The following is a 70764-nucleotide window of genomic DNA, read 5'->3' as shown; positions in this document are numbered from 1 at the left end:
TATTTGTAGGCAATTGAAATTACAAACCACTTTGAATTTAAAATACTGGTACCAAGTACTTTTCTTGTGAAGCAGATAAAGTTTAATATATATTCAAGGAATATTTAATGTTAAATATATATCTTAAAAATTACTGTATCTGACAGGGGAAAGAAGATTGCTGTTTCCATAGTTTTAACTCCTTTATGTGTTTTCGTAATTTTGTACATCCTGAATGCATTTTAAAGGTTAGAATGTACCACATTGGCCATGAAAAGAATTCTTTTCATCTTCTACTGCTATGGAACTTTTTAATATCGACTGTTACTAAGCCAGCTTGCCATCATCTTTGTAAACGTGATCAGTTATTAAAACTTTTTCTGCCTTCTTTTCAGGATTTATTTGGTGTGAGCATGGTTGTTCCTTTGATGAACCTTCATATCAAATCTCTAGGAGCAAGTCATACAGTTGCTGGAATAATAGGTGAGTTGCAGTACTTGACTGATTTACTGAACAATAAGATAATGTGACCTGGATTATGCCTTACTGCAAATTGGAAGTTGTAACATAATTCTTCCTTGCTAGTAGCATAATACAAAGTAAGGCCAATTTCCCAATAAAACCACCATACTTTGTTAGATGCAAAGACCTGTCCAAACTTGCATACTGACGGTGCTTGGGAAAGAGCACTCTTGGAAAGAACAAGGAAGTCTTGAAGTGGTACTTGTGCAGGTGCTTTTTCAGCATCCAAGAATTCACAGCTCAGCAACTTTGAGAGCCAGAGGTGTTGCTTTTAATTTTATTGTTATTTACAGACTTTGCAAACAGTACTTCTGCAGCTGGTTCTCTGGAGCTTTACAAAGTCCATGATTGCTCCCTGTTTGAGTAAATTTCTTGCAGCTGTCTTTTGGCAAAATATTTAATGTCTTTAGGAGTGTTTACAAGTAAATTCTGAAAATTTGGGATTTTATCTTAAAAAATAACTGATAAGTTTTGTGGTTTGAAGTTCTTGTTTACATTTTATGGCTCTGTCGATGGTTTGTAATGATGTATTTTTTATAGCTATGTGGTTGACATGGGCTCTGTTATTCAGCTTTTTATTACCATCCTTTTTTATTTTGGTTGAAATTTAGCACTTTTTGTGTATAATTCGGGTTCTACGCTGAGTTGAGTATTATTTTAAGCAGCAGTTCATCAAAAATGGGAGAAACAGTATGGCTTGTTTACCGATGGGTCTTGCCGTATTGTGGGAAAGCATCAGAGATGGAAAGTAGCTGTATGGAGTCCCCTATGACAAGTGCAGAAACCGCTGAAGGAGAAGGCATGTCAAGTCATTTTGCAGAGGTGAAAGCCATCCAGTTGGCCTTACACTTTGCTGAACAACAAAAATGGCCAGTACTTTATCCTGACTCATGTATGGCAGCAAATGCCCTATGGGGGTGATTGCAGCAATGGAACCAGTGTAACTGGCAACACGGAGGTAAACCCATCTGGGCTGCTGCACTGTGGCAAGGTATCACTGCCTGGATGGAGAACCTGGTGGTGAAGGTATGCCACATAGATGCTCATGTACCCAAGAGTTGGGCCACTGAGGAACATCAGAACAACCAACAGGTGGATAAAGCTGCTAAGATTAAAGTGGCTCAAATGAATTTAGATCTGCAACATAAGGGTGAATTATTTTTAGCCCACGGTGGGCCCGTGACACTTCATGCCATCAAGGCAGAGGTGCAACATATAGATGGGCTCATGATCAAGGGATGGACTTAACAGTGGACAGTGTTGCCCAGGTCATTCATGGATGTGAAATGTGCTGCAATTAAGTAAGCCAGGCGGTTAAAGCCTTTCTGATGTGGAGGACGATGGCTGAAGTACAAATATGGGGAGGCCTGGCAGATTGACTGTATCACACTCCCACCAACCTGCCAAGGCAAGTGCCACGTGCTTACAGTGGTGGAAGCAACCACCATGTCATGCTCGTGTCATGCTCAGGTCTCAAACTCTTACCCAGAAAGGTTCCGAGTTACTATCTGAGCTTAAACTGTGAGCGTCCTTGGTTATGTGTTAAATTCTACCCTTGGTTTGTCCTGCTCCCTCTTCCTTTTATTCTAGTAAATTATTTCCAGAATGTCTTTCATGTTGCCTCGTTTAAAATTTTGTGTGGTTTTCACTTTCTTAAAAAATGAAGTTAAATTTTTAACATTGGTATTTTACTTGCTTGTTTTAGGATCTCTCTATGGTATAATGCAGCTATTTTCCAGCACATTTGTGGTGAGTTCTAACACTGCATTTCTGAGCATGTTGGTATTTCTATGGATTTTAAAGGGAAAAGGGGTGAGGTTAATAATAGCATTTCTTGATGTTTTGAAAACATTTATAGTGTTCATATAAGCATTTTTGCTTGAATGATCTCGGTTGTAGTTTGCATGGAACATGTTTGTTTCATTTCTAGGGAATTGCCAGATTTTTCAGAACTAAACAGAATACAGTCTTTGGTCAAAAACTAGAATCCAGATTTGGGCTCAGATACGTTACAGAGTATGTTGCAGTCACACAGGGTTCTTCTTCAATGTTAGTGCTAGTAAAGCTGAAGTTTCCTTCAGTGTGGTAGCCTGTCCAAAAAGCAGTCTCACAAGTCAGCTTTTCATAAGCTTGTTACCTAGAGTTTGCTTTCCCTGCTTAATGAGCAGTGCGTTGTAATTTTTCATTTAAATTAATGTATTATGTCTTTGAGCTTTCTTTGGTTTTGTTTTCTGTTAGCAGTTGATTTTTTACATCCTAATCTAAGCAAGAGTGCAGAGATTAAACCTCCTGAATACATGCTTTACCTATCAATCCCTTAGATCCCTCCTTAGCCAGGAGCACCTTTAATATTACCCTGATACCTCCTAGCCTTTTTAAGAGAGGAGATTTTGAGCGTCTCATGAAAAAACTGTTTGGTATTGCCACCTAGAATAATTTACTTCTATAATCTTACGGCATTTTCTTTTGAACTGCAAGACCATTGCCTGCTTTCTCAAAAAACCTGTTTCCCTTTGGAATCAAGATGATTTATAAGAATGCTAAATGCAAGTTTACTGTTTGCCCTTCTCATAACTACTCCCTGTCTGCACTCAGCTGACAAACTCCTCATAGCTAAGATCGTTTGTTTTAGGATGCTCAACAAGTATCTGATACATTGCAACCATTGGTGCAAACAAATATTAGTGATTGGTTGTACTAACATTTTCAGAGTGCCCTTACTACTAATATTTCATTATGTATATTGCAGGACTGTACTTTTAAAACAGGAAAATTATTTTTTAAAAAGCTCTATGCATGACATTAAATGGAATCATAGTTTCAGCAGGTGCAATGGTGGCAGGGCAGAACTCTGCTTGTGTCTTCAGGAATTTAAGCACTTAGGAATGTTGTGTAATAAGCTTATTAAGCTTTCATTAACAGTCCTTTCATCCCTTTTCTCAGTTTAATTTGGAAATATTGGTTGTTCACTGTACATAGTTAAGTGTTTTAAAAAGCTAATCTTTATTTCCTGATTTGTGAAAGGGCTGCTGGAGTGATATAGTAGGAAGACGGTATTCCCTGCTTGCTTGTATTTTTCTCAGTGCACTGGGTTACTTCCTTCTTGGAGCATCCACCACTGTGTTCCTGTTTGCCATTTCTAGGGTTCCTGTAGGTGAGTAAACACTTGGGATTTTCAAGTTTAAATTCCCCATAGTCGCAGCTTGAGAATTACTACTAGGGGAAAACATGGTATGTAGATGGCTACATAGCATCATCACCCAGCAGTACCGGCTGAACCCTAGTAATTGAAACATCTCCACAAATCAAGTATTCTCATGACATTTTCCTGAAAGTAACTTGAAATGTTGTTGTGGTTTAACCCAGCAGGCAGCTAAAAACACCACTCAACCACTCACACACACAGTGGGATAGGGGAGAAAATCGGGAGGTGGGGGGGAGGGGGTGGGAGAGGAGGGAGAATGTAAAATTTGTGGGTTGAGATAAAGACAGTGTAATAGGACTGAAAAGGAAGGAAAATTATAATAATAATAATCTACAAAACAAGTCATACACAATGCAATTGCTCACAGCTGGCTGACTGATGCCCGGCCAGTTCATGAGCAGTGTTCCCTAGCCAGCTTTCTTCCTACTTTATGTCCTGAGCATGACATCACATGTTATGAAATATCACTTTGGGCAACTGGGGTCAGCTGTCCTCACTGTGCCCCCTCCTAACTTCTTGTGCTCCTCAACCTATTCACTGAGGGGCAGTCAAGGTGGGATGAAAAGCTGAAGAGTCCTTTACTTAGTGTAAACTAAAACATCAATGTGTTATCAACATTATTCTCATCCTAGATCCAAAATACAGCACTGTACCAGCTACTAGGAAGAAAATGAACTCTATCCAGCTGAAACCAGGACAATTGTATGTTCAACAGCTGTCACAACTTTTATGCCACCTTGAATGGCTGAATTATATGAGGAGTATAGCAGTACTTTGAAAGAGGCTGTTGTAAGTTTAGTCATAACAGGTACACAACGTACCAGGTAACTGCTGGAAATCTGCATTTGCAATAGAGAATAGAATGATACGTGTTACTGTTTTTTCTTTTGCTGAAAATGTACCTCAAAGTGACACTACAATATTTGGCTGAAATTTTATGTCGCTGCTTCAACAGAATATTTATGTTCTGCAAAAGTGTGTATGTTTGCAGCATTGAAGCTAAGTTTGTGCCAGGATTCATTTCAGAGTTCTTAAAATAACCAAACACCTATTGCCTATATTCTGATATAATAAGCGTTGCTATTACTTTGAACACATCTACTAAAGGCCACTTTTATGGCCCATAGTTTTGATTCAGGAGCTGTTAATATTTAAAGACAACTTGCTAATGAATTATTTAATTGATATTTGACTGCTTAGTAGAAATAATACTTTTAAATTCTAGTAGCACTGTGACAGCATTGCCCTGGTCAGAGGGAAGGAACGTAAAAGATGGCATTATTAATATTTCTGCAGTCTGCTTACTCTTCTGTGCCCTTCTTCGGCCACCCACCAGTTTCCCATAGAAATTGGTGTGTTACAATCCTGGAAATCTTCATACTCAGTAAAGTTGGTACAGAGCTATGTTTGTATTCAGGCAAGCTATTCCTTTCTCACCATTAACCATCCACAAGTTGCTGTTGTACTGGCTATTTTATTCCTAGTGTGCTTCAGCACTGAGCTTAGTTACTTCTCCTTTCAGCAGGGCTGTAGGAGCATAACTTTGAGCAGAGGCATGAACTGATTGCCTTGATCAAAATCGCCTAAGCCAAATCCTTGAACAGCCAGGATGGCAGCTGCAGGACTCTAGCATTGAAGAACTTATGGTTAATGGAGTCTTAAAAATACCAATCATGTAGATTTTGACCATGATAGCTTCTGTCATTTTTAATCTTTTGGACTGAGCAATATATGTTTATTTTGTTTATTTTGCATTGCAGGTATCTTCAAACACACACTCTCAATCTCTAAAGCCCTCCTTTCCGACTTGGTTTCTGAGCGAGACCGCCCTTTAGTGATGGGACGCTTCAATGCAGCCTCCAGTGTGGGCTTCATTCTGGGGCCTGTTGTTGGTGGCTACCTTACAGAGCTGAAAGATGGCTTTTATCAAACATCCTTCCTCTGTGCCTTTATCTTCCTTCTGAATGCTGGTAAGTTGTATGCCATATTTTGCATCTTGGGTGCCTTCATTCCTCACTTTTGTGTTTTTACACTGTTTCTAATACCTTGTATTCATAGTGTGTTTATTATATATGGCATACATGTTCTGTCTACCAGTACTACCCTTTGAATTTGAACCTTTGTGGAAGGGTGGCAATTTTGAAACAGTTAACCTCCAGGTGCTTCTCCTTTGTATTCTATGTATCACTTTTACATTCAGATACAGGGAGACTAGAAATCAGCTTTAGCCTTTAGATCTGTTTATATTTTGTGAGTGTGGCATCTCGATGTTTTTCTTCCTTGCTTGCACTGCATTTAAAATTGAACTGATAGTGTGAATAGCACTAGACTTAATCTTTGAAAATTTTTAAAGTGAAATGACTGTTAAGTCATTTTTAAACTTTGATCTTTACACTAAGTACATGGTTACAATCAAGCTAATGTCTTCCAAGTAAAATTAATGCAATTGAATAAAATCAGCTAATTTCTTGATCTGTATAGGTCTTGTCTGGATGTTACCCTGGAGTGAAGAAAACACTGGCAATAGGGAATGTCAACAAGGGAAAAAAGGAACAGACAGCTTCTCAGCAAAAGCAAATCATGACCTGTGCTTGAAATCAGCTCCTAATGGAGCTATGGCAAGCGGCAGTCTTTTCCAGTCTCCATGGATCCAAGTTACAACAGTGCTGAAGAGGATTAAAGAAATTGCGTGCTCTGATCTGTGGGATATATTTTTAGTGCGATTGCTGATGTCTGTTGCTATACTGCTGTACTACAGTAATTTTAGCCTGGCCTTGGAGGAGAGATTTGGGCTGAAACCCTTGTTCGCTGGATACCTGATGAGCTATAGCAGTGCACTTGGAGTCCTGGCTGGTTGTCTGCTCGGACCGATAACAAGACTCTATCAGCACAACACATACAGAATTTTGTTGCACTCTAGTACTCTTACCTGCACATTGATTCTCCTGTATGCTTCAGCACGGAGCATATGGATGGTCATTTTGTCTTCCACATTCTTAGCCTTTTCAACTACTATAGGTCGTACTTGTATCATTGATCTTGAGTTGACCATTGGTGGGAATGAGGCCAGTGGTACGCTCCTAGGTGTTGGACAGTCCGTGACATCAGTGGGACGTATACTTGCCCCACTCCTTTCTGGAATTGCTCAGGAGTTCAGTCCCTGTGGCCCTCCAAGTCTAGGGGTTGGACTAGCTTTAGCAGCTATTTTGATAATGAATGCAAACAAACAAAAATACTGTAGCCATGGAAATGTGAAGTTAAAAAATCAATAGTTGCAAATTTGGATTGCATAGATGTACCTCAAAGGAGAGGCAAAGTGAATCAGCCTGAGGTGGTGCTTAACACTTGCCAGACTTGTACAGTAGTAACAGGATGTTTTAAGAGGGCACATTATGTTAACGTGAAGGCAAGTGCTTACAAATATTTCTGCTGCAGGAACGTTAAATGTAGACAAATGTTATTCTAACTGGTACCACTACAATACTTGTGAGGGGAACAGGTGTTGCTGTATTGTAGTGGCTGGGATTTTTTTAAGGATTTTTAACCTTTTTGGAGGGAAAAAAGGAATGACATGAAATACACAAATCCTGCTTGTAGCTCACATTTGGAACAGTGTTTATATTGATAATTGTTGGAAGACAGAAATTGATTCCTATTATTTACTCAGAGGAGAATTTTTATTATTTAATCAGAAGGAGAACTTGTAATACAGCTCGTTCGCCTTAATTTCTTATGCTGTGGTCTGTTGCCATTTGTCTGCCATGACAGTAGCTTAGTTACCAGCGTGCTTGTTTATGTCATTTTATTAAGCATACTTTGTCTACAAAACTTGCTGCTCAGCATGATTAGGCACTTTGGAGTGGCCATCTGACTGCTGCTGATGCCTGCTCTTTCCCAGGTAACAGAACTGGGTATGTGCTAACTTCATATATTAGAAGGCCTAAAATGGATAATTTTAGAATAATACGGGGCCATTCAGGCTGAAACTGAGACCAAATGTAAGCTTTATTGAAACTTGAACTGGTGGTTTCTGTTTAGTAATGACTTCTACTGAACAATTTTATCATAAATTATTTGTTAGTATTTCCTGTGCAATTTTTCTACCTTCATTTTAAGAATAAATTTGCTATGACTATTAAAAGTGTACTGGAGCAACTAGAGCAGCTTGTGGAACTGGATGAGTGCATTTTTTTCGTATCTTTGGAAGCATAAGTGACATTTCAGTGACAAGAGAAAAACTGTGTAATTGTTGGTATTATGGTCTTCATTTGTCTACACCACTTTAACTAATGAGAGGTTACTCTCAGAACTATACGATGAGTTGTGGCACTCTCTCCTGTGTTTAATGTTCAAGCTCATATTACTTACCAGTCACCACTGCTTGCATTTCATTTGAAACATACAAAAAAATGTATTTTGCACTGATAACATTTCATATGCTTTCCCTACTATTACTCAATGAAAGTACAAAGTCAACTATGTGTAATTTTGGGTTTGGTTTGTTGGGGTTTTTTTGTTATTAAAAATCAGTTATGTCCTTAAATGCATCCATGTAAATAATGTTGCTGCTTCAGAACAGTCATAGATGGTGTTTTGCATTTTTTTTTTATTTTTATTTTCTTTATCTTTTCCAGTGCATATTATTATTTAAACCCTTGTTGAAACCTCAGTGAAACCAGTGGCAGAACGTTAGGGCTACATATAGAACTCTGAGTTGGTTTAATTGTATATATTGACATAATGAGTATGCCTTGTTAATGCTGTGATTTTAGTACATATTCTCAGAGTTCCTCATTGTGATAATCTGTGTTTCATTTCTCCCTAGGAATGTGAGGCATTTTCAAGTGTCTTATTTCTTCTTGCTTGATAGATGCCCCATTCTTTCCGTAAATTTCCAATTTTTTTTTTTTTTTTTTTTTACCTAAACCCACCTTTCTGTAAGTCAGGGACTTCTGTTTTGAAACTATCGCAGGGGCTAAAGGAGAAGGATAGGAAAAAACCCTCAAAAAATAATATATGCGAAAGATTGAGTAATTTTCCTTACACTTGTTGGTTATACGAGGTAACATTTACCCTTCTAAGTTGCTGCAGAGATTAAAGCTGAATTCGGTAAACACCATAAAATTCAGTTCATAGTACCACGTACAGCTGCCTGAATATTGCTTATAAAAGCTTCAGAATTTCACGAGTTTTGTTTATACATGTGAAAAATGTGCTTTCCACGATCTGCAGATATTTTTGTTTTATTTTGAAAAAAGTTCTCCAGATAAGCTAGTTAAAAATGGAATTAAATAATGAAATTAAGAAATCTATGGAGGGCTGGTCTAAGGGACATGTTGCCACTGATGTTACAGAAGTGAAGTTTTTTGTTGTAGGCCAGAATGATTTCTGAAGTGCTGCAGAAACATTTCTTCTTTGTTAAGCCTCAGTTACAGAGAAGTTGCACTACTTTCTTTTTCTTATAATTTTTTTAAGGAATAGAAATAAAATGAAAACATTCCACATCTATCATTTTGTCTCTGTTTGTTGTCCTGTCCTCTGCTGAATCTACAGCACAAGTCAGTATGATATGCAGGTGTTTTATTTTTTTTTTCTTCAAGCTGTTCCTTCAAATGATCATCTGAATCTGCCTGCTTTTCACATAAAAGGCATAGGAGTTAAGGATTCAACCAAGAAGTGGTTTGACAATATATGAAAAAGAAGTGAGAGAAAATAGAGAACTTACCAGTTTTGAGACAGCGTACTTTAAACTACTGTTCTAGTGTCTGTTTGGATCCTTTGTGCTGCCTCTTAGTTGCCATAACTGTGCCAGTTCTGAGAGTGATGAGTAAATGACATCCCTGGAGATGAGGAGATGTGATTTCCCCTTTTAAATTGAGGGAGGATAGTTGCAGCTATTTTTTGCTACAGTCTAGTGGGCTTTATTGAATTGCTCAGCAGTTCCTTGAATCCAGTTGTGGTATCTGAAGACTAACAAAACAGATCTGAATATGGACTAAAGAAAAAAGTTTATCTGCAAATCACTGCAAACAAAGGTTTTTCTCTTGCTTGCTGTTTCTGTTAGTTTTGGATTGGTTTTCTTGGGCTTGTTAGGGTTATTTCTGCTTTTTACCTTTGGAAATTTCCACTATTTTAATAGTGACTACTTTTCTGATCTTTATGATCAGAGGCTGTGAATACAATGTAATAATTTGTTTCTGTAAAACAGCTGGTAGCATATGATATATAATGATTTTGTTGCTTTTAAATGATTAAGCAAATGTAAGGTTTATTTTGTGTTGATGTATGCTGCATACATTTGAAGAGATCCTTTATAAACACACCAGTTCTTGTCCTGTGTCTTGTCCTGTTTTCTCTGAATTTCCTCACCATAGCACCATCACAGAGGTCAGTACCACTCTTGTTTTCTGAGAACAAGTTGACTAGTGAGCATATAATGCGGCAACAAAACAGGACAAGTATTGCTTACTAACTGGCTTGCTCGTAACTTCAGGCACTCCATAAGGCTATCACATTCCAGCTGATGGGAATCTCTGTTCAGGAGCTGCCAGCCCCCATTTCACCACAGGTGGAATTACCCCTTTGTAAACGATGCTTCGTATCTTGTCACCTTGCGATTTGAACACCCATGACTCAACCATACTGTTACTGCTAGAATTGTAAAGACTTACTCACAAAGAGCTGATCATTAATCTTGTAAGGATTATATTAGAGCCTGAACTTTGAGAGTCAAATGATTGTGCGTAAAGCTCAGACTTTTTTCTTATAAAGATTAAAGTTTGTAGAGCTTGCCTTAGGAACCTGAGCAGGGCCCCCCACGCACGTATAGAAAAAGCCCTTAGGGAGCACCAGCGACGAGGAGCGCAACCCACAGGGTGGGCAAACAGGGCATGGCACATCAGCAAAGGTGTGGTGCAGCAGTTTGGGAGGCAGCTGAAGCCCTGCCAGCTCTACCAGGGAGCAGTGGCATCAACCTGACAGAAAGCTATGACCTCTGAGCTCTGCACCCACCACAGCTAACACAGCTCCTCGGGCAGAGCTCTGGTGGGAACTGGAGGTTCCTGGCTGTGGTGTGTGCTCTATGGAACTATCAGATGTCAGGAGTGAGCACACCTGCAAGGAGGTGTGACAGGTACAGGAACTCCTCCATGTAGTGACTCCTTACAGCTGCAGGAGGAGGTGAGTAGGTTGAGGAGTATCAGGGAGAACGAGACAGGGAAACTACTGGAATCACACTCTACCTTCCCTGAGACAGGCCCAGCAGCCAGACAGGACACATGATACGGGGGATTCCCTATCTTTTCTCTGCCTGGTTGAACACAGTGACATTAAGGGATAGGGGGCAATGGTGACAAGTTCCTGCCCAGCGCAGCAGGCATATCTCCTCTGTCACTACCCCACCCTCCCAGGTGCCCTTGCACAATAGGTATGAGGCTCTGCAAGTGGAACCGAAAAACAATGAGGACAATGGTTCATCTAGGGTGGAGGTGTCACTGAGGTTAAGTCAGCCTACACCCTGCTCCCATAAAGAAAAGATAGGTCATTGTCATAGGAGACTCCCTTCTGAGGGGAACAGAAGGCCCTAAATTCAAACTGATCCACTTCTTTGGGAAGTCTGCTGTCTCCCTGCGACCGAGGTTAAAGGTAAGATGAGGAAGCTTCCTACCTTGGTACAGCCCTCAGATTATTATCAGATTTTTCAGGTAGGTAGCAATGAAGACTTGCAACAAGAAGTCTGAGGGCAATCAAGACGACTTTGTGGCCTTGGGACAACAGGTTGAAGAATCAAGAGCACAAGTAGTGTTTTCTTCTATGCCTCCAGTTGCAGGGAATGATGACAGAAGAAACAAGAAGAGCCATCAGATCAATACCTGCCTCTAAGCCTGGTGTCACTGGCAGAATTTGGGGGTTTTTGATCATGGGTCAATTTGCATGACACCAGGCCTGCTGGTCATGGTGAAGGATGGGGTACACCTTCCTTGTCTCAAAGGGGGGACAGGATCTTTGCACAGGAGTTTGCAGGGCTCATGGAAATAGCTTTAAACTAGATTTAAAGGGAAAAAGAGATGAAAACAGGCTCACTAGAGATAAGCCTGGGGGCACCACACCGATGTTTGAGGGACAACATGCTAGTGAAGTCCTGCTGTCCCAGTGGAGGTAAGGGATGGAGATCCACCTGGCAGCAAAAACACAAGGGTTATTGATGTGTCAGAAACCACAGAAGTGCCTGAGAATGGTCACAAAGGAATTAGAGCTTCTCTCCATAAAAAGGTGGTGGGATCCGTAGCCCAACTGAAGTGCATCCACACCAATGCACACAGCATACACAACAAACAGGAGGAGCTGGAACTCATTCTGCAGCTGTGGAAAACTATCATATAGATGCCATCATGGAAACATGGTGGGATGACTGCTAAAATGAGGGATAACATCTGAGAGGAATAAATCTCTCCCAGATTTAAACATAACATGAATCAGGTAGTCCATGACCCCTGTCCACTGCATTCTGAAGCAGTTTCTCCTTCTAACGTTTGGGTTTGATATCCCTCTCCATCACATTTTCCCGCCTGAGCCTCCAATCTATTGTTGGCCTGGCTGGGGCCGTGTATTGCAGATACCATGCTTTCAGCACATTCACAAACCTATTTTTATAGGATCAGAGCTCTTGGAGTACAAAAAGCGTTCCTCCAGCCAATTTCAAAATCCTTCATCTTTTCTTCAGGATTTAGGGGATGTTGGTAGAACTTAAGACAATTTTGGAAATAGTGACCAGCTGAAGCATTTCTTGCAGTGTCAGCCTTACAATGCCACTGGTGTCTGGATTTGGTGGACTTGGCATCTCTTGAAAAAGGCAGTGCAGGGTGCAGTGTGTTTGCTCCCAGAGACGCTATGATACCCTTCATAACAGCATGCATGTTATTTTGGCCAAATTTTAAACTTTGTTTCTCCATGTGATTTCTATGTGGCTTCAGCTGAGAAGAATATCAAGTTTCTAAATTGCTATGCAGCATGGTTTTCTTTTGTTGAACACCTGTGGTTTCAGTGGAGCTTGCAGCATACTTTAATACCAAGTAGTAAAGCCCTTAAAATTTTGCCTTTCATGGCAAGTTATTCTCATTTTCTCTTTCAAATATCTGCTTAAAACAGATAACTGGATGCCTATCTAATCTGTAGCCCTTCCTGTATCTACTTGCTTAGGTATATTTATATTTCCTTTCAATTTATAGGCCTTTTAGCAAGCGAAGGGTGAAAGAAATTCTTAGAAAACCCTAATTCAGTGTAACATATATATTCCTACTGCCCCTAAAACTGGAAAATTGGACATTGTGCTTCCTTCAAAAGGCAATAAAATATCAGTACTACAGAGTGTATCGGCGAGTCCGCCTGGAAATAAAAAAGAATTGTATGTGGATTTGGCAAGTTTCCCTGTCACTGTTGGAGATGTGGTTTCCTGAAAAAGTGAAAAACACGTTTCCAGTCAATACATGACTTTCCCCATCAGATGGTGCTCGAGGACAGATTTATTTGGCATTTCATTCTTCAGCAGACAAACTCTTTAATACAACAGAAAGGAAGTCTCCTCTGAGAGCTGAAGTTAGATGGGCTTTTAGGAAGATCAGACAGTGCTATTGATCTTGCTTTTCTTTTGCAGGACAGGAAAAGGCAAACTCCTAACTCAAACCAGAGCAAGAGTTGAATGAGGAGGGTGACCTGGGACACAGCCTGTGTCACCTGCTGCTGTCATTGCTGCTGTCATTGCTACTGAAAAGGAGAACACCCAGAAAAGCAGTTCTCAGAGGTGATGAGGGTCTGACCCAGCACTAGTGGAAAAGAGCCTGAAAAGTGTGGGAAGAGCAGGAGTAGGGAAGGGAGCGAGCACTTGCAAGGAGATCTGTAATTCTGCTTCACTGCAAAACTATGCTGGAGATCTGCCTTGATACTCGTATTCTGTGGATCTCAAAGTGCTTTGTCAAGGTAACAATGTGCTAGTGTGTTTCGAAGCACCAGGAACTTAAGACCATATTTCACAAAAACGACCTCCAATTTGATCTGCTTGTACTATGGGACATTCACTTTAAGTACCAATGAGCTGAGCATGCACTATACTAACAGACAACCAGCAACCAGCAAAGCAGTAAGGTTGCTGAAACCTACATTCATTATTTAAAATTGTGCCATAAAAAACGACAACCATTTCAAAAAAGGCAGCTTTCCTCAGATATAAGCCAATTGCTTGGTCATTGCCAGCATATGAATGAGAAAACTCCACAGGGAGTAAAATAAATGTTGATGTACAACATTATACATTTATTTATTTGGTCAGATTTCAGATGGGCCTGATATAAAACATCTAAACAATCTGATACGCAAGGAGGATGTGGTTTCGAAGCTGAAATCCAAACTCAAGGGTTTTTTCTTATTCAGAAAATAAGATCATCCTGATAATGCAGTGACAGACTACTCACTGACAATTTTACTGATGAAACGTTTTCCTGTTGCAAGACAAATTTAAATTTGTTTTTAAGGCTTGTTGGCTTTGTTTGAACCCAGTTTTATTTCCAAACAGGAGATGAATATTGCCTTCTACAAAAATCGTTTGTTGAAAAGAATGAATATTTGACTGAGATTTCGAGGGTTCACACAGCCATCCCTCTGCAGCTTAGACTTTGCATTTGACACACAGCAGAAACTTCCATAGCTGGAATGGAGGAAAAAGACTAAAAGACCTGTGCCAATAAAAGAGTTTAGGAAGGTTTGACATTTCAAATACATACATGAAATAAATATTCTGGAAAAGCTGTTAGAAAAAGGAAAGTCTTAAACCCACATTATAAAACTAAGTCATCAACCCTGTCCACAAACCTTTGAAAGAAATCTACCCTGTGATTTTAAAAGGAAATTCTGATTTTTAATAGTTATTTCAAAACAAGCTTAAATAAAAAAAGAATCGTATTGCCCACAGATTTAGAAATGTGCTAATGAAAAAGAAAAGTTATAATTTCACAGTGTACATTCTTCAATGAAAGTTATCAATCTTGTAACAAATAGAATGAAAATGATTTCTGCGTTGTGCTGAAATGTGTATCTGTGCTAAAGCAAGCTCAAAACTTAAGACAGATTAAGTGGGACAGAAAGTGCAAATTCCTGAGAGCTACAGTTAAGTATCACTTATTTTAATGCACCCTCCCTTCCCGTATGCACTCAAATGGCAGTCATTTACACTAGGATGAAGAAGTCCATGTTTCTTATGGGTGTTACTAAGGTGCCCAGTGACTTCAGCTGATTCCAGGGCCCCACTGTGCTACTTTTCTGTACAAACAAATCAGATGGGACACTTTTGTTCCTTGGAGTGTATAGCTCAGACAAAGAAAAGATTATCTTTCCCCTTTTACAGATGGGAAAAAAAAAAAGTAAAACAAGTTGACCAGTGTCACAAGCGTGAGTTGAAGAGCTTTCTTGAGCCTCAGTGGTCCCTGACCCAGACTGCTCACTTTGTCTACATGCAGCGCTCTGCAACTATTCTACTGCTGGGCTTGCACTGCAACCAAGAAACTAAGGTGCAAAAAGCTGTTTTTAATAAGTACATCATTTATCCACTTGAAGTTTTCTCTTTTTAGGGCTTCTGGTGCCCTGCTAGGTGCTCTCAGCTCTTGTTGACATTACTGAAAGTCAGATTTCCTTTGGTGATCCTCAGTACCTTTCAAAGGTAACATATTGCCAAAAACTCACAAAGTAAAAATTCAAGCTATTCAGGTCTTGTCTCTGTTACAACTCTTTTCTATAAACTATATTTGCAATCCTGCTCGTACAGCTTATTCCTTCTCTTCTTCCCCTTTTGCTGCATCACAGCTCTTCAAACAAACCGCACTTCAGGAATATATTTATTCTTCTTACAAAGTCTATACGATAGGTGCATTGTGCAATTTTCAGTGTTACTCATAATAAAGCTCTGGTTAAAACAAGTATTATTTGATTATAAATAAAATCTGAAATGATACAAAATTTTTTTTAAGAATCCATTCATCACCAGAATTTCAACAATGATTTTCAGTGGATAACTGGGTATTGAACAGCATGACTTGGTTCCACAAGAGATGATGTGATAAGGCACATTTCCATCCTGTCTTAATAGTGGAAATAAAGTAATTAAAGCATTGCCATAAGTTATTTATAAAAGAGATTGTTTTTATATCTTCAGCTTTGCAGTTGCTCCAGTACTCCTTTCACTTAGTTGATGGCATTGACTTTATCCAATGGAAGTGGTTAGATGCACATTGAGGCTTTTTTTTATTTTTTAATGGCTCCCATAGTCTGATCAGATAGAATCCTAATTTGACACATCCGTGGTTTATTACCAATAGTTTTCTTTTTGCCATGTTCAGTACGGCTGGTTCTCAGGCTTGGTTCTCTGCCTCTCCCCTTGTGATGCCTGCCTAACTAACCGTGGTGGTGGCACAGGTCTTGCTGACCCATGGTCTGCAGTCAAATCTTCCCTGCTCAAAGTGCCAAATCTTGGTCTTGTCAGCAGTGGCTGCCTGAACCCAATGGATGGCTGAGGCAAGGCACTTGGCTCCTGCTGCTCTCCTCGTCCATCCTGGCTCCCGTCAACTTCATTCTTCCACTCCACCCTAAACTCAGGCAGTGGCCTCTGCTGTTTCAGTCTCTGGTCTCTCAAGATTTTCCCTGCTCTGGGTCTTAGATTGAGCACTGTGGTAGCAGCATCCATCTCAGAGTCACTGCTGTCACCCACTGTTAATTGAAAACAAAATTAAAGTTTTAGGTGCAGAATACTACTGTTTCAGGAATATCTGAAAAACAGTATACTGAGCACTAGCAGCCATAGAAGAAAGATTCTCTATGTTTCCTAAATTCAGTGCTTTCTGATTGGACTGGTAATAGACAGTTAACTCTGCCAGGACAGAAGATAGATTTGACTTACAAATATCCCTCCCCTCAAAAGTGTGCTCTTTAGAAAGCCCTTAATCAGCTGCTCCTTAATCACCAAGTGCTCCCCTGTTTGAGTTGACATTTCCCCGGTTCTGGCTCTGGACATGGAAAACCTGGACATGTCTCTCTCTGAGTTACTTGGGTTCTAGTCCCTGCTTATGTCCAAGCAGGATACAAAATTAAGACTTCTCACCCTCATATCTTGTGAAATCTAATCTGAGGCTTTTCCAGAGCACAACATGTACAGGGGATCTAGAAAGCTGACTTTGGAAAAGGAGTGTCTATACTCCACTGAGCAAAGGATCTCCCAAGGTCAGTGTACAGATGGGAGGAAACACCCCATCCTTAATACACCTGAATGTACTATATCAAAGAAAATCCACAGGGAAAAGCTCACAAACTGAAAGTGCTGCAGACTCCTTCACCCCCTCACAGCAGGGTAGAAAACGGTCAAGGGAAAGCTGGCATAATCATTAAGCTGGCATAAACATTCAGGGAATGCTCTAAAATGACCACTATTGAGTAAACCAAGCTGACAGCTTTCTGGATGCACAAATGTACATGTTTTCCACAGCAGACTTATTTTAAATTGACAAACATCTTCATCAAAACTTGCACACTTCAGTCATTTGATATTCATTTTAACAATCATTTATGACTGCCTCAGATCTATTCTTAGACTTAAGTCAGATGTGATGTTTTAAATATAGCAAAGCAAAGACTTGTGTACCGTGCAACTGTCACAAGAACATCTTCCATTGGTAGCCTACATTTTATTTCTTTTAGAAAGGTGAGGAAGAGGTCAAAAAAATATATCACCACATAATTGTCCATTCACCCAGTTAATTATATATTCAAGGAGGTTCTTTGTCAGACTGTGTTTGCAGGCTTTTTCCCCCCTACATATATCAAATAATGTATTTTTTGACAATTGAATAATCTGGAGGCTCATTTCCTCTTTAATTCTAGGTGACAGTAGGTGACCTCTGCAGACATAACTACAGAATAAAAGGCATCCTTCATTGAAGAGAGCAAAAACGTAATTATAAACAGACAAAAGCATGGTTATTGCTCAATTAATTTGGAAAAGTGGAAAATATTAGGGTGGGGATCAGGAAATTTTAGTGACTGTGCAGAGATTTAATCTTCCCAGCAAGAGATCTTGATGGTTGCTTGTTATGAAAGGAAGCACTCCTGAGGAGTGCATGGCAATGCGACCAGTAATAATCAAAAGTAATATATAGAACTGTGCAAAGTTTTCACATCACATGGTTGCCATAGTTTTCTTTTTTGTTGTTGTTATTAGAATTTAAGAACTCCAATATAAAACATTTGTGAGTTTAGGCAGAAAAAATAATATAACATTTTGGTAGTAAACCACAGCATTTTGAGAAGTTCTTCATGAGAACTACAAACCAGATCTCATGTCCTCATTCTCCTCTCTGGTTTGGTTCTCAGAGCACTGTCCTTTATCCTGCCCCTCTGAGAAAAGAAACCAAATAAGCCTATAATCCAGAAGCAAGATCTGGACATTATGGAATAAAGACAAGGAGAATGAGCCATGGCACTGTTTCTGGTGCTGAAGCGTGTCAGGCTGCTGCCTGCTCATATGAGGAGATGTGCTAAGAGGACTACACCACTACAGCATTTAAACTGGAAAAGCCTCACAAAACTCGGCTTGCTGGGCATTTCTCTACACTCAAATACCTGGTTTAGAGCCAATCGCTTTTAATGTTCTAAGACCCCTGCTGAACATCCAACCCTAGAAATACGCTATGAAGGTATTAACACTAGAATGAAAACATTTACACATAAAATATTTAGTATTTATTTGAAAAATTAATATGCTGATTTCTCTAAGTCATCCCTGGAAACACTTGTCTTCTACATAGGCAAAAGAGACAGCAGAAAATTTTTCATTACCTCTGGAAGATGTTTTATTTCTCACTCGTAGTTTCTCTGGGAGTTTAGTGTTTTTAGGAAGTGAAAGGAATCTTTTTGTATTTGCAGCAGCCTGTGTGGAAATAATATAAGAAATGTTAAGCTATTGCATGACTAAGGCTCAAGCAGGTTTATGTAGCTAAATAGTTGGAGATTAGCTAATATGTGATCTTTTACTACACACTCAAGTTAACACTGATTGCTGGTTGACATCTGTGCTAACTAAGGTAAAGACTGAATAATCTCAAGCATCTTAATCAAAGGAAAGCCTACTGATATACCCTCTGAGATCAAAGTTAATAAATGTATGCTCTCTAAGCTCAACCTTACATGTACCGATTTTCCTAAGTAAGCAAACACTGCAAACATGGCATCACTTCATGCAGTTCCAGTCTGAAACTTTTTATTAGTCAGCTGCAAAAAGCAGGTTGAGACTGAAGCTCAGGCACTAATTTGTATTCTGATCCTGCAAGCACTTTATACATATAAATGACTTTATACAGTTGACTAATCACACTGGTGTTGATGGGGAAGCTGGGTACCAGCATGATCATTTACCAGTTCAGGATATAAAATCGTTGGTTTCCCCAAACTAAGCTCTAAAGTCTGTGGGAGCAGAGCACACCTCATACTTCCTGGAACATGAGAGGTACTTTCCAGGACAGATTGCATTTTTTTTTTAAAGCCAAAAGTTTCTCAAGGGCATTCTTTCTTACAAGGATTTTTAAAAACCTTTACAGTCTACCAGCTCTCCTCTGCTTGTACCATTCACTGTTGCGCATTCAATGGGAACCTGAAAGGAAAACTATTTTCCATGAGAGATTTTTCCACTTTGGATATTGTTGTGCTGCTCAAGACTGCTCTGCTTCCCTCCGTGGTGGATTTACACAAGGATAATTACTTTTAAAATTACAGCCTGTGCATTTTAAAAAGATGATGGATACCCTGTTTCTCTCCCTGCCCCAAAAAAATCTCAATCCTGCTGAGTCTCTTCATTATTCCACCTAGTAAATAATTTATTCGTATGACAAAGACGAAATATGTAACTGTGGTTGAGAGGAAAAAAATAAATCAGGAATAGATTTATTGTCACAATTAACACCATAGTATCCCTGATAATGGTCACAAATGAGATATAGTGCCTATTGGATACATCATTCCAGCCTCAGCTGCTGAAGGGCAACTGTATCAATGTGGACAACAGTCACTAAGTATTTCTGTAACAGGAAAATACATATTCATAGGGTGGTTAATTTCCCTGATACGCAAAATGGGAAAATACTGATAGAGAATACTGACCATACCTTAGAAGTACACTGTGTACAGAGCCTGTTCAGCAACTCTGAGCTAAAATTATGTCAGCAGATCCCACTCCCATATCCCATTCTACGAGACTGAAGCTTTGCTGAAAGGGTCAACAGAGTCCATGTGTGCAACTTAAAGTGTAAGTGTGACATTATACGTGCAGTTGTCTTCCAAATCCAGGATTTATTTTTTCTGCATTTCAGAAGACTTTTTTTTCTGCATGATATTTAGCTACAAAGAACTGCTTTCTGTGAAATAACCAAAATGCAAGTACCGGTCTTTCTCTTGACAGGCTGTTCGTTTTCCTCAGGCTCTCCCTGAGGCTGTGCCGCCTACGGATCAGAATTTCTTTGGCCTGCTTTTCATTTGCATCTGCAGCCAGGCTGTGTCGGTTATATGACATTGTCTGAAAAATAAAAGCAGTGGTCACACTCTGAAAAGCACAATGTCAAATGCATTGAATTGCAAAACTGCAAAACAGGCTTTTTGCTTTAATGTTTTAATAAGCATCATAAATCCTTGTGAATAAAATCATATTGCAGATGATTAAGAGCAAGAACAGCAATTACGCCAGCATTTTTTTAGTCATCCCCTTCACAAGCACCTTCTTTTGTTTGTTGCTTTTTTTTTTACCTGATGATCTTCATAATGAAAGAGAAATATGAAAAAGCTGTCTTAATAGAGTGTTCACCCCCATACTGCACTAGCTCATTCAGTATGTCAGTAGCGGATGCACTTTTGAAAGCGATGAGTCACCTAGGGGGAAGTCATTTTTACCTCCAGCAAGCTGAAGCTCGCTCCACTTTTGAATGTTTTCCAAGGGCTCAGGCATTCAAACTTTAGCCCCAGGAGGATAAACGTGAAATGTCCTTTTGCTTTTATTTCACTGTTTTTCCAGCTCATCACCTCTGCTCTTAATACAAACAACTTCACCACTGGAGGCAAATGGAAAATCTAATCTCAAATCACGAAGTGACCAAAATACTGATATAAGTAGACAGTGTTGGGTTGAATTTGCACCTATGATTCTCTTTAAATAATGTAAGTAGATTGCAGGAAATATGACAAAAACATTAAGGTGTATCAACAGTATAATATCAAGTAAGCTATTTACATAAAGGAGTATGAATATGTTTCTGTACATATGAAAGGATATGGATTCATAGGCAATAAAGTAAGTAACAGCGTTAATTACTGTGATACGGTACAGAAGATGTACTAGCCCAAAGATATGTTAGGAAGGTAATCAGTATATACAAAGAATAGTGGGTTATTTAAGTATGCAAAACTTCATCCTTACTCTATGTCGTATTTGGTAGAGATTCTTTGTTAGTATTTCCCGCATATTTTCCATTTCAGTGGGAGAAAGTGGCTTTATCTTTCCTTCATGATATTCACTGTGGCAGGATAAAAAAAAAAAAAAAAAAAGGAAAATAGAGGAGAGGGGGACAGACAGAGAGAGGAAGAATATTATTTTTATGATTGAAAACTACATTTGAACTATTTCCTTTGTTAGAGTTGGAAACAGCATTTCAAAGCAACTGAGGAACAGATGAAAACGTAACGTGTATAGGAATGAAATCTTGATCTCATTTGAGTCAGTGGTAAGGCTCAAAACTCAGCCTCCAAGATTTGGTAAAAATTATATTCAATTGTAAATTTGATAAGGTACTTTTCAAAATGCCCCTCAGGCTTCCCTTGTAGCTATTTGCAGCAGATGGGCAGGCACTGGTTCAAATCCAGTTCTGCTCTACACAGTAAATCAATGTTCCCGTGAGCAGCTGCCCTTGTAAAATTATACACTCCAGACAAGCACAGCTCACCAAGCATTCCACGTGTGAGCTGCAGGCAAAATGCTCTTGTTTCATATCTCCTTAATCTTCAGGTGACATTTGGACACAAGTGTCCCAAGTTAAAGTGATTATTCTGCCTACAGACTGGGCTGTGAAATACATTACGCGACCCAGCTGAAATGCTTGGCCATGCTGGCATTGCTTACTTACCTGAGAGACACTGAAGATGGGACCTTACTTATCATTCCACTCTCTGCCATCTCAATGGCATGTTTGATTTCCAGTTTCTTGTATAAAGAAACAATGCTGGATTTGGGCTGGTTCTCCCGGATTAGAAGTCTTCGCAGGTATTTATTGTCAAACTTTTTAAACCTGTATGAGGCAAACCAACCCAACCACTTAATTTTTATGTGCATATTAAGGAAAGCCAATATACTGTAGCTAATGCCATTGTGAAGGCTTTTCTTACCTGGGAATGTGTCTGTTCATATTAACAACCTATGGCTAAGTAATATAAAAAAGGATCAAATTCATCTTTGCTTCAGATAGTCTTAACCTGTGTTTTGGTTAATACATTAATGGACAGTCTCCCTAGTTAACTTTCAGGTATTCTGTGTTATTAGATAATATTATTTTAATTCTCCATTTTCTTGGAGACAAAGAGAACATTAAATATTTACTGTAATAACAAACAGAAGGTCTAAATTTGCATCGCTGCTTTTTCTTTGAAATTTAGCTTGCTCTGGAAGTTCTCCCTTTCTCCAAAGCAACTGCAACTCTCTTGGATGCTTAGAGAAAAAACATTCATTACAGCCAGGGTGATTTTGTTTGTCAGAAAGTATTCTGCCCTCTGGCCATTCTGACATTATTCTTGAATTTGGGTTTTGAAGGTCATGAAGAGGTGGGACAATCCTTTGCTCGATAATCTGTTCATTAAAGATCTCACACAGACTGAAGAAGAATAAGGCTGAGTAAAGAAAAGTTGCACCCATGTCATGCACCTGTCAGGAGTGTCCTCACTGTGCTGCCCTCAAGCCATTTGGAGAGGGTTCTTCACCATCCTTCCTGACGGTGCTGTTTCTCTTTGTATAAATCACTTAATTCTTGTTGGAGCAGTGACTAGAAGGTGGGTGAGTAATGCCCACGCTTTGGGTCTAAAGGATTTGGGTGTTAAAAGAGTGTGCTCCTGAGAAAAGGGAGTTAGATCCAAACCGATGATGATGATTCAGCAACTAAAATGAAACATCAACAATTCAGGTATTGCCAGTAGTAATCTTCTTAACTGACACTGAGTCTTAAATAATACCATCAAGAAGTGTGGAGCTGCCTGCCATTAGAATATCTCATGTACCTCATGCCAGCTACTGCTTTATCTGTGTAGAGAAAGTCCCAAAGCTCTTGCATGTTTCCCATCAAACAGGACACTAACCCCTCATTTAACACTGCAAAGACATACAATTTGTAGGAGGAAAGCTGGATGGGATGAAAGGCTCCACAGAAATACAGGAAATGCTCTGAAACTGTCAGAAAAAGGGAAAGGACACACACCCTCAGGAGGTACCATACTTCACCCTGGGATCAGAGGGCTGCATTTCTTCCCAGCCAGAGACTTTGTTCTACTTGCTTGTGGTTTAGTAAAAGACATTGTTTTGCTGCTTTCCCTTTGTAACCCACACATTCTAAAAACAACTATCCACTTTCAAGAATAAAATGCTGAAAATGAAATATGATGCCCAACAGCCTTCGTTTGCTGCTGCTGAGCCAGTTCAGCCTTTCTTGTGTAACAGAGGTTTAAATGACATTCTTACTTATCTCTCCAAAAGTTGTGACCCCAGTGTCCACACACATCTTCAATTCCAGTCTTCACATGGTCAAAGAACTAAAGGGAAACATTGGTTCATTACGTAAACTTATAAACATCACCTGGTTTGCCCTTAGACATTATTAGTTTCTAACTTGCTACAAAACAAGCACTTGGTCAGAATTCAGGACAATGCTCCAGTTTAACTAAATGCAGTCAAATCAAACTCTAATTTTGCCCCTGGAGCTTCCTTTAGCACACAGCCCCAGAAGGACAGAAGTCAGCTGCTAATATCCTCAATGTCAACCTTGCTGAGCTTCTGCCTGAATCTGAAGGTTTTTCCCGTATTTTTACTTCTTTTAAGTTCCCTAACCCCTCAAGGCTATGCCTGGGACCTCCCCAGGGACTTCCCCAGGCCTGACAGTGAACCAGGTATAACTTTGTGGAGGAGACAGCTTGAGTGGGCAGCAGCTCCCCATATCAGAACTGGCCCATTGGGATGCACAGAATAGGGCTGAGATATCCAGCATTCAGGTCCTGAGCTCCTATTTTAGGGAACCATGGTTTTAGCCTCACCTCGAAGCATCTTCATCACCTAATATTAGAAACACATTGTTCCTCAGCCTATTATGAATTACAAAAGAGTGAATCAGTTCAGCTAAGATCTTACTTGATCCCCAGAGGCAGCTCGTTTGCTCTTACTCCAAGTACTATAGTAGGATCTCTTAAACTCCAGGGGAACTCCTGGTACACAAGTCCAAAGTATAAACTCTAAAAGGACAGACTTTTAGATGCCTAGATTGACTTCTTTGCTGAATGCAGCCCTTATTATTCCTCATTTTTGGAATTCCAAGCCACCTGCCATAGTTACACTGCAACGAGACATACATTCAAGAATATACAAGCTAATAAACCTCAGTAATTGGAGATGTACACATACCAAATACAAATCCATAAAGAGGCTGATGATGGGAGAGTTAAGTAAGTTTAAGTCTGCATTTGTTTAGTTAAACTGACCCAAATGCAGTGTAATTGCCTTGCCAAATGTTTCTTAGTGTAACAAATTTCTAAACCAACATGTATCTCATAATGTGAAACAAACTACAGAAATTTAATTTACTTGAAGAAGTGAACAATTAAGAAAGTGAAGGTTCAAAACCAGTGATACGCAATAATGCTAATTTTGGTAATTGTCAAAAGTTAAATATAAGCTTTACAGTTGTTGAACTTATAACAGCTAGCAAACCTAAAAGAGCATGTGCTTCTCTGGAATACTGTATATTGAATCCTTGTCTTACTGAAAGACACCTGGAATTTCATCTGTATGAGAGTTTCATCTATGACACTAAAGCTGCAACGTACCCTGTTATAAATTTCTTCACTGACAGCAGGCTGCTTTTTGTTTGACCTTTTAACATCAAGAAACTCCACCAGTGGGCGAATTGTTATTCCCTGTAAAGAGAAAAAAAAAATACATTTTTCCATAAACATAAATAAATAAATAAGCCTGGCAGTCTTTTCCATCTCTGCCAGAGCACTAAAAATGGCTGCAGATAGCTGTTTAGCTCTGGATACTCTTTCACCTTCCTAACCCCAAAATCCAGCCTGACACAGTAATTATAACAATGAATTTACTCTCATCAGCAGCAGGTATGCATTTAGCTAGGAAGTCCTTGTCATAACACAGACTCCATTAATGCAACAGAAGGAAGGAAGAGGCTCCCTAGAGCTAAGAAGTCCAAGAAGGGCAACTTGGCAAACCCCATGCAGAATATGTCACTTGCCCCCTCCACAGTATTTTTAAACTTGGTTTGTTGGAGGTATTTTTCAGTTGTCATGTATTAGAAAAACCCTCACTTTTTTCTGAATTAATAAATGGATCCCACATCATTCCAAAACAAGCACAGAAATTCCTGTTTTAGTGATTACTTCTAAAACAGGTACTCAAAGATGTGTCAACAGTAGCACTAAAATTTCTATTCAAGATCATGACGCTAATGCTTTTGTCTTTGTTTGACTATTCTCAGAGAAAGAACAGAATGTTTTGGCTATCCCAGAATTATATAATGGTTTTTAATACTTATTTGTGGAAGAATTGACATAATTTGTTTATTTGTATAAGTGCACTGGCACAAGGGAGGGGAATGAATCCATCATGGTGTTAAGATCAGTCCCTACTGTCCCAGACAACCAGGTCACATATTTCTTCTCGTAACTGAATCCAGCTTTATCTTTAAAGTAGTTAGGTTTCTCTGCCCCATTGCTCATACTAGAACACGCATCCTGAACTTCATTGTTCTGGTAATTAGAAAGCTGTTTCTTAATTGCATCATGGTCACTTTGTACCACTTTGTTCTTGTGCCAGCATTTGTCTTTCTAGTTTAAACAGTGTTCCTCCTCGGGTGTTCACTCCCTCATATAAACATTAATTATATTGCCTCTTCTTCATTTTACTAAGGCCAAGGCATTCTGGTCTCCTTTCACATGACAGGCCTACCAGTCCCACAATCACTCTAGAACATGACACTATTCTCTGACAGAAATACCTGTCTCAATATGTCTTAAGATCAGATATGCCTTTCTTCTGCTCCCATGGTATTGGTGGCTTTAACTCTACCCCATTATCGATTAGTGTTTTTTTCCCTTTTTCCAAATTAAAGGTTCTCATTTCATAAGGGAAATCCCTAGTAAGAGAGTCCTAGCAAGATGTTTGCACTTATTACTGCTGTTCTGTTTCTACTGTATTATCTTTCAGTTATTCTCTTCTTTCTACATAATACCCCATCTCACTGGCACCCTAAGAGCACCTTCCAAAGCCTGTACTCAAGAAGCGTGAGCAATAAAAAATTCCTGTCTTCATGTGCTATGGTCAGTAATGAGAATATTAAACTAAACCTTCCCCAGGAACCCAGGTTGAACTTTAGAGCAAATGCCCAGAGAGGCTGGGGAATCTCCAACCACAGAGATATTCAGAACTCAACTTGACATGGCCCCAAGCACATGACTTAGCTTTGAAGGTGGCTTTGTTTTGGGCACAGGGTTGGAGTAGAGATCCCCAGAGGTCTTTCTGACCCAAAGAACCATGTGCTTGCTCTTTCCCTTTAAAGAAGAAACTGTCAGCCCCTTCCTCATTCACAGAATCACAGAATCACAGAACATTAGGAATTGGAAGGGACCTCAAAAGATCATCTAGTCCAATCCCCCTGCCGGAGCAGGAACACCTAGATGAGGTTACACAGGAAGGCGTCCAGGCGGGTTTTGAATGTCTCCAGAGAAGGAGACTCCACAACCTCCCTGGGCAGCCTGTTCCAGTGTTCTATCACCCTCACTGAGAAGAAGTTTCTTCTCAAGTTTAAGTGGAACCTCTTGTGTTCCAGTTTGTGCCCATTACCCCTTGTCTTACCATTGGTTGTCACCGAGAAGAGCCTGGCTCCATCCTCGTGACACTCACTCTTTATATATTTATAAACATTAATGAGGTCACCCCTCAGTCTCCTCTTTTGCAAACTAAAGAGACCCAGCTCCCTCAGCCTTTCCTCATAAGGGAGATGCTCCACTCCCTTAATCATCTTTGTCGCCCTGCGCTGGACTGTCTCCAGCAGGTCCCTGTCCTTCTTGAACTGAGGGGCCCAGAACTGGACACAATATTCCAGATGTGGTCTCACCAGGGCAGAGTAGAGAGGAAGGAGAACCTCTCTTGACCTACTGACCACCCCCCTTCTAATACACCCCAGGATGCCATTGGCCTTCCTGGCCACAAGGGCACATTGCTGGCTCATGGTCATCCTCCTATCCATCAGGACCCCCAGGTCCCTTTTCCCTTCACTGCTCTCTAATAGGTTATTCCCCAACCTGTACTGGAACCTGGGGTTGTTCCTACCCAGATGTAACACTCTACACTTCCCCTTGTTATATTTCATCCCATTTTTCACAGCCCAACTCTCCAGCCAGTCCAGGTCCCGCTGGATGGCAGCACAGCCTTCTGGCGTGTCAGCCACTCCTCCCAGCTTAGTGTCATCAGCAAACTTGCTGAGAGTACACTCAATTCCCTCATCTAAATCATTGATGAATATATTAAATAATACTGGCCCCAGCACTGACCCCTGAGGCACCCCACTAGATACAGGCCTCCAACTAGACTCCGCTCCATTGACCACAACTCTCTGGCTTCTGTCCTTCAGCCAGTTCGCAGTCCACCTCACCACCCGACCATCCAGACCACACTTCCTCAATTTAGCTATGAGGATGCTGTGGGAGACTGTGTCAAATGCTTTACTGAAGTCAAGGTAGACCACATCCACTGCTCTGCCATAATCCAACCACCTTGTTATGTCTTCATAAAAGGCTATGAGGTTGGTCAAGCACGACTCCCCCTTGGTGAAGCCATGTTGACTGCCTCTAATGACCCTCTTATCCTTGATATGCCTTGAGATGGCACCAAGGATAAGGTGTTCCATCAGTTTTCCAGGGATGGAGGTGAGGCTGACCGGTCTATAGTTACCGGGTCCTCCTTCTTGCCCTTTTTGAAGACTGGAGTGACATTTGCTTTCCTCCAGTCCTCAGGCACCTCTCCCGTTTCCCAAGACTTGGCAAAGATGATGGAGAGTGGTCCAGCAATGACTTCAGCCAGCTCCCTCAGTACCCAGGGGTGCATCCCATCGGGACCCATGGATTTATGGATGTCCAGATTGCTTAACTGCTCCCTAACCCAGTCCTCATCAACTAAGGCAAACTTCTCCATTTTCCTGACTTCCTCTGGGTCCTCAGGGGTACGGGGCTCCTCAGGACAGCCTCCAGCAGAGTAGACAGGGACAAAGAAGGCATTCAGCAACTCTGCCTTCTCTGTATCTTCTGTCACCAGGGCACCCACCCCATTCAACAGTGGGCCTACATTGCCTCTGGTGTTGGTTTTATCTGCCATATATTTGAAAAAACTCTTTCTGTTGTCCTTGACCCCTCTCGCCAGGTTTAATTCTAAGGAGGCCTTAGCTTTCCTAGTTGCCTCCCTACATCCTCTGACAACAGCCTTATATTCTTCCCAAGTGGCCAGCCCCTCCTTCCATGATCTGTAAACTCTCCTCTTCCATTTGAGCTTACCCAGCAGTTCCTTGTCTAACCATGCAGGTCTCCTGGCTCCCTTCCTTGACTTCCTACGTGTCGGGATGCTTTGATCTTGAGCTTGGTAGAAGCAGTCCTTGAATGCTAGCCAACTATCTTGGGCCCCTTTACCTTCGAACAGCCTTGCCCATGGGATTTCCCCCAGCAATTGTTTGAAAAGGCCAAAGTTTGCCCTGCTGAAGTCCAGGGTTGCGATTCTGCTTGCTATTCTGTTCATGCCGCACGAGATCCTAAACTCCACCATTTCATGGTCACTACAACCGAGGCAGCCCTCAACCTTTACTGCTTCAACTAGACCCTCCTTGTTAGTGAGGATGAGATCCAGCAGTGCTCCTCTCCTAGTCGGTTCCTCCACCATTTGCATCAGAAAGTTATCATCAATGCACTGGAGGAACCTCCTGGACTGTGGATGGCAGGCTGAATAGTCCTTCCAGCAAACATTAGGGAAGTTAAAATCCCCCACGACGACCACGGCCTGTGACTGTGAGGCCGCTCTCAGCTGCCTGTAGAAGGCCTCGTCAACTTCCTCACCCTGATCTGGTGGCCTGTAATAGACACCTACAACAGTATCACCCGTGCCAGCCTGCCCCTTAATTCTCACCCATAGACTCTCAACCTGCTCCTCATCTGTGCCAGGACAGTACTCAGTACATTGTAGATGCTCTCTCAGGTAAAGAGCAACTCCGCCACCTCGCCTGGCTGGCCTATCTTTCCTGAAAAGGACATAGCCATCTATGAGCACATTCCAGTCATGTGAGCTGTCCCACCACGTCTCTGTAATTGCCACCAGATCATAATCTACTGACCGAACACAGGTTTCTAACTCCTCCTGCTTATTCCCCATGCTGCATGCATTGGTGTACAGGCATTTCAGGGTGCGAGCTGAGCACACCTATTTCACTTTACAATTATCCTAATGTCAATCTAAACCTCAGTTTAATGAGTAGTTAAGCTAACAATCTCCTACATAGTCCCCTGCCCCAAAGATTTTACAATAGTGAAGTTGGATGAGATTACTCTAGAATATAAACTGGCTTATTAAAGAATGGTATCAGGCTTCCCTTTGGTAAACCATATTGCATTTCATAACGCATTCCATTTATGTCTATATTTTAAATTATTCTACCCTCCAAAATCAATTTTCGCAGCTTACATGCTAAGATCAGCCAACAGATTTCCAGATGCTCCAGCCACCTTTTCCCCTTTCCCAAGCATAAGCACAGATACTTCCCATGGCACATTTATCCATTTAAAAGACAGGCTAAAAACTTTTTTCCCACAGAACTGTAATTCCATGTACTAACCCCTCACATCGCTTTCATCTCTCTGGATAGCGACTACTCTGAGATGTTTGTTTGAGGGGCTTTGCCTCCTCTACGTTTTGCTGGTTTCAATCATTTCCCTCTCTCCTGGTCACTCTTGACCAGGCCTCCATGGCCACGTTGACACCAGAGGCCAGTTCTTTACGTTCTTCTGCACACCTGGTACTTTTGGATGGATGTCCAGCTGGTTTGCACCATCACTGCCTAACACCTAGACTCAAACACTCCAGTTCATCTCTCAGTGCCCTCAGTGTCTTAAATCCCCTGCTTGCTGTGCACTATATCCAACACAAACTCCTGAGAAATTAATAACTTTAAATATTCTAACAAGGAATTAGTGCTAGGGCTGCACCCAGATTATGCTTTATCTCTACTCCAACCTCACAACATCTTAAATGCTTAATGCTACTTACACGTTAGCACAAGTACTTAATATCTGGCATTCTTTTGCTACCTGTCATCAGTCTGCATAGCATTTTCTTTTAAACTATGACCACAGAGAGTACCTTCAAGTATGTTCCTTCCAGTACATTTGGATTTTTACCGACTGCTTATTTACGAACTGTCCAAGAAAGAAGTCTGTAAGAGAAAACGCATTACCTGAATGAAAACGGTAAAGAATATCACCACGATAACAGCAGTGATGAACAATTTCTTCCTGGGAAACACAGCAGGAGGAAGCAGAAATACAAGTGAAAAACAAATAGCTCCTCGGAGGCCTCCATAGGCAATAATAAATTGGTCCTTAAAAGTGAGAGGAATTGTCCGGAACACATTAATGATCTGAGTCAGAACAAAAACACCTGAGGGAAAAAAACAAAAACAAACAAACCAGAAAAGTAAATTAAATTACACAGAATTCCTCCACAATGCTAATATTTGTTTTAAAACACTTTATTTGCTTCTTACATATATATTATTGAAGGAATTAAGTATTACTCAGACGCTTGAAAACACCATGGAAGAAAAATTTAAATGCTTACAGAACATCATCTTAAACATATAGTTAGTTAACCACTTTCGGTCAGCTGGGTTTAGGACCTGAAGGAGCTAATTAATCTCCACAAGACAGCTATCTGCTAGATTCTGCACCTCTAGAACAGCAATAATTCTCAGTGCCAGTATAGACCAAGACTCCTTTTTTTTTTTCTTTTAATAGGATTTGAGGTGCTTTTGAACCCTTTGGCTTGTCACCTCCATCAATCTCTGCTTTGAACCCTGAAAACTTCTATTCACTTATTTGATTTTACTTGCATAGACAAAAAGGATGCAGGACTGGGGATGGAGGGAAAAGATGCCAGAGCATGCTGGTGTACTGAAGGCAAAGACTCCAGGGTCGTGGTGGAATGGAGAAAAGGTATAAAGGTAGGTAAAGATTGGGGTCCAGGAGGTAGGGGAGCAGTCAGGCTCCTTGGCTGCTTTTCCGCATAAGGTATTGTGGGGTTGCAGGTGCATGATGGAAAATAAATCAGATTTCTGCACTGAAGGGAGACTTGGGAGCTGGAAGTAGGGGTGCAGAGGCAGATCAGAGCATGAGCTGCCTTGACACATGGAGGGACTGAATCATTACACGTGAAATGTGGGTGAGGGGCAGGTTTAAGACCTATAAGCCTTAATTGTTGTACAACTGCTAATTCTTTTAAGCCAAATTTGCTTATATTTTAAAATATTGACTAAAATTCATATACTGTATTTAAGCACACGTACTTAATGCATGTACAAACACAGCAGACTTCCTCTGAGTTTAGACAGGCAGGGTCAGGACAAAACTGATGGGTTCCATTTTTGGGTGGAAGTTGACCCTGCAATCTAGGACACATTGCCAATAAGAAAACCATTCTTATAAGCTGATTGGACTCTGTCCAATTTTTTGTATTTTCTACTTGAGAAGAGGTAAAAAGTTTCACTTGAAAAGAATACTGACGCATAGACTGATAATTGCTTACCTAGTGCCCTCCAGATTAAACAGAAAAGGAGGGTGAAGCTAACGAAGGCCCAGTTCCACTCATGGTTCTTTCCAACTGTAGACACTCCCATAAAGATGAAGATTAATGTTTCACTGACACTGCTCAGCATCTTCATGAAATACTTTATTGTTGTATAGGATTTTTGAGAAACATTTTCTTCCACATATTTATTCATGGTCATGGCACAAGCTGTAATCCTGAAAGACAAATATTACCCTGTATTTCACTGTTTTAATGGGGTTTTTTTTGTCTTTCTCATAACTACAGAATATTATTCACTTTTCCATAGCTGTCTTTAAAATACAAAAGCATAACTTATTCCATAACCGATCTCAAATATATAGGTTTGGTGAACCTACAGTTTTGGGCACAAGGGTTTTTTTCCATAGTGGGGAGTTTTCTGAGAAGACATCAGGTATGGAGTTCTGTCATACTAACTCCACATGGTCTGTGCAGGTGTCACACAAACTCTGTGTTTTGAATGAGGCAGAGCTGAGGAGAGCCAGGGGCAGCCCTGGAAAATGGGGTGCTGCTTCTTTTGCTGCTGAGGAACACCAGACAGGATGTTCCTCAAAATTGCATGTCATGGGGCAGAATTTACCTCACTTCCCACTAGCAGCTGTCTCAATAAACCATTCCTCTCCTCAATGACAGTGACAGTAGTAAGCTCCTCTTCCCAGGCGAACTAAAAAGCAAGGCTACAGATAATTTGCCATCCTCCGCCACTTTAGGCCACGGTTTGCGTTGCCTCTGCACACGGCTGCAGATCTAGTCAGCACAAAATAAAATGGCCATTGCCATGCAAAAACTAGCTCCAACCCTAGGCAAACTCCAAGACTAAGAAGAAGGAAAGCTTGACTAAACTATCGCAGAGCCCCATCTGCATTTCACAGAATCACAGAATCATTTAGGTTGGAAAAGACCTTTTAGAGCACACATCCTCTGTGGCCCAAGAGTAGCATGCTGTCTGGGAAGCAGAGCTCATCATGGTAACATGGGTTCCACCAGAGAAGAAAGGATGCAGGTTAGATAAGCATGTGAGCTTTCTCCCTGCAACACTCAGTGGCTTTAGGTAATGTTTCTAGTTTGAGCATGTGGTTGGGACAACAGAGGTCCTGCATTTTTGACAATACTGACATACTGCCAATGTTCTTCACAGCTCTCCTCCTTGTTCTTATCTTACAGTTGCCCAAACTGGGTATTTGTCATAGATCCCACAAACATATGTGCCTGCATATGTCAGGAAGAAAGCGGGAGAGGACCTGGGCCATGCATGGATTTTGTCCTGGCAAGGACTGACGACTTGGCAGGACATACACCCAAGCCCGGAAGCTGTCAAACATTCCCAGGTTCTTCAGTTTACAGATAGCTCTGGTGACCAGCTTCAAAAGTGTATGTAAAGAAGGGTCTCAAATCTACTTAACACTTTCACTGTCCAGAACTCACTCAGTGGCAAACCAGCTTTTCACAAGCCACAGGTTGCACTAATAGACCTACAAATATTTCCATTTATGTCGTGACAGCTCTCCTGTGTATGCACTGCTTATCTGCACAAGTATAACAAGTCTGATGCATCCCAGCTACCTACAGCCAACTGTGCACACAGTGGAGCTGGCAAGTGCAGGGGTAGCAAATGCAATGCAGCAAGAATGTAGTGGGCAGGCTGCAAAACAGCCATTTCCAGACCCACAGTTTCAGGGTCTCAAAGCTGCAGCTCACTGCCCAAAGCATTAGGGCTGTCAGGTCTACATCAAAGGCACTACAAAACGCTCAGTACTATTTATTAGCTTTTAAAATAAATACTTTTCATTATTATAGTCACTTAGGAAAGCCCCGCAGCTTGCGGAATAGGGAAACATGGTTTGTTTTTGGATCCTGAGGTAATGGAGACACTGTAAATAGATGTCTGATAAGAATCTGCCACCAGATTAATCAGGATCCTTGCAAGCTGTAACTTAAAACATCTACTATGCTTAACCACTAGAATTTAAAGGGACAACACTCTTACAATATTATTTTCAGACACATTTTGCATTCATTAAATTACTGTTATCTAATTGATGAATTGGTTCAGCCGTATAACAAATAGTGCTGTACATTCTTTGTTACTCTTCAGTTAAGTAAAATTCCACAGCTAATCACTGCTCCCTTTATGAGTCTGGTATCTCTTCAGAGTACTAATTTACATGAGAAAAAAAAACCCTAACCCTGTTGAATTCTCTTCAATTTGAAAATAATATGGCAGTATACTGTTAGAGCCTAATATAAAATCAATTTCTCTGAATATGCAAGATTTTATGTACATTATTATAATGCGTTCTTCCCAAACTAAATTTTTACTATCACCATAATCAAAACAAAAGCTTAGGTGTGTTTTATTTTACATTTCTTAACCACATACATTAATTGTGGCTTCTACTTCTGTGACCTGAGGTAGTTGCCTTGGTCAACAATGGGGGGGAGGGGGGGGGGAAACAGTTGCAGTTAACCTGCAACTTTCTGTGCTTCTGAAGAATAGAAGTCCTCCTGTGCAAACAGTACAGTTTCTGTCATGACTGCAATAAACTAGGCCACTGGGTTCAATCCTCAAGTTTCCTTGACCTACTAAACTTACAGTAGTTTCAATGTTCGTTCCTTTCAGCCTGCTAATTCACTGTTGCAAATGGAAAAAAAAAAAAAAAAAAGGAACATATATTATTAGTTTTGCTGCATCACAGCCTTTATGAGAAATTAGTAAGCAGAAAATGCAGCATTGTAATTAGAAATGCAAGCAAGCAAATAAAGTTCAGAGTCACATCTGTATGTTTTACACCTCCGATCCTGATTCAAACCTGGCTCTAATTACAGTAGAAGCTCTTTCCTCTCTTTCAGAAAAGGATTTTCTCACTGCAGCTCACAGGGACATGGTTCAGTACCTTCACTATTTCAGCCAGGTAACCTGGTGCTGGGGTTGTACAGGGATGCTTCAGGAATTCTTTGTCCTCAGAATGAGTACACAGACGTATCAGAAGAGGGACAAGCACCTTACATTCCCCGCTGCTCCTCTGCCAGTGAATTTATACTTCCACTTGGTGTATCTATCTTTCTTATTTGGTAACACTCTACATTCCTGCTCATATTCTCCCCCTAAAGTATGGTACAACATGTAACCACAAGATCTTGCTGAGTATCTTTACAAACCTACTAATGCAGGAAGTGGGAATCAGTAGTTTAACAGACTTATGTGGATATGGGTGAGAAAGGGGAGATCAGGCAATTATTCCCTATAGGCTGAACTATAAAAGGCCACAGAAGCATATAATGAATAAACAATCTGGGTTGTAAGGGACGCTCCAAGGTCATTCGGTCCAACTACATGCTCAAAGAAGAACTGACTTTGAAGTCAGTCCCAAGGAATCCTGCCGTGAGTCACTCACTGCAGAAAACGACAGGGAACTCAATACTGATGCATGTTGTACTGTGACACAGAGCAAAATATTCTCTGCAGTTCAAAGCCCACTGAAATGTGAAAAGCACAGGGTAGATTTACGCCAAGTGGATGCAGAGATTACAGGCGCATGGCAACACTTTTGGGAGGGGGCACGCTTTACGTCTCTTGACAGCTAAGACACTATATGGCTGCAGAGAGCCCTTCCTGCTCCCCCATAAGGTATTACTGATGTATCCAGCTCTGTTAGCTGTTACAAAACACATTTAGAGTTAAAAAACGTACAGGACATTTTAAAGATAACTTATTTTCTATTGCACTGTTGGAGAGAAAAGAAATACTTTGTGTTTCCTTTTCGGTTTTGCACTCACTCAGGATTACAAACGAAAACGACTAGGTTGTTAGTGCCACTGGAAGCACCAGCATGCTGGTTGCAGGCACTGGTATGCAGTGGGTCCACTGACCCACCAGCTGACCCGGTGTGCCCCTTCCATTGTATCCTGGGTGCAGCATGTCCAAATCAGTATTATCATGCACACTGCCACAATCTTTTTCCATGTACAATTTAGCCACACGTTTTTGGTTTAGAAGCCCTTTAAGTATTTGATCATAGGATGTCAAGGACATTTGACTTAAGAAGTGGAGGAAACTAGAAACCACACAAATGCTATGAATAGAAGCTAGGGAAAGAGATGGCACATTTATGAGCTTGGTCAAAGTGGATGCATATGTTGCTGTATTTAGACTTATATCAGAGAAAAAAACCCATGCAATCTTTAGCTCTTTACTTATATTCTAGTGCTAACCCCTCTCGTTTCACGGCACAGCTCTATTTTTATACCACTGAAATCATCAGCTGTAAATATCCATATAAATTGCTTCCCCCTCCCAGAAAACCTTATACTGGCACGTCTATGATACCAAACCTGTCATTCGCTTTCCTAAAAGATAATCATCAGGTAAGGTATTATCAGTATTACTGATACTCAGAAGTAACATCTGAGTTTTCTTAAAAAGCGATGTTCCTAATTCCCGAATGACTCATATTTGCCACTAGAACAATACAAAATCATTGAAGAAGGTTGGCCTTTAAAAATATTACTTGGAATTAGAGCAAACCATTTAAGTATATCAAATGTCATAAAGGCTCTTTCTAAAGTTGAGGTTGTTACAGTATAAACAGCACCAAGGTAGAGGCTGTACTCTCTCTTGACTGAAGCCCAGGAGTGAAAAAACAGGAGTGAAAATATTTTTATCTGTTGGAAGTGGGAAGAATAATATTATTTTATACATAATGATGTGTAGAGAGAGCATTGTAACACACAGGCACACGTATCAAGATACTAAACTAAAGGGTTATATCACCATAGGACTAGACTCCGGAAATTTTACATTCACTCAATCCTTACTGTGCTTGCAATCCAGCAGGAGTTTGCCTTAATGATATATATATATTGTCTTCATTGAATGGTACTTACTGGATGCTCACATGACTAAGTGTTAAGACGTAGTTTCACAATATGTAGTTTCACAATGGCATCAGAAGTGAAGCCAGTTCACAAAGTTCCCAACAACCACTCCCACTCCCTCCCAGTCATCGTTGCCCCTACATCACTGTGGGCTACCCCTCAGCCATGCCCTTATGACTAGTTGTAGGGTCACATGAGGACACAGGTCACCAAACTGATTTAAGAATAATCCCACTGAAAATACAAGGGATTATTTTTAACTTGGAGCATTTCAAAGATATGGTTTATGGTGTGATGCCATGACCAGTTTTAGTGACACAGCTGGTGTGGTGGCAAGCCAAGAAAATGGGATGGAAGCAGGAGGGGACAGGCCGGAAATCCTCAAGCCAGCATCACTGCTATGCATGGTGGAATGATGCCATATGGCAAAGGTTGCAAAACCTGGACCACTCTGCAATCTCCTTTGACATTCGTACTTGAGTACTATTAGTACTGAAGTTTGGGGTACTTACGCCATGATGCCTGAGAGATGAAACATTTCAGCTGTTATGTATGACAAGTAACTGTATAGGAAGACAAAGAGTGGCTCAATCACTCGGATTTTATGGGTGAAACGGGTGGTAAAGGCTGCTACAAATCCCAAAAGGATTCCAATCAATACTCCACCGATCCCCACTATAAAGAAGTTAGCAATCCCAGCGAATATGTCAATAACCTTAATTGTGTGCATCTGGCAGAAAGACTTGAACAAATTGTACAGGACCTATGAGGAAAAAGAAAGCACATTATGTTTCTGAACTTTTACGTTCCCCTTATGCTTTTACACTCCTCTGCTTCAATGTTGAATTTTGAATTTTTCTATCTATCTTGAGTTCACTTTTAAGATAGGCTGTTGTTTACCTCTGGCGTATTACTTGTCCACCATAAATATCAGGGAGATATAGAATCATAGAATAGTCAGGGTTGGAAAGGACCTTAAGATCATCTAGTTCCAACCCTCCTGCCATGGGCAGGGACACCTCTCATTAAACCGTGTCACCCAAGGCACTGTCCACAAAGAAGGGTAAATATAATTATTCCCATTTTTTGCAGATGGTTTCTTAACCCATGCCATTCTGCAGGCCAGGAGCATAGATCTATCTAATCTTTCTTTAAAACCATTTATTTGCAGATCTTCTAATTTCTCCACAAATGGCCATTTCAGACTTTCTCCAGATTAAAATAAAAATAAAACAAAAAATAAAAAAAGGAAAAAATACAGTTCCATAATCAGTGAAAAATCAAGAAATCAAGTTCTTTTCAGATTATTTTGATCCACATAAGACATTGAGAGCTGCAGAACTTAACTGAACCATACAGATTCATCTGGCATGGGGTGAGGTAGAGAGATAATGGACAGTGGCCACCCCAAGGAATACAAGAAACATGAAACAAGAAACACGGCATCCATGAAGTACACTTTCTCTAATTAATTTCTTATTAATTAACTAATTCCTAATTAACCACTAGGAATCCAATAGTTCAAAGACTTTTTGAACTTTAGATTTCTTCTAGAGATTGGGATTTAGTTCCTATTAAAAGACCTGTTACTATGTGTTTCCCCAGTTTAATTTTCAAAGTGTTTGTAACCATCCTCCAAAACAGAGTCCACGGGATTACCATAATTTCTTAGCCAGACAGCCTTAATGGTTTACACATGTGAAGTCCACATTTCTCTAATATCAAGTATTTCAGTTACTACAACACAGACAACAATGGAATCAGTTACTCTTAAAGAAACCTTAAAGGGTCTCCCCATCTGCAGACTTATTTGGGAGATTTAAGCATTGCCTGGTGCTGCATGTATGATCCTAGCCATAAGACACTGTGATGGCTACGTAGGTCACTTCTACAGATTTAAGCTTGGTCGTAGGCACTTGTTCATGTCACAGTGGGTTCACAGGGTAAGCCACTGTGGTCACAATAACCACTTCAAACGTCTTGGACAGCTTGCAGGAGTTAAACCTCCACTTTCTTTCTGGACTTCTTAGTAAACCTAAGAATTTTCTTTATCAGAAATGGCATTTGAGAGAACAATGTTTTATCAGTACTTGCATTGTGCCAACAATGTAGGTGTTTGAATAGTCACTGGGAAGGATTTGTCATGTTTTCAGTCTTGTTCTCTCTCACGTGACAGAAAGTAAGTTGTGCGGCTCTTCTTGGCCAAAATTGGTCTTACAGAGGTAAAAGTTCTCACTATAGATTACTGCAAAGGCATGGCCTATTATGGGTCCTTTGGGCTAAGTGAAAGGAAGGAACTGAAAAAGAAAAGAAAAAACATACTCCAGAGCAAGCATGGAAAAAGGTTAAACCAAACGCAGCATGGCCACCAGTCATTTTCATTACAAAGCAACAAACAGGACAAGAGCAGGAGCATGAACTATTTAATTGATAACAATGATGCCCTCAGGACAAGTACAGCTGGGCGTAGTGTCCTTTTTCACCTGCACAAACCCCTTCACCTTGCTGCTCTGAGGCAGACTCATGTTTTTTTTGCCCTGTTCCTTCTTACTACATCCTGTGCAGGACAGGAAAGTAATGTCATAGGCTATGCTGGTTTTCCACCTCGTTTTGATTTGTGGGCCTTATGGATTTGCATTAAGCATCCCAGAATTAAACCTACTGGCAACAGGTGTGCCTTTGTTGGTCCCTTTACAAGGACCTCTCAGTCCACAGGCTCCCAGGATGACTTGAATCATAGACTAAAGAAAAAATACTGTTGAGTTGCATTGTTTGCAATGAGAGGAGTTCCCCTGAGTTACTTGCTGAAACTTGGGACCACCCCAGAGTTACGTTTTTCTTCAACACATCTAGAGAATTTGACCTGGCAGAATACTTCCTTGGTATGCATCATGGAAGACTATTATTTTCTTTAAGCGGAGTTTTAAGCAGCCTTTTTTATATTTAAAAAAGTAACTATATAAATATATATAAAGGCAAAAAAAAGTCCAAAATAAGGCCACTGAGAGCTGCTTGTAAAGAAGCATACAATTTTGATCTACTCAAGCAACAGCCTTTCCATAACGTCACTTCAACCTCACAGCAAAGTATTCACCCTGCGAACAGAATGGAGCCTGTTGTGTCCACATGCAGACATCTCCATAAATCTCAAATCTGCTGTCGTAAATTATTTGACAGAAGAAAAGCAATGTTCTCTTTTGTATCTCGGATCAAAACCAGACCATCATGACAGAAGCAGCAGCTAAGACTATGGAACGTCATGAACATGATTTTATTCTCGTTCCTATTGGTTTTTATTTACATTGCTGTAAATGAGATAAAAATCAGGCTCACTTCCCTTTTACTCTATGGCAGTTCAGTTTTACAGCCCTCTCTAAACTTTCAGGTGAGTTAACATCAACTCTCGTCACAATTTGAAGTGCATTTATTCTGAGAACATCGGGTTTTTTTCCAGGCTCAAGATTTGCATTTACTCATCATTCTTCAGCTGAACTCACTGAAGGTTACACCAAGAAGTATTAGTCGACAATCACTTTTTAATCTTGTCTCACACTATCTCTGCTCTACCTAGACACTAATTGCTTATTTTCATCAGCTCTCAGATATTAGTTTTTCATTTTGAAATTACTTTAAAGCACTCTAAAAATAATGTTTTCAGCAGACGCAGAATACAGCGCACTGCTGTAATGTTTTCTAACATGGGAATAATATTATTGTAATTACACTGGCTCCTTCTTTGTGATTTTAAACCTAGAACTGGAATTTGAACTGCTAACACTCCACTCCAAAACATGATCTTGCCATTTAATATCACTGTGTTAGTTATTACTGACCAAGTCTTTCGCTAACGCACCAACTCTGAACATGAAGCCAACTAGCAAGCATTGTCCTCAGCCAAATTCAAGCTCCAAAATTCCATCAGTGGGGAATAAGGATTGTTCAAATGCACAGGCATATCACAAAAACTACCAGGCATGAAAGACCACCTGAGAAACACGGAAGAGCTGAGATCCCTAAGAAAACACACCTCACTTTGTACCTAAAATGCAGGTGTGGTAGTACGTTTTCTGAAAAGAGAAAGCACAGATGACACTGCTATCCTAATAAAAGCTTTTATTAGGAGCAGCAGGGCAGTGCAAGCGAATAGGAGGAAGAAGGGCTTAAAGTATTTCAAAAGCATGTTTACTAAAGCCACACTGTTCTGCACTGCCCATCTGTGCAGCCCCTGGGTTTTTTGATACTGCAGTGGCTGTAGGCATTAGGCAGTTTCTGTGGATGGCCTGCCCGCATTCATCCCAGCTCCTGCTTTGCCTCTGAATCACACTGGAGCCACCTGCCAGGGTAGGTGGAATTCAAGGGCTCCAGCAGACAAAAGCTGGAAGGTTCTGCACTCTTCCTTCTAGCTGGTTTTATCAGCTGTTCCAGTAACACAACAAGGGCAAATAAAGAGGCAGTATTTACAAAACAGCATCTTCTTTGAGCAGATAGCTGAGTAACTCTGGCAGCAAGGACTGGTCTGGCAGCACTGCTATGGGCAGGGGGTGCCAGGTCTTTTAAGGACACCCCATGGGCAATCTGTGTGACAGCCTGGATCATGTTCTAAGTATAATCACATGATTGCAGGTGCGCAAAATCATAACAAGGAACCATTAGCAGACCACTGCTTAGCATGTGGAAACCACTTGATCTTCTGCCAAGTCCTACCTTTAAGTGATAGCTAGGAAGTAAGACCAAAGGTACTCTAAATTCCTTTCACTCCCTCATGAATATATGCATGGCCAGTGCATTACTGGGCTGGCTCTGTACAGACTCCTCAGAGTACCACCTCTGTGCTAGGGCATCTGGGCAAGCGTGCCATCAGAAAGGACTACCTCCAAAGAAGGCAGTAATGACACCTACTGGAAAGCCATGCATCATGATTATTAAATTGCTATGCCAGCACCTATAAAAATGGTGTTTTGGAGTAATTTGTCATTGAGTTATGGCATGCATGAATAATTCCATCATCAAGATGCAGTGTTTTCCTAGCAAATCCTGCTGGATTAACTGCTGCTCCAGTGGAAAGGTGACTGATTTCTGCGATTGGAAAAAAGTTATTTTGGTTGGAAAAATATACACATGCACCAAAAAAAAAAAAAGTTTTACATTCACATAAAACCAGACCTTCTTCCCCCAGAAAAACGTGTATGAAGAGTTCCACCACAGAAGTGGCCATTAGGAGTGAGTAGACACAGCCATGGCTGAACTGATAAGCCTTTTGAAACTTGTCATTTACATTCACTAATTTTCAGGACTGGCTTAAGTACCAGCTTAATAATGGCAGGAAGTTTCAGCTGTTTAAGCTAGAGAGAAAAGCTAGAATTAAGGCAAGCCCCTAAGAGAAGAAGTGATTCAGATGACTGGATAGCAAGAGAATCAGGTACAACATGAAGCCAAAGTGAAAAAAAACAGTACTCCCAACAAACAGTACTCCCACGGGCAAACAAGAAATGGTCAGTACAAAGGCTCACATTAAAGGATGAGATATACATGTGTCAAGCACGTGAGACAAAGTCCTGGAAAAAGGGAAAATTGAAGGACAACAGCACATAGAATAGAACAGGATGAAGAAACGAGTGCCAGAGACAGAGAAGGTGCGGACCCAATTAATAAATCTTTCTGATCCTTCTGGCATATGAAAAACTGAATCTCCATGTCCCACAAAACAGAAAGCATGCCAGGACATAGCTGTCATGGGCAGGTTTTCAAGTAAGGCATGGATAAATGGGAGTAATGTCCAAGACATGTTGTCATCAGGTACAAATAAGGGGCACTGGGGTGTTAATGGAATGTGAAGATTGATGCCCTTAGGTCAGAACCACAAACCATGTTCAGCTAGTTAATGATTAGAAATTACTGCTTCCAGATGGCTGTCCTATCTCATCTATAGCCTGTGAGAAATGTATTGGTAGTCTCTGCGTACTTCCAACTGGACAGGCAGATGCAAAACTGTGTCCTGCATCATCTCAATGATTTGCCCATTCTCCTGTGAACATGCTGGGACACCCCACATTGTGCCTTTTCCCTCTGTTGTCCAAAGACATTTCTGCAGGTGAGGAAAACCTCCAGTTTCACTTTACAGAAGTAACAGAATTCAAAGATACAGAAACTAAAGAGATCAGGTAGCAAAATCTGTAGAGTAAATATGCTACCATTACACATTACTCTGGTGTAGTAAAACGACCAGACTTTCTAAATCTGAAGTTTAGAGAATTACATAAATACATTAGCACTCCTTGACTTCAGCCTATTAGCAAACTGTAATAACCAAATACAAAGAGATATAATGGAGTGGCATGCAAACAATCATTTATCATTTTTATCAACTAATCATTTATCATTTTTATCAACTAATCATTTATCATTTTTATCAACTAATCATTTATCAAGTAACTTACCACAGTGATAGCATCATTCAGCAAAGACTCTCCAAACACCAGGATGTAAAGCTGCTCATTGACATGAATATTTTCAAAAACGGCTAACACCGCCACGGGATCCACAGCTGAAATGAGGCTGCCAAAGAGCAAATTCTGCAGCAGTGTGATATCAGTCAAACCAAACGCACTGATCTGGCAAATTCCATAAAGTGACATCCCAATGCCGATAGCATTCCAGAGCGTGCCCACCACAGCATACCAGAATATGGTACCAAAGTTCTCAAAGAAAAGACGAGTTGGCATAAAATATCCAGCATCGAGTACAATGGGTGGTAAAAGATACAAGAAAAAAACATCACTGCTCATTACAGGTGGGGACTTCTCCTCTGCTCCAAAAATAATCCCACCAAGAAGCAATCCAACAAGAATAAGGAGACAGCTTTCAGGTACAATTGAGGGCAACTTGTGATAGAGATGAAAGCCTTCAAAGGAAATTCAAACGCAAGAAAGTGAAATGATTATTTATACAGAATCCAAAAAGATTATTCTGGATTCTGTTACCTTAGCTTCTATCGTAAACAAGCACCAATCACAGAGCAATTTCATTCTCACTGCAAAGACTGAACTGGACAGCCACAACAGGTCAAGGCAAATATGTTGGCTAGGATAGTTAATTCAGTTAATCTGGTGGAGAGACAATTTAGTAGACAGACGTTCCATTTATTAGCTAAGTTGGCTGAAGCAACTCTGCGCAAGTGTTCTGTTTGTGGAAGTGTGGGTGTTTTGTAATGTGGAATCCTCCAGAAACACAATCCAAACACTTTCTAGGGCAAACTACATCTAGATACAGGAAAAAAATACTCCTGCAAACCATCCCTTCCTCCATGCGCAGCTTCACAAAGGAGTTTAAAAAGTACATTAATTTCATTTTTAGAAGTCTTTTAGAGTCTCAAAGCTAGGGAGGGGAACTAGCACATGTGACCTGCACCCAGTCACCCATGGTCACTTCCCCAGCCACCACGAGGAAGCATTTACAAACATAATTTTTCTAATTTTAGAGGCATCTCCAAATTAATTTCACGAGAAGCAGCATGTTTTCCATAAAGTGACAATAAGCTGTAGCCTACGTTATTATGCTCATTCTTCCGTATTATATTCATTCTAGAAGTGTCAGGAGTCTCTCATAAAAATCTGTGCGAAAGTATTGAAAAACAAGAATTGAAAAAAGGTTCTGAATGAGGACTTAACGGTTGAATGTTCCTTAGCCTACTAAAACTGTCAAAGCTATGCAGCTTTGATTTAAAGATTCTCTCTACTTGTAAAAGTTGGCTGTTGTAAGGATAATTTTGGTAATGAATGGGGTAAGTTTTGAAGGACCTTACTCTGGCCAATCTAATGGAATGATGAACCTCATGCACCAAGGTCACATTCCAGATCTTGGCGATGCCAATCTTTTCCAGGCTCCTCCTTATCTATATTTGGCCCACATAATTATATAGAAAACTATCCACACCCACAAGATCCCACAATTCCTGCCTAACTAAAAAGCATTTAAATCATTTTAAATGAGAGCTGCGTGGAAACACTGGGTGTGGTAATAACGGGCATCTATTTCAGTAAAACTATTTCAGTAAAAATCACACCTGTCGTGGAAACAGTTAAACCAGTGTAAGCTTGGTACAGTTCACATCTAGTTTCCCAATTTCAGGCTTCTGTATCTCGTAACACCTATTTTGTTAATTCTCCTTTCATCAGAGATTTCTTCCAAGTAAAAGAAAGCCTGAGCTTACTACCAGCCAAAACAAATGGTTAGGAAGGACCAAGGGGAAAGCTGTTTTAATCTACAGGTTTTTGACTTGTGTATCTTACAACTATTAAAGCTATTTTAAAAAGTAAGCAGTTCAAGCTGCATTTCCTTCCTTTCTGGATTAACACAGACTGCTTTTCAATATATAGAAACACGGCCTATGTGACTCATTAGAAGGACTGCCAAATTCTCTGTCATTCTTCAAAATCAGAATCACCAATATCCTATATTGGCAGAACAGCCAATGACCCTGGAAATACAAGAATTTGAGTTTAAGACTTGACTTTTCACCTTTCAGCCACTTCCACAAAAAAATTTTATGGTTTGCCTCAGTTTCTGCAGTGGCAGGATGCCAAAATTTCCAATACAGTGACTGAAGTTTCCCCTGAGTAAACAGATTTTACCAAAAGTTTTTTTAAGCCCTTCAAAATACCTTAAATCATTTTCTCCATAAAAACTGAAGAGGAGGAGATTTTTTAAAAGCAGCTTTTAATGTAAGCAAACACTGTCCCATCCAGTTGGAACACAATGGCAATGAAATGGCTATTGAGAATATAAAAATAAAAATCTTTTTCTTTTCTTCTTTACAAATCACTCTTTGAAAAGTTCATACCCTCTTGGAACTTTTGTGACTCCACCTCAACTTTAAAGGTAACGGAAAGGCTCCCACTAAATTAAATGTGCTTTTTATCCATGTAAGCAGCAGTAGAACTCCTGAAAGACTGCCTGCCTCCATGCAAAGCATTCAGAGGTGATCAGGGAGAGGCTGTGGTTTCCTATTTAAGGCCAGAGAGCTGGATTTAGAATCCAGTGCACATCCATCAGACTCAGGTGCCCTGCAAGATGAGGGACATCTTCCCTGCTCTGAAAGATCTACAGCCACGTGTTCACAAGCATCCTAGGAGCAGCCACGTGGTCACAAGCACCTAGGTCACAAGCACCTGCAGTACATGAAAACTCAGGCTTTTATGCTGAACCCAGGACTACAACTACTTTCCAGTCTTGTGACCCTGTTCTGGGGCTCCTGTCCATGCAGTGACCCAGCTTCAACAGCATGGAAGATGCTTACCCTCAGGCCTTTGGGCAGAAGACGATTTGCCTAAAATGCAAGTTCAATATTCTTCAAGCTAAAAGTCTGCAGAGTTCTGGTATCTTACTTCTTGGGTGAAATCCAGTGCTGTCTGATGCTGGAAATGCCACTCAGATCTGTATTTCTGATTACAAAGGAGTTTTCTAAGGGCCCTCTGAACAGCTTAAGCCATTTTTAAGGAGAGAAGTGTTGGAAGGATATCAGCTCAGTTCCCAGAAGAAACACTCCTAATTGTGCATTTGTGATTAAATGTAGATGTGATGGGAATCTGGATCGGCTAGATCAGTTAGCACAAGAATTAAGCAAAACTGGGAGGTAAGTAGGCTAGTCTCACTGCCTAGACACTGCAGCATATTCTGGGGGCACTGGGTCCCGCTTAATACACTCATGGAGTAACATACCATCTATATTGTATCAACACATAAGATAATAAGTAGACGTAGCAGGAAATAACAATTTTGTTCACGGCAATTTCTAGAAAATTTATTTCAAAATGTGCCCTTGTTCTATGCTGGAATAAAAAGCACCATGTTTCTAATATCTTCACGAAAATGTACCTTGTTCAAGTTCTGCTTGCCAGCTTCAGGTTTTCCTTTCTCATGCTGTCTTTCTTGCTCCCTCTAAACCTAGCCTACAATGACACAATCACAGCCAGGATCTGAGAAACCTCTTAGGTAAACCCACTATAACAATTAGGAAATGCTGGAACATTTCAGCTAAAGTAAAACTGCACTTCTGCAAAAACACATTTGTTCAAAAAGACTCTTCAGGCAATAAGCAGGCTCTGTGATAAAGGGTTTTTTTGGGATCCTTCACACACTGTGAGGGGCTGTTACTAAATGTGACCCTATCTTCTGGACTCTTTGCAGCTGGAAAGACCTGAGGGCTCCACTCATAAAGGTTTGCTACTTGGCAGTGCCAAGCGTAAGAGTTTAGTGCCTAGCCCCAGAAAGGAATTTGCGATGCCAGATTAAGCACCAAAGTTTCCTGGGCAGTGCATGAGTCTCGAGGTAGATTTCATGCTGCTTGGCATGAGGGGTGAGATGCCAGTGCTACCCAGCAGGAAAAGCTGGCGAAAGGAATGCTCTGGAGAGCCTCCTCTCTCACAGGGCCCCTCTCTTGGGGCTCTAGGCAGTGAGATGGGCTGGAAAACTCCCCTCCATCCCTCTGAATGGAGACACACGGCCCACTCCTTGTAACACAGTAGGAGGTAGCAGAACTACATTTCTGTATCTTGGTGGTTAGAGAACTGCCCATCGGGGCTACCTGCAGTACAAAACAAAGCACAAGCAAGTGAAAAATCGATGCTGTAGGAATGTGGCTTAGGAGCACGTCTGTCCTGGGAAGGTTTACCTGATGCACTCACTGGATAAGGAATCACAGACAGAGCTCCAGGAGAAAGAACTGGATGTTCCTAATTCCAGTCCCCGAGTTAGGGTGCCTTCAGATAGGTGTGGCAAAGCCGAGCACTGCCACACCCAGGGCCTCTCCTGTATCCATCCCTCATTGGCTAGCGCATGCACACTTCTAGCAGCATGCCCTAGATTAGCCACATTAGGTTTAGTTCGGTACAACTGAAGGGATTTAAACGGTATATGCACTTTTTCCTCATCTGTGCTGTTTGCTTGTTTACTGCATTGCAGCCAGATCAGAAAATGAAAGTTGTCAAGTAACTTCTTTTATTTTCTTTTACTTGTTAGGTGCCTATGCACTTATGAAATATAATAGTTAGAAAATACAGTCCTACAGAAATTATATACTATTGTGTATGTCTGTGTGTCTACATGTTTCAAATTGCTTCCCTGGAATCTTTAATAAACCAAATTTTTTTCACTAGTCTTAGCTTACTCAAATGTTCTTGCTGTATCTATACTCAGAAGCCAGAGCAATTTTACAATACTCAGCTGGTTAAGTTCTTTAACAAACTCAGTATTTTCTGGCTACTAGAGTCCATGACATACTTGAGTATATGATGTTCTGATTTGCAAACACCTAAATACATGCTCAGGACTAAGCATGCATCTTCAATGTGTTATGATACATGTATCAAGATACATGTATCCTTAATAGGAGCAACATGCAACATTTCTGCAGAAAGTAGTAAAGCCATAGCATGCTGTTTGTATAGAGGATCAGGCCCCCAACTACAGCACCAGCCATGACAGGAGGTTGGTACAAATCTTTCTTCTTGCAGAATCCTAATTACCTGATCACTAACCAGAATGTGACACAGTCTATTTAAATATCACTATCATCAGAAGTCAAGGTTGCATGTTTTATGGAATTGTTTTATCAGAGTGAGTATGATCATAATTTTTTATGGAACTCTACTCTCCACTGCAAAATCAGAGTCCTGAATCAAACAACCGTAGTATGAGTAAACCTTTTTGTCGTTGTTGCTCCCACACCTTTATTTCTTACGTTAAGATTACTTTCTAGGTAAGATACAAAGTTCATCACTTACAGAGATGCGCCAATTTTTAAATAGCTCTCTAGTACGCCATTACCTGCCATTCTTTAGATGATTACATTGTACTCATGTTTCTGTTTGGAGCATAGAAAGCTAATTAAAAACATTATATATAAGCTGCACAAAACACAGTGAAACTATGCAATACAAATATTTTCCACATGAGGGAAGAGGTGGCCTTCCTTACTCATGCAGTGCTGTCTTTTTTTGTCTTTTTCGGGACATAAGTGAATGGTGGGAAGGTAGGACAGGGAGACTTATCTATCCTCATAAACATTTGCTTTGCATCGATCTGCTTCCTCTGTTCTTAAAGTATTACTATATGCGGCGTTATTTTAAGAAAAAGAAGACAGTGCTCAAATGACAGCTCAAGGAAAAGGCAGAGGCGCACGGGGTGAGCGCTGAGGTGTAGAGTCTTCTATAGCCCGGGGTTTACGCTTTGCCGCAGAGGGCTGGAGGGAATCTCTTTTCTCCCCCGCGCGTTCCCTAACCGAGAAAACCCGGTTTCCTACCAGCCAAATCACGCCCGGGCATCCCGCTCCCCGCAGAGCATCACACTCCAGCTCCACACCCGGACACGGACCGCACCGGACCGGCTGCCGCTGCCGGCCGGGGAGGATAGAGGAAAGCAGGGAGGGAGGGAAAGCAGGAGAGTCGCCCGACGGCCCCGCTCACCGATCTTGGCGAGGGAGGCCAGCAGGATCCACAGCGTGATTTCGAAGGGGATTTGCACGTGGGGGTAGTCCAGGGTGAAGACATGGAGCCGCGTCTCCTCGAAAGTGGTGCCGCTGGGGCTCGGAGGGGTGCCGGTGCCCACTGCCGAGGCGCCGGGCAGATGGCTCTCCGAGGTGGCCCTTGCCTCCGCCGCCCCGGCCGCTAGCACCGCTAGCACCGGCACCAGCGCCAGCGCCGGCGGCCGAGGCGCGGCAGGGTACGGGGGGCCGCCGCGTCTGCCCATGGCCTCCCCGCTCCCGGGACCGACGCGCCGCTGCCCTACGGCCCCGCGTCGGCCGCCGCCACCATCCCGCCGCCGCGGGCACCTGTCGCCGCTGCGGCCCCGCCGGCTCCGCCTCCTCCCCGGTGACTGGGCGAGGCCAGGCCCGGCGCCGCCGGCCGCCCGCGGCGTCCCGCTCCCCCCTGGGCCGCCCCCGGGGCCGCCCCCGCGGGGCAAAGCCTCGAACCGGCCCCGCCGCCGCCCACCCCTGTCCTTGGCCGGTGTCGGAGGCCGCGGGGGCGCCGGGCGCGGGCCGAGTCCCGGCCGCAGGCAGGTACTCGGGCCGGATAAGGGCCGGCGCCGAGGGGTGTTCTGGCACGCAGGCACCGGCTCCTACCCCCCGGTACATGCGGAGAGGAACGGGCCTGCGAATTGCAGCCACTGCCCGAGCGTACTCCTGCCTCTGCAAAGTGCCTTAAAAGAGATTTGTGTGCGGTCATATAAACGCACATACTTATGTATAGATTTGTATTCACAAACCAACTCAGAGAGTTAACACACTCTGCGTGGATAGGTACACGCCTGTATATGCATATACCTACATGCCTATATAGTCTCTGTATACATTTATCTAGAAGTAGCTTAGATATAGTCTCTATATACAGAGATATATATATTAGATAACCATTAGATATAGTCTCTTTATACTTACGTATAAATAATATATCTTATTATTATATATTATAATATAATTATAATAATATATCTTATATATCTAATATAGACATAGTCTATATAGGCGTGTATGTGTATATATATACACCTATGTCTGAATGTGTGTATATATATGGATCTGTAGATGTATTTTAATAAAGATTTTAATAAAGAAATTTTACATGCTTTTACACATGTATAGACATACATATGTATATAGATGTAGATGCAGATATAGATGTAGATGTTGCCATTACCAAATACAGGAAAAGTGCTGTTACCAAATATATGAAAGACAATATTCTGTTCCCACTAATTAGTTAGTGTTAAGTATAGATATATATTTAATATATAAATATATAGAGTTAATGGTTGGAGCTAAATGCGTTAAATTCTGTTAATTTTGAGAGTGAAAAGAGCTAACTGTATACATACATGTATATAGGTTTATATATATGTATATACATGCATACAATATCATATACTGTATAATAGATGATAAATAATACATCCTATATTACGTAATATAGTATTACATAATATATAGTATATGCATATATGGTACCCATATATTGCCGCCTATCAAATACGTGATAGGCACAATCCTGTTCGTGTTAATTATGAGATTTACATTCTGTTAATTCAGAGAGTTAAAATAACACACTGTATAAACATACGTGTTCGTACATATATTCTTATGTGTGCGTATATAAATATATTACTAATAATGTATTTACATGTGTATGTGGATGTATGTTGCCAATATTGAACATGTGATTGGCAAAATCCTGTTCCTGAAGGCTCTAGGTTCTGCTTCCATCAGATACTGCTGAGCACCAGCTTTCTGTATTTCCTGAAAGAATGGAATCTCACCCACGATTTACTCATGACTTCACTACTCATGAGTAAGACAGTATTCCAAAGCTCAAACTCATAAAATCTTTATAGCATATTATTCTGCATGCCTCTATAGCAAAGCATGTCTTTCTTGACTTCAAATAAACCTCAAGCAGGTAGTAGGAGCTCTCCTTTTTTCCTCAAATGGCAAAAAGTAACCAGTGGCTACAGTTTCTGTAGGGAGTTAAAATTAAAGCTCAGAAACAAGTACATGAACATCTATAGCTGTCATTTACCTCTCCCCCTCCCTCCCAAGCCTGAAAATAGGGCACTAAGCCTATAGTTTTAAGGACAAATTTTAAAACATGACAGTAATAAAAGGTTTTTCTTTATCTACAAGTCAGCCAGAAAAACACATTTGAATATCAAACCAGTGTCTACACCATGTAACCCTCTACCTGCATGTGATAGCTTCATAGGTCCTTTTGTTTGTTATATTAGATTCTCTGAAATAAGAGAAACATATAAATATTGCAAATTCTGAGGACATTTCCTTCATATGGAAAGAAAATACAAAAAGAAAATGTTCTTTCTTTCCTGAATCTCCTGGTCCTGGTCAAAAGCCCATCTATAAGAAGAGAGGTGTAACCCTTCCATGAAGGACACAGCATTATCTCTCACATGCAAGTCAGACTGTAACTCATAAATTTAAATCAGTCTAAAATCATAAGATCTGTAATTGTACTTGCATGTCTCATTTTATGATTTTCCTGCAGACAAAAAAAGCCATTTTGAAAAATACAATTATCAAAGTGTCAATACCTGCTCTCCTAAGAGCAGTGTTTATAGATCCTCTCTAGTTATCTGCCTGCAGGATATTGCACTGGACTGAGAATTATCTTCAATAATGCCAATGAAAAAGCATCGGCAAGAGAAAACTGGCTGAGGTTTTTGTAAATATTATTATTCGTATACTGGGTCATTGACCTTTTTCTCTGATATCACCTCATATCCCTCTCTGTGCTGGGATTCATATCCCCATTAATAGTCACCACAGAAATAGGTTGTAGAGCAGGGAACTGGACCACCATCTCATAACCCCACTGGGTACCTGACCACCCTCTGGAAATTGTGAACTGGTTGAGGATTTTCAGTTTGCCACAATAGGGAAGGAAGACTTTGGGTGAGAAAGTGCTGAGGCGAACAAAAGTGGAGGAAGGTCTCTTCTCATGGAAAATGTTCTTCATGGCTGTTCTTTTCACTGTAGGCAGTGAGCGATGACAGAGCCTGTCTGCTGCATACTGGCAGAGACAGAGCAATGCTTTGGCACCCAGGTCATGCCTTTGCAGTCACAGAGTTTCTCCCAAACAGAGGAATATGCATCCTTCATTGGGGCATCATCCACATATTTGCCATTATTTATCCTCTTACTTTTCTCCTCTCCAAAACTTTTAAAAGGGCACATGCATCAGAAATCCTACCATCTCTGACACTGCTGTGGGTCAGGGAACTAGGCTAACTTTTTCTTTTTTAATAATAGTATGAAAATAAGAAGTTAGTAAATGGGGGAAAAAAAAAAAAAAAAAGATGGAAAGACATCATTAATCCTGAGGCTGGTAACTTCCAGGCCAGTAATAAAAAGGGAAATAATACACTGACACAGACCCCAAAAAACTGTGAAACTGAAGAAATCTGGAGTTGAGATTAATTACTTGAGTTGATACCACCTATTCTTATACCCAAATAATCTATTTATGGATGGAGTGTATAGATAAGAATATCAAACTTTTGAATAGAAATTGCCTTTACAGGATAGCATGATGCAGCTGGGAAGTGGGCCATATTTGACTTTGGAGCTTGTTGAAATAGATGCAGTGCAGCTCAGTACGGTATAAGGTGCCGAAGGTCTCATGGAGTTTCTCTCCATATTTGCAGCACGTACTGCTTTTCACTACCACCAGCCCTGTGCAGCTGATCCCACAGATGTTGAAGGGTTTCAGAAGCATGGAAGGTCTTTAAATCTGGGCAGACATTTGCCTGAGACAGCAGAGTGGGGTATGATATTCCCTTTATCTCTGCTTCACCCAGACTGTATGAGACAGCAGCAACAGCTTCACTTCTCTCCAGCACCTATCACACTGTGCCCAGCCCTGTTGATATCTGCACAAGCAGCAGCTCCTCCTGAGGCTGTGACCAGGGATGTTGCCATAAGGAGAAAAATATTCCTCAGTGTCAAAGCTGCCTGGGGAGGGGAGGGAGAGAGGGGGGTCCCTTCAGCCAGGGAGAGCGATTGAGGAGACATGAAGGTGTGTCCCTGGCGCCATGGTGTCTCGTCATGGCTCTGCCCCTGACAGCTCAATGCATCTGCTCCCACTTCAGAACAATTTTCTGTCGGGTCACTCCGCACCATTTCAACGATAGCACAAACAGAAAGCACGTACGCCGCACTTGCTTGATTGCAACTGATCCATAGAGGACCTTCCCACAATGCCCCCACTGATGCCTCATTGCCCGCGCTGTGCTGTGCCATCTGCACCTGGGCGTAATTTCATCTCTTTGATTCTGTTCACAGGCATCATCTGTTTTACCAGATACAGTGCTAACAGCATTTCACGTGACAAAGTGCATGCTATTTCATACATCAAGATGGTAACTCACATAATTCAGTTCATTTACCTTTTAATCCATTTATTGGTTACTACTGGAAATTACTACCAAAGCAAGGAACTGCTCAGGCTACCCACAGTGTAGTGTTTGGGAAAGAAACCATCAGCCGTCGTGCCACACAGGTTTGCAGGTGTTCATACAGGTGTAAAGACAATTTAATTTTGCTGTAGTAAGCATTGGGATGTCATTTGGGTTACAGAGTTGTACATCATCTGTTCTTATTAATCCAGCTTCATCTAAATAATATTTATCTATATCTATATTTTATCTATGTATGTATGGATTTATAATCTCCAGCTTTATCTATCCGTAAGACCTATTTTTATTGCTATTATCAAAACTCTGCTTTTGCAATGTAAAAAAAAAAAGTTGATTGGAACAAATCAGAATTTTCACTGTATCATAAATTTAGCTCCATTTTTAGGGATTCCCTAAAAATCATAAGGTCATATTTTTGTATTTAATTTTCTGACCTCTCTTTGATATCAAGGAAACATTTCTGGAAAATGTTTCTCTGAGTATTTCAATAACTGGATCTCCTACAGTTCCTAACAGGCAATGTTATAGGTGCTCTCTCGTAAATATGATGAAAAGATCAAAATGCTAGGGGGAAAAATGATAACTATATTAAGAAAAATTTTTCCATAATTTTTGTTGCTGTTTTAGTTTGATAGATTTTTTCAGCAAATAAAAAAAAAAATGTTATATTCTACTGATTTTTTTTTTTTTTTTTTTTGGTTAATGGAAATTAACTCTGTGCAGAGGAGCATTTAGTTCTCATATGTCTTACATTTTCCCTGACACAGTCCAAGTAGTGGTATTGTAAAATCTCTATTCCTGGTTCAGAAGAAAAGTATAAATTTCATCTTTCCTCCTAACCACCTCTCTAAAACAGACAAAGATTTCATCCAACTTTCCCCCAAAGTATAGTACAGGAGACATAAACATGAACCATCTTGCTGGAATACATTAGCGTGTTACTAAAATAAATTTGTTAAAAAATCTAGTGTTTCCATTAGAACAAAGAAGAAAGCTTTTAGGTTTCCTCAGGTGAAAAGGGAGTTTTTCTTGACATCTGCAACTGCACAGGAATCACAATCACACAAGGAAAACCTGTGCCTCTGCTACCTGCAGCCAGGATGTTCAAATCGTTAATGGAGAACAGACACCAAAGAGGTAACACAGATCGTTTTTACTTATTTAGAAATAGCTTCAGTGGAGATTTAAGGGTTATACAATACAAACTCACTTGACTGAGAATTGCTTTCTTTGGAAGGGGAGCTGATAACTCACCTGCATGCATTACGTTAAGAAATATTTTTCAAAATCTCTTTTCTATTAGGGGTTAGGCTCTTTTTCTGAGTGTTATGTCGTTATGGCCTTCACCTCATAACTCTGTCTCTAAATACATTAATTAGTGAAAGAATATCTCAGCTATCTAGTGATTTATGAAATCAATAGTCCATTGAGGATGTGTTTTTCCAAAGCCTTCTCCAGGGCTGCTTAGCAACCATCCCCATAAAACAGGTCCACCAGAGGCATTATGCTTTCCTCACACGGGTACTTTAATGGCAGCAATTTAGTTGTGCAGGTCTGAACTTTGGTAAGCTGTTTTAAGGCTCTTATGATGTTAAGTGTTATGTCTGCACAGGTTTTAAATTGGAAAGGATTGAGAAAGGGCACAAGTACTGGCAACTGCCTAATCTCCCAGAACTCAAGGAGTGGTAGAAGCAGCAGGCTACATGGCTACAGGTGTGAAGCACAAAGGAAGAAGCATAGCTATGTTTTTAACCTTCAAAAGCAGCCCCATGAATGAAGCAGCAGTGAAGCTAAGCATAAGTTTGTGGTGCAGAGTGGAGACAGCACTGAATTCAGAGTGATGAATTCTGTTTTTGAGGGTGGTCTCCTGAGGCTGCATGTAGAAGCTGCTGCCCTTCATGAAGCCCTGAAGGAGCAATATGCTGCTGCCTCTACGAATTATGGGCAACCACTTCCCCAGAGCCAGCGCTAATCTGGGTATCAGAGTAATTGTACCCATGTGAACACTCTCCCGAAGACTTCTCCCTAAGGCCTTCCTCAGCCAGTTGGTGTGTGCACAGGCACTTCTGCTCACCGTGAGTAAGCATCTCTAGCAGGTTCAGGTACAAAGCTCTGGGAGAACATTTTGTGCCTCATACCAAGTAACTGAGGTGTTTTTGAAGTGCTGCAGGGCACCAGCATTAAATATCATCCCAAAGAACAAAGAAGGGACCTGCCGTCAGCTACTGCAGGAGGGTTAAATGATGTTTCTAGCTCCGCACGCACACTTATAACCCAGAAAAGCTAATAACCCATGAAGTTAATTTTTGCCATTACTTGAAAGTAAAGCGCAATTCTGCTGTTCTTAAGACAGACAAAATCGAGAACAGCTGCCTGGAGGGGGGTTATGCTGTTTTTCTTTTCTTCCATTACTTTTATTCCAGGTGATCTGGGTATCACTGTAAAATGACATTGTTGGGTACATTTGCTGGAAACCCAGAACCAGAGATGACATACTGGTTTCCCTCTCTTAAGGACTGAACAATCTAATTGTTTAATAGCTAAGCAACATGTTTAATGTTTAAACTGTAAATTCCCTCTTTAGCTCATTCTACACCAGGACACTTCATCGTTGAATGATTTCTAAGGCTGTGTCCCCAAGCTGGCTGTCAAACTCAGCCACTGTTCTCAAGCCTAGCACTTGTCACTGCCATGAATACAGAAATACTAATTTAAATGTTTAACTTCAGGGGGGAAAGAAGTTAATGACTAAAAGAATTACTCCAGTTTCAGCTTTACAGTGGCATCATAACCAACAATGACAATTTTCCTTTGAAAACAGAGTTTCATAGGTTTATAAACATAGTTTTAAATGCTTTCCCAGGAGTTCAACCATTGGAGTTGGTGACTGAAGTGATTCCTTTAGTGGTATAGCCTATATTTAAAACTTCGGCAACCTTTAAAGCATAGAGGCGTAACCTCTGTTTGCAAAGGGCAAAGTAAAGGCTGACCCAGTCCTAGAGTCCTGGGAGGCCTCCCGCTAAGCTACATTTCCTACTTGCTCCTTGTCAGTAGATTAGTAGCACAAGTGTGTTAAACAAATGTTGCTTTCAAAGCGGTGAGGGGTTGTGTTGTTTTTTGGTTTAGTTTTTTTTTCCTGAAGAAAATTTCATTTAAAAATAAATGTTACAATGTTTTACAAGCAGATCTGGATCAAGCAAAAAATGTGCCCAGGCTGCACTCTGCCTTGAATCAAACCAACTGCCTCTTTCTCAGGCTTTCCTACCATGATCAGTTCCTCTGGCCCAAGAGATTTCTTCTCAGTGCTTGCACTCAGCTCACAAGCACAGCCTAAAGTCTGTTTCCCCCTTCACTGACATGAGCTGGTTTGTATAAGCATGGCAGGTTAGATTTGGGCCCTTAAAAAAGCCTTTTCTAAGAGGACTCCCATCTTCAGGAAAGTCTGGAAATGTCTACTGAGGTGCCTTACAGAACATGATCCTGTAGTCAGTGATGCAGGTCAGCTTATAAGCAGGATCTGGAATTGTTGTGTGTGTTTGGGTAATACAGGGAGCTGTTCACCCCAGGGCCCCTTTCTCACCTGCCCTTTATTTCTGACATCCTCTTGTCTCTCACTGTGCATCAAGAATCCACCTGCAAAATATGAACGCACACACACCCCCTGTGCTTGTTCAGTCAGAGCTGATCCATGCTGGTCATCACTGAGCCAAAAGTAACCATCCTTTAGCAATGGCATCAAAAACTACCTTAGATCCTTCGCAATCCTCAGAGCTGACGTTCTTTCTTCAGTGATGCTATATGTATCCTGCTGAAGCCAGGGAATTGTTCCTGACAGCTGAAGCAGAAGCAGCCCCAATACAAAGAGGGTGTTTTGCTGTTTGAGTTGCACTGAAAAGTAGTTTCTGAATTGCTGCAGTGGTCAGCCAAAGAATTAATTGCCTGTATTCTGTGTTCACAAGGGTTGAATTGTGAGCATTTGTTATCTAGAAAAAAAAAAAGAAACAGAGTAGGTGATATTTTCTATACACTATTTATAACTTTCTATAAGGGTTCAGGAATACATATTTCAAGAGTTAATGATATCTTACTTCTTTTTAGTGGCTTGAGTTTATGTTTTGCTTATCTCTCCTCAGTTTTCCTATTTCTTATTTTGCTTTATCCAGCCTACTCCCTGAGGTTGATTAGCCATCTCTTATGTCACCATATTTTCATTGCAGAATGTTATTAAACACTTGCAAAGTCTTTAACTGTTGATCTCAGCTGCTTGGCTTTGTGACCATTAGACAGCTGGTATGAACACAGGTTTTCTACTTGACTTGGTGGAAGTTTGGCTTTAAATTTTATACAGAACATTATATATGGCTTGTTTTCAATAAAAAATTAGTCCAGTTCATTGTTGTTCCAAAGTCATGTGCAAAACCTTTCTCACCTCTTCACATAATCCTGTCCTTGGGAAACTTAGCATGGAACAATCAGGTAAGAAACTAATGAAAACCACTCATTCATTCAAGAAGAAATATCACGGGAAAGTCCACCCTCTGTGGTGCTGTATAAAGGCAAAGTGTGCTTGGGAGAATACAGTCAGTGAGGCTGTGAGAGAAAAGAAAGTCTTTGGTTTGAGATTACCTGTAGGCATCATACGCATAGAGTCAAAAGGACTATGGCTGTTAAACTCTGCTCCTCTGGAGATAAAGGGTATTCAGCTGCACACAAAACCCTCCCTAATGTCCGTTCTGGTTTTTAGCACATCCTAAGTGGAATACATCAATACATGGGGTTAACAGAGCTTCAGTCTAAAACATTCAGTGTCGCAGTGGTTAGAGCGAGCAGCAACCAAGCATCAAAATCCTTTGTTTTATAGAAAGACCTTTCTCTTGATCTCAGAGATGATATGGTTGAACCCCATGCCTCATTTAACCTTACAAACAAGTGTAGAGAAAAATGTAAAATATTTTAATGACCGGAATTTTCCAAATAAAAAATGAAAATTCATAGGATTAATTGCTAATATTATGAAACTTTTCAAAGACTTTTAATGGCATTTTAAGTTGGAAAGATGGATACAGAAGCTTTCAGGAACTGAAAATGTGAACACTTCATTGGAATACTTCCAGATGAGTAGAAGCTTTTGTTAACATGGTTGCTGACTGCTGTAGAAGTGAACTGGAAACACTGGCATCCTGAGGAAGATGGTAAATTTTCCTTGTCTCAGTGAAATGACTTCAGTTAACTTTAACATTTGCCAAACTTTTTAAACGCAAGACATGTATCTTACACCACTGGAAAGATCTGATGGAAGTTTTCAGTGGTCACAATCTTCACAATCCTTTGGTGATCATCAGTATCACTTTGACTCCCGTACCCTCTGTATCTCCCTATATTCTAGGTTTGATCGTACTGGAATACTAACAGTTTAGTAGAGAACAAATTTACTGCTTCTGCACGATCTGATGCCAGCTCCTTTTCCTTTTTCATATATAGATATTTAATATTTAGATCTATACATTTACATGTGCACACACACGTGTGTATAATTTTATTTCTATTTTATAAATCCTCAATGTAATTAGCTGTGATCAACAGTCCTATATTTTAAATTGTTTCTCTCTTTCCTAATTCATGTAGATATTGCAACTGGAATCTGCTCCTGTGTTTTTAAAGCATTTCAGCTAGATACTTAAATGTTAGAGTTCCCAAATTAATCCCAAGGATTTCCAAGTTATAAAAAAAAGTAGTAGGATTTGATCCCACAGTGATATATGGGGATGAAAACGTGAGCATACTTTTGAATCCAAGAAAAGGCTACACAGGGTAAAAAACCCCAACCAACCAAACAAAAAGACTCTGAAGAAAACCATTTTCATAAGCATAGCAGGAAAGTGCAGAGGAATGTGAAGTGCCTTCCAATGCCTACAACAAACAAATCCATTCACAGAAGCCATGTTAGGATAGCATTACTTTACTGAGATGATTGTACCCGTTTCCTTGTATTTTAACATGCTTCTGATTGCTTTCTTGTGTAACAGATTTTCGTGGAACATTACATCATGGAAAAAAAAGTGGAGCAATGATGTTCATAGTCAGTAACTACAGTATCTTTTTTTAACTCCTCCTGCATGATACTCCATCTATGCTTCCTGAGGAAGGAATGTACTGCCAAAAAAACAGAATTAGCAAAATTTATAACAGAATTGGCAAAAGGGATTGTGACCTCTTGATACACAGACACAAGTAAATCCCCTTTTCCATTTGCAGGTACCTTGGAAAATGCGGGAAAGTAATTATGACAGTTCTGAGGAGAAGAGCAGAAGCTGCATATCTGACCTGTGCAATCAACATCCTCTTGTCTTGTGGTGAAGTTTGTCACATAAGCAGTTTGGTTCTCATCTCAGCCAGACCAGCATGTTGGTGCCAGTCCTGTAATGGCAGCAAAACACATCCCACAGTGTTTGAAATAAACCAGAGCAGCTAGTTACCTGAAAAACCGCAGACAGGAATCAGTCTGACCTGCGTTTTCTACCGTAGAAGTCAAATGCTTTATCACTTGAAGCTACATGAAGTTCAGCAGTGAGGGACTAAAAAGTTTTGACCTTACATGTAGTCCAGCCCTGGATGGACAATGCATGTGTGGGCAGATAGGTTCTTGAGCAAAATAGCGGGGCTTCTTAGATGAACATGGACACAGGGCTTATGATAGATATGATGATGATACAGCTGTTATGTAAATTGCTTTTTTAGAACTAATGCAAGTGTCTGGGTACAAAACAACAGTAAAAAGTATCAGAACTGCTCACAAGTTCAACCCTAGTATCACATAAACTGTGTACAAATGCAGCTCACAGCAAGACCAAAATCTCTTAAAACCCCTTCAACTTCTCAGTAAAAGTTTGTCATTATTTTCTTTTCAGGATTGCTCATCTGTCCTTTAGCAATGGCACCCTGGGCTATATTTAGGTCTCTTGGAAAGCAGCAGGCACTTCAAAAAGGCCTGCTTGTTGCTTCCCAGTAGAGGCCCATAATTCACTGCCTGTAAGATGCTGCCTCATACAACTGAGCATGAAAGGAGCCCCAGATTGATAGGCTGGCACATACAACTGAAACCAGATTTGGTGTATTCCAACCCCTCACTTGTCCTGCAGTTGGTACTAAAATCACAGGGAAAGCTGAGCAAGGTGCCTCCTCCCTCATTGTTCACTGTGTGTACCTCTTTTCATGCGTTTTTCTTACAGTGCTGAGATAGAATATGAGCTTTGGACATTGCTAAGAGACTTGTAGCTGTGTGCAAATGACTGTTCACATGAGGGGAAAGGAGCCGTGGATGAGGGGCTGGACTAGATGACCTCCAGAGATCCCTTCTCAACCGTTTTGCTATTCTGTGATGAGAAAGGGTTTTACCAACCAACTTTGCAGTGGTTGCTATTCTGTGAGCTTTTGACAAAGCCTTCTCTCCTGGTATTGTGCTTCAGGTTTGTCCCACTTGCAGCATGCTGGAAGAGGATGGGCAGAGAGATGCAAATTGCCAAAATCACAATGGTCGAAAGAATGGCAGGTTCAGATGCAGTTTCTGGAAACAGGCATAATTGTTAACGTTCAGAGCTGGCACTGACCAGAGAAGCCGGCTTCTAACTCAGAAGGTCACTCAAACTCTGGTTTGGACTGTCCAGTTTACCCTGAGAGATCATGCCCAAATGCTTCTGTGTGAGGCCAAAACCAGAAAGTATGTAAGTCTCCTTGCTGTAAAAAGTCAAACAATTGACCCAACCAGCAATTACTGCAGGATCCAGATAATCTCCACATACACAGAGGAGGAGAAGTTTGGGGCTGTTTGAAAGAGAAGATCCTGCCTTGTTGAACTCAGTTGCAAAAAAATTCCAAATCCAAATATGATTTCACCCTATATTATACTCTTGCCAGTGTGGAGATTTTTGGTTATAGATAAGGATCAGCCAGGGTTTATTGCAAAGTTTATTTTGTAGTTAGTCTGTAGCAGCAATTAAAGTTCCAAAACAGTTTTCACATACTAGTAATTTAAAGAAAAGTACATCTCTGAAGATGTAATTTTCCATTTTTAATCTCCATCCAAAGATATTCTTTAACTTTGAGCAAATTCCTGTCAAACAGTTATAATTGTATGAAAAAAGATACTATTGCAGATGTAAAAAAAAAAAAAGACTGCTGACTTTTTCCTTTCTCTTCTATAAGATAAGCCAAAAGAGCTGACCTCTGAAGACTGGTACATAAATAACTGCTCAGAAACTTGTTCATAAATGCACTGTAAGATAAAACTGAAAAAGAACTTAATTATAAAGCCTGAATGCTGGGTAATAGAAATGCACAGTAGAAAAATGGCAATAGATATTTTGATTCCTTTTGTGTCACAACCTGCTACCTAAACCATATCTGAGATAGCAAAGCTATGTGGAACTGGGGCTCAGCTTTTGCACAGATGTCAGAGCAAGGGTGATTTCAGCCTTCAGTGCAAAAGTTGTAGCTATAAACATTATTACAAATGTTCATTTTAGAATTATGTCAAGCAACCTAAAAAAAAAAAAAATCCTATCACAAGGTAAGCTTGGAAGAAAATAATTATTCTTTACATAGAATGGTTCTATCTGATATTCTAACATAGAATTAATTTACTTAATGTTTAAACTCTCCCAGGAATAGAGCTTTTTCTTGGGTTATCTTCAGAAAAGTGAGTGGGTAACTGGAGTCCTTTAACATGCAGAAGTCTTTGTAAGGTACTGAATATACTAAGGCAAAGAAGACTTTGATCCAACCTATCACCCAGCTGTATACTTCCCATCTTGACCACTCTCCACATAAAATTGTCAGACTCATGCGGAGTGAAAAGAAACAGACATGGTTTCCCAGAAGTCAGTGAAGGTCTTTGCCAGGATCATTAATTATATATGGAAGATACATCAATACCTCCTTCATGCCTGAGACCATGAAGTTCTCAAACCGGTAGCTATAATGTTTGGCTTTATTGTGAAATTTATGTAAGATGCTATAATATTTAATGCATCAGTAACATGTAAACTAGGACTGATTTTAATACTTTACATTTTGTATATCTTGATGTTCTTAGCAGAGCAAGTATACCTTTCACATCTAGGTAATAATACCACAGTGCACTGATTTATTATTTCTTTTTCTGATTTTATCTATATCAAAATAAGATATGGCTTTATATACAGCTTTTCATACTTTTTATTAAAAAAAGAATTAACTTGGTTTTTTTCCCTCCTTACACTTGCAGAAATTATTCTTCGCAAAGCCTGAACAAGGATACCATAGTACATACAATAGAATGTCATTACCCGTATCTATTTGTCTCTTGTGAGAAGGGTGTTTTAGGATCAGAGGGATAGCAGTGGTTCTGGCAAGCATACTAAAAGTAGAATTTATCAGGCTCTGGTGGAAGCATTAACAAATTAAAGTACCTGAACTGGAAAAACTCCCAGCTTTGTGATCATGGTCAGACCTGCCATAACACCAGAGAAGGAAAAACATGCCAGTTTCTACTGCTGTGGTTCCTAGAAAAGCCTAACAGTGTGGGTGCCAATTGTTTACTGGGTAGCTCGGAAGCATAAAATAACTTTAACAATACAAAGCCCTGACCCTCATTTATGCCTTTCTTTAATACTGAGTAGTCCTTATCAAAGGCACAAGTCTGAAAAAAAGTAAGGACAAAAATACCCTCATTTCCATAAGCTACTTAGCTCTTAATGGAAGTTTTCTTATTGATTTCAGTAACTTAAATCATACAGGATCAATCCTTAAATGCTTGGCTTTACTGAGACTATTCCCAACCTTGAAGTTAAGCATTAAGATCTAGATCCTTGTGGGTATTTTTGTGTTTAATTATTTTCCCAGATCAGTACTAGCCCACAAAGACATGTTCCAAATTCTTGGTCATAAAGGCATGACAGTTCCTAGATACTTCTCTCTGCCACAGGCAGCCTGTCAACTGGAAAGCTCCTTTGCCTCAAAACTTCAAGAACACTGCATGTCAGGGTGGCATCGGGAACCAGACCCTTGTTGGGATCACGTAATGCATACAGGCATGATGTTTTCTTTTGTTGACATAAACTCCTGGAATGTAGTATAGCACTACAAAAACCCACATCTTCCCTAGTATACTATGTCCTCTGTCTTCATGCCAATGGTTTTTAATTCCACAATGAAAAAAGGAACCAACTATCTAAAAATAATTCTTAAAAGACAACTAACCTGATAAGGATCCTGTCTGCAGTGGGAGTTGGGAAATAGTCTTTTTCATATGCAACCTGAAAGCAGCTCCCACTTAGCATGGTTTACTTTTGATCCTAGCACTCAAATCCTCCTAGCAGAGGATTTTAACGTGACACCTTTCCTTTCTGGCTTTTTAAATACGCTGCTTAATTCCATCAACAGAGGTCACTGCAGCTCTTTTTGCCGAAAGTATGACTTTTCCATCAGATAAGGCAGCACTAATGCTCTCACCGAGCACAGTTTTAATTTAACCATTAGAGACTGGTACAGGAAAATCTACACATAGTAGGAGGCTGGAAAAAAAACAACCAAACAAACGAAGAGCAACAACAAAAAACAGCAATAATAATAATACTGATAGCTCTTTTGAGCTTTGGAACTTAACTTAATTCATACAAACTTGTTTATAGTGATATTTTGAGCTTTGTCACTACATCTATCTTTCTTTTCATAACCTCAGAACAAGACCTGTAAATCTGGTCTTGGCACCAGCTGTTTTATCAGTTCTGCAGCTCTTGGTAAACCAGTACCAGGCATTTTTGCATTAGGGAAAAATAACAAAAAAGCTCCTGAAAGAGCTCCTTCAAATTGCTAAGACTTGATTAACAAATTTATCAGCACTCATCAGTTTCATTTGAATCCATGTTTGCATACAGATTTGGGGATATTTATCATCACGAGGAATTCAAGACAAAGGGTCCATTTGAGCCACCAGTAATGTAAGCCTTGCAAATTTCTATTGCTAAACCCATTACAGGAGATTGAGCCAAATATGCTTGCAGACAGAAAGTCTTCAGAAATAGAGTATAGGATTTTTACACAGTTAGACATTGTTAAAAAAGTACATATATTACCTTTTTATGTGTACATGCAGAAATGGCTTAATTTATTGAGAAGGAAAAGAAGATTAATCTCAAAGCTAAAGCAGTCATAATGCCTATCTTTGGAAAGATGATTTTCATTCATACATGCCAAAATTGCTTGAAGGATCAGGACTGTGGAATTCCACTTTAGACTCAGTAACCTGCATTTAGATATTCACCATGAAGGTGTCTGCATGTGGGGTAGATGGCTGAGCTCCCACTGGAGTCAGTGGAGGCTGAACCGTTCATCAGATCCCTGCAAGACAGCCATTCACACGTGTTCAACTGGTTTGTGCCCTAAGTGCCCTTGGCTGCCTTTGGTAGCTTCTCACCAATACCAGCCCCAGGGGTGCAGTACAGCTGCCATGAAGGTGCCCCTGGGGCCTCCCTGGCCTCTGGCTATACTTACCCAGGGGGCAGTGTGCTCCTTTGGCTCCTGTGCCAAATCTGGCAACTCAGATGTCTTGAGGCACCTGTGCATGACTTAGCCCTGAGTTTCTTTATCCTCAAGAGAATTGTCTTAGGTCTAACACCTGTGCTAAACACTTACATCCTCCCTTCCCCATTGGACCAAAATGCAGTAGGAGCAGCAACTTACATGAGTTTTTTGATTCTAGCCACCAAGGAAAATGTGTATTTGTTATGTTATATTCACTTCTTACAAACCCTTTCAGTGTTACCAAGTTTATGTAACTACGCAAAACATGCAGAACATTATGTTGTTTTTTGAAAGGAACAACAGTGAATGTGTTGGCGAAAAATGAGTGAAGAATTACATCTTTTTTACCTTACATATATTTTACACATAAATACAGCAAAGTTTTATGATGTCTTTTAGGAGTTTTTGTAAAGAGCAGGTCTTTAAGCCTGGCTTGAAGCAGTACAGAAAGAATCTAGTATCTGTCTGGATTGTTCCTTTTTTTGTGGTGAGAGCTGAATGAACAGTTTCAGTCTGTTCTTTTATTCCTTTCTGTAGGTTTCAGCCATCAGAAAGCCTAAGGGAAGTAAAGGTAGACTTGGGGTCAAGGAACCAGGGTCTCATGTTCAGGTCCTGGCACTGTTCCTGTGTTATGTTTACACACAGCTCATTTGCTTTGTGCAAGTTTCCCCACCTTTCACGTGGGGATTTAGCACTGGCATAACTCACAGAATGCCCTGACTCTGAACTGTCTGTTACTTGTGTTCACACAGCACCTGGAAGACACCGTGCACCACTGCAAGTATTACTAATATTCATATATTCATAGAATGGTTTGGGTTGGAAGCAACCTTAAGGATCATCTAGTTCCTATCCCCTGCCACAGGCAAGGACACCTTTCACTAAATCAAGTTGCTCAAAGTCCAGTCCAACCTGGCCTTGAACACTGCCAGGGATGGGGCAGCCATGCCTTCTCGGGGCAATCAGTGCCAGTGCCTCACCACCCTCACAGTAAAGAACTTCTTCCTAATGTCTAACCTAAATCTACCCTCTTTCAGTTTAAACCCATTACCCCTTGTCCTATCCCTACATGCTGTTGCGAAAAGTCCATCTCCAGATTTCCTGTAGGCTCCTTTTTAGGTATTAGAAGGCTACTCTAAGGTCTCCCTCTAAGCCTTCTCTTCTCCAGGCTGAACAAGCCCAACTCTCTCAGCCTGTATCCATAGGAGAAGTGCTTCAGCACTCTGATCATCTCTGTTGCTCTCCTCTGGACCTGCTCCAACAAGTCTACCTCCTTCTTAGGCTGGGGACCCAGAGCTTAACACAGTACTGCAGGTAGGGTGTCAAAAGTGCAGCGTAGACGGGCAGGATCACCTCCTTTGACCAGCTAGCCATGCTCCTGTTGATGCAGCCCAGGATACGGTTGGCTTTCTGGGCTGCAAGTGCACACTGCTGACTCATGTTGAGCTTCTCATCAACCAACACCCCCAAGTCCTTCTCCTCAGGGCTTCTCTCAATCCTTTCTCTGCCCAACCTGTATTGGTGCTTGAGATTGTTCTGACCCCTCTGCAAAACCATGCACTTGTCCTTGTTGAGCTTCATGGGATTCACATTGGCCCACCTCTCAAGTGTGTCAAGGTCCCTCTGGATGGCATCCCTTCCCTCCAGCGTATCAACCGAACCGCACAGCTTGGTGTCATCGGCAAACTTGCTGAGGGCGCACTCAATCCCACTGTCCATGTCACCGACAAAGATTTTAAACAATGTTGATTTAACAATGATTTTAAACACTGCTGACCCAAACACTGACCCCTGAGGAACACCTCTCATCACTGGTATCCACTTGGACATTAAACTTTTGACCACAACAGTGGTCATTTACCTTCATGTAATATTGAAGCTACTTCCACAGCTGGCTTCCCTTTATCTATTGTTTTCTCACCCAAGCTTCTGTAATGGGAATTTACCCTTAACTAAAGGCATGTATAAAGCTAGCTAGAGGGCTTTCTGTTTTATTCCAAGATATCTTAAAAAAAAGAGCCCTTTTATTTTTACATTTGTGCATTACTCACTGTTTTCACCCCTTGTCACTGCTGCTAATACAGTAGATACAAGAGGCCCTGTACCAAATAATGAGTCTAAATTAATACCTAACATACACGCCAGCAAAAAAAAACCAACAAAAACAAACAGTTTAACTTCAAGCTGGTTTCATGATAATTTTGAATTTAGCAGAATAAAATAGAAAAAAGCACTGAGCAGCTGTCTGTGTCTGCATGTATAAAAGCATTGGAAATGACTAATACTTGTGCCCCCAGCTCACTGCAGCTATTCTTGAGAGATACTTCTTTTTTCCTAGCTTGCTCCTTGCAATGACAGTTAAAAAAAAAAGTCAGGGATAATGTTCTGTTTAAGAGTCTCCTGACCAGCCATTTAGTATTGGTGTGGCTGCAGTCTGCCCTGCCAAAGAAAGAAATCTGAAAATCAGAGCTTGAAACACAGTAGAAACTTGAATTTTTCCAAGAGGAAGGGCGGACTAGAAATAAACAAGAACTGATATTAACTTTTGAAATTTCACACCTATGAAACCAAAGCAGGAAAGAAAAAGGAGTTTCACTGTGATTAACACGGAGGCAGATTCTCAAAAGGAAATAAATTAGGCAACTTAGCTCAATAGATATCCAATAGATTTCCAGTCCTCTTAACTGAATCAGAACGTTACTCATGTTACCTTACACCTCTAATTTTAAGGTTCTTAAGTACAGTGAGATTGGCAAAACAAGAAACGTAATTGTCCTACCTAAAAAGCAAACAAAATATAAAGATAAGGTAATCTGGTTTTCCACTTTTAACGTTTGTGGTTTATCCATACACGTAGGTAGAAATTTAGAAAAAGTTTCTATAAGGAAAAGAAGGGTGGAAATATTTGTTATATTTTCCAGAGTCTCCCACAGGCTTTTAAATAGTGGGTTTCATTTATACATGGCAATAAAACATGAGTTTTCAGGGTCTAGTAGCTTCAGGAAAAGCCTTGAAAGTGTATCCTGGGTTCAGCAGCAGCAGTCAGTTTTTCTCCTTCTTAGTAGCTGGTGCAGCGCTGTGGTTTTGACTTTCGGCCTGAGAAAAATACTGATAAAACCGATGTTTTCAGTTGCTGGTCAGAATGTTTACCCTGACCAAGGACTTTGTGAGTCTCACGCTCTGCCAGGGAGGAGGGGAAGCCGGGAGGAAGCAGAGACAGGACACCTGACCCAAACTAGCCAAAGAGGTATTCCATACCACAGCACGTCATGCCCAGGATGTAGAATTGAGAGTGCCCGGAAGGGCTGGATCGCTGCGGGGTGGGGGCGAGGTACCGGTTGGTGAGCGGTTGTATTCTCTTCCTTGTTATTTCCTTTGTCATTATTACTATTAGTGGTAGCAGCAGTGATTTGTGTTATACCTTAGTTATTAAACTGTTCTTATCTCAACCAGTGGGAGCTGCATTCTTTTGATTCTCCTCCCCGTCCCTCCAGAAGCAGAGGGAAGAAAGGTGGGGGGGAAGTGGACTTCGTGGTTCTGATTTACGGCCTGGGCTTAAACCACGACAAAGTGCCAGTCCACAAAATCAACATACTTGCAAAAAAATAAGAATAATATCACAATTATTTTCATCTTCTCTCTCTTAAGAGTCATGTTTTTCCAACAATCTGATTATTTCCCCTGCAGATATCACTGGTCCTCTTTCTCTACCTGTCTCTTAAAGATGGATTAAACCACCCTTCTTACACTGAACATGGTCGTTACTTCTCTACCAGCTTCTCCAGCCTGAAACTCTAGCCTACTTTTCTGAATCTTATACAACCTTCCTTAATTGCTCTGAACACATCTGAACTTTGGTTTTTTAAGTTGGCCTACTTTCTTGCCCACACACACAGCAGTAAATCAGTCCATCTACAGCTCTTGCTGGGGCATTTGCTCTTTTCCACCTGTTGCAGCTTCTCCTCTCTGGTTTTGATACACACATGACTGCTCCACTGACTTGAGTTTTGAGTCATGCTCTGAGGCAAATTATCCCTCCTGCTTCTGCACTCCTTCACTGATATCCTCCCCTAGTGCAGCTCACAAGCTGCTTTTAGGTCCTTCATAGCATCCCTCCCTGTCCTGCTTTACTTTACTATGCAGCCACCGTGTTGTTTCCCTGACTATGCAGTTGCAGACATTCCCAGTAGGCACCATTCCCCCTGGAGGAGGAACCATGGCAATGCTGTCTCTCAATGCAATCTGTTAACTGGTATTTCTGGAGGTCACAGCTTGAGCACTCCCTACAGTAGCTGCTATTGTGTCCTGATTGCTGGCACTCCTCTCACTGCTGCATCCTTCATGATAAGATCTCTGAGAAAGAGATTCTCCTTTAACTACAAGTTCCTACTTGTCTGGAATATTAGTTGAAGAGTAACAGCTGCCACAAGAACAACAGGATCTAACAGTTAATCACACCGTGCAATAAATATGAAGGTATTGTCGGTTGCTCACAATATACTGTTCACCCTGATAACTCTGCAAATACTATTTGACCATTGTTGCTTTTATTGTTAAAATATTTTCTCATCATGACTGTTCTTATTATTGTCTTATTTTTCTCATTGGTTAGCAAGTTCTTGTCAAGTATATCTCACATTTTCTCTGCTATTGAAGGTACAGGCTATTCATTATTATTCCTTCCTGAAACTCACCTGCTCTGCCCTATCCCCTCATCCCAAGGAAATAGACTTAATTACCCAAGTTTCTATTTTCTCTCTGGATTTCAAATAATAATTCTTCACCTTCTAGGCATGAGTAAGTTACTTGTAGTGAACCAGTACTGTAGCTATTGCTATCTAAAACATAAGCCATGTGCTTCTCTAAGAACTCTTTTGCCTACAAGTATGAAATACCCATGAAAACAAACACTGCAACTTTATATTTTGGAACATATTTTATACAGGTATCTGCAGCATTTCTTCTTGGCTGATGACCAGCAAAACCATTAACAGCAACTAATTGCATAGAAGAAAATTTTCTTCCACTCCTATTTTCTAATTGCTAGGAAAGAAAACTAAAAATAGACTTTACAAGTTTGGGGACCAGACTACAAAAGCTGGGAGAGCTCTATTAACTTCCAAATGCTGTATGGCTTTACACTCTCTGAAGACCTGGCTCACTGATTTCATCAAAGGAAAGATTAGGAACGAACCAAGAGGGAGATTTGACTCCAGCTATGCTCTAGTATTTGTATTTTTTGTACTTGTATATTTATTTGTATTTTAGCAAGACTTAATTATTTTTCTCTAGTTCTATTATAAATGATCATTAGGAACTGAATGCTTTGCTCCTTACTTACAATGGGTGATTATATGAATGCTCCATAACTTTTATAATATTTAGTAAAGAATTTAGGAGTCAATTTTAAGCATGCCTGCCAAACACACCC

The 70764-nt window shown here is 40.6% G+C and overlaps 2 protein-coding genes across 2 annotated transcripts; one reads left to right on the top strand and one right to left on the bottom strand.

The window, feature by feature from the left end:
• The first annotated feature begins 377 nt into the window (after nucleotides 1-377).
• MFSD9 (major facilitator superfamily domain containing 9) lies at nucleotides 378-7451 on the top strand. Its single transcript, XM_080613653.1, has 5 exons — nucleotides 378-462; nucleotides 2207-2250; nucleotides 3526-3655; nucleotides 5467-5676; nucleotides 6188-7451. The coding sequence occupies exons 1-5, from the start codon at nucleotides 393-395 to the stop codon at nucleotides 6976-6978; spliced, it is 1245 nt and encodes a 414-aa protein (XP_080469779.1). The 5' UTR covers nucleotides 378-392; the 3' UTR covers nucleotides 6979-7451.
• Nucleotides 7452-15972: 8521 nt separating this feature from the next.
• Nucleotides 15973-49541, bottom strand: SLC9A2 (solute carrier family 9 member A2; the record flags this gene model as incomplete). The annotated part of the gene is made up of 12 exons (XM_080613803.1): nucleotides 15973-16456; nucleotides 18578-18668; nucleotides 20175-20306; nucleotides 21201-21297; nucleotides 21904-22065; nucleotides 23502-23572; nucleotides 24857-24946; nucleotides 30535-30737; nucleotides 31881-32098; nucleotides 37310-37560; nucleotides 43235-43698; nucleotides 49259-49541. The coding sequence occupies 12 exons, from the start codon at nucleotides 49539-49541 to the stop codon at nucleotides 16086-16088; spliced, it is 2433 nt and encodes an 810-aa protein (XP_080469929.1). The 3' UTR covers nucleotides 15973-16085.
• Nucleotides 49542-70764: the final 21223 nt, after the last annotated feature.

The sequence above is a fragment of the Psittacula echo genome, assembly GCF_963264785.1.
Source record: "Psittacula echo genome assembly, chromosome: 3".
Classification (NCBI taxonomy): domain Eukaryota; kingdom Metazoa; phylum Chordata; class Aves; order Psittaciformes; family Psittacidae; genus Psittacula; species Psittacula echo.
This window is presented reverse-complemented; position numbering and strand designations above follow the sequence as displayed.

Coding starts and splice junctions, on each gene's coding strand:
- MFSD9 (XM_080613653.1), top strand. CDS start 393: ATGGTTGTTCCTTTGATGAACCTTCATATCAAATCTCTAGGAGCAAGT. Junction 2,251..3,525: donor TATTTTCCAGCACATTTGTG/GTGAGTTCTAAC, acceptor GATTTGTGAAAG/GGCTGCTGGAGTGATATAGT. Junction 5,677..6,187: donor TATCTTCCTTCTGAATGCTG/GTAAGTTGTATG, acceptor TGATCTGTATAG/GTCTTGTCTGGATGTTACCC.